Source organism: Strongylocentrotus purpuratus, unplaced genomic scaffold, assembly GCF_000002235.5.
Source record: "Strongylocentrotus purpuratus isolate Spur 01 unplaced genomic scaffold, Spur_5.0 spur5_contig_862, whole genome shotgun sequence".
NCBI lineage: Eukaryota > Metazoa > Echinodermata > Echinoidea > Camarodonta > Strongylocentrotidae > Strongylocentrotus > Strongylocentrotus purpuratus.
In genome coordinates, this window is record NW_022145571.1 from 321583 (window position 1) to 375797 (window position 54215).

The window sequence follows — 54215 nt, forward strand, 5'->3', positions numbered from 1 at the left end:
ATTTTCTTCCTCTTCAATCCCTGATTTTTTAGAAACTTTTAACATGCCCTTTTTTCTTCTATTTCTTCTTTTTTAAATAAAAGAGAAGATCTGATTCACATTCTTATTTTTAAGTAAGGTCTATTATCTAACTATTGCATTATAAAACTGAAATTCGAATAATCTCTCTTTTAATACTTTTGACCCCCTTTTATTAATTACATTTCCTTTGTTAGTTTAAATGAATGATGAACTTAGTATTTCAATCTCACTAGTTTAAGTGCGAATAATTGCAACTATGAACTCAGAGAACTCCGCCATAGAGAAGGCGTCGGAATCGGTGAGACGAGGAGGGGGGGGGGGGGGGGGGGGGGGTAGGTCGGTTTTACTTCTGGGTGAAGTATGAATTAACCAAGATCATTATTAGAAGGAGGCTGTTTGAGAGGGTCTCATCACTTTTCATGTTCATTTTCTCCCTCTTCCTCTTTTCGCATTTCCCCTTTTGGGCTTTTCATTGGAAGCACGTGCCCCCATACTCACAGTAGCCACGCCACTGACATGACTGTATGAACATATAGCACATGTATACACTTTTGTTCAGATTGCATCGAAAAGTGAAAATTAAAAAAAAAAATCATTCTATTACATAATAATATATTTGTACAATTTCCATACCCATTTCATACGTATTCCTCCCTCCTTTTTAAACATACATTTAAGGTTTACAGTTGGCACTTGACTGAAAACCAAAAAGATATCGACTTGAAAAGGAAAACAATACATATATGGCACTCACAAAGTATATTGACGTCAGCAGAGGAAAGATCTGTCCCTCACACTAATGCGTGAATCAAAATATAGTAGGCGTAGGCCTACGGCCGCAATCCCTTGAGAGGGGAGGGCAGGGGCGTACGCAGGATTTTTTCAAGGGGGGGGGGGGGGTTTTGCTCCCGAAAATTTGAAAATCGCGCCGGCCGAAAAGTCGCTCAGTGGGGGGGGGGGGGGGGTAAGCGGACACTTTTTTTTTTTTTTTTGGGAGTCCAAAAAAAATCGCAACGACTCAGCCAGGTCACAAAAAAAACCAAAGGGGGGGGGGGGGGTTTGAACCCCCAAACCCCCCCCCCCCTGCGTACGCCCCTGGGGGAGGGTGAGGGGTGAGGGGGTCACGCCCTTCCCCGGATATTACCTTTCTAGTCTTTAAAGGTACTATGTACCATTTGCAGGCCAACAAATGAAAAAGTTAAATTCCAACTGCATTTGAAAGATAATACTAATTTAGAACTTCCCTAAAAAAGGTGGGGCTTGAAAATGTCTTCAAGTGGGAAAATAACGACTATTAGTTGTCAAATCGACTTTAGGGCTATAGAGCCCAAAAGTAATAGTCTTGATTTTCAGACAATTGTACCGAATGGTCATACGTTTTATGCTGCGCAAAGATTCAATCAGTTTAATCTTGGCCATCACAAGAAGTGGGTTATTGATGTACTGTAGACAAAATGCTCATGTACCCTTTACAACTTTTTCCATGTATGTTATTACCAAAGAAGAAAAAGGCCAGTCAGTGACTCAATAGTGTCAGACAGTGAAGTCTAGCAAGTAAACGGGTTTCCTTGCATAATTTGAATATGAGGACACTGCTAATGTTTAAATTTCACAGATAGGACATACATGACATATTCATAATTCCTGCAAAGTTCTACAGCATTTGAGGTTGGCTGCAAAAGGGACATAGTACCTTTAAAGAGCGAGCGAATCAAAGTTACACAAAATGACAGTGCACCTTCTAAAAATGTAAATTTGATTCTGTTTCTAAGATTAAATAACAATTACAACAACAAAAAATACGAATCTTCCCCTCGCTGTATGTTAGGTACATGGCAGTTGACTGAATACGAGGTGAACATTTTGCCAGAATGAGTATTAGCAATGTGAACCTTCTCGGGCGGGGTGAACTATAAGGTGCCTTGGGAAACACATACTCCCCTAAAATCACAAAATGCCCAACTTTTTGTTGTAAATAGTGAACTTTAGCTGACCTTTAACGTTTCCATGCTGTCGTGCTATATAGCGCAGCGTGTTTCTTTTCTTTTTTGAGTCACGGTACCATTTTAGGAATTGAACAGTTTCGCGTCACCCCAATCTTTAAGTCATGAGAGAAGATTTGTATTGCCATTATACTGTTAGGTGTACGGGCATATTGTCGGGTCGAGGGCGTCGCCTCTTACCCAAAGATTTATTACGAATTAAGATGTATTACGAGTTTCTAAGCGAGCAAAAAAGGCTACTTTTATCAAAGGACAAAGCATCTTAATTAGAACAAAAAATAATATTTTGACACCAGTATGATAAGATATAAAGTTATATATATTCGGACTCTTCGATAACCGAACATGGGAATAGGCCTATTCAGTCATCCCGTTGGCAGCAATCATCCAGGTTTTTAACCGAACGCCTATAAAACATTGATTCATATCATGTTTAATGGTTAATATTAATATTTGATACAGACGAATCTTTCCTGACTTTCAAAGTCTTGTGATAGCCACGTGGGAGGTGTCTAATTCCTGAGTGAAAGTTACTTTGTATTGTATGAATCGATCAATATTCCTGCTCTCAAAGGTTACAGGACGCGGCCCATTTATTGATCTGGAAGCAGTGGAAAGCCACTTCAATAGTCCAAGTGAAGTGCCCGAAAATTCTACTTTGAGATAGGATAGTGTATATTGTAGTAATCAACATTTGGTATAATTTATCCTCCATCCCACCCCATCACATCCAACTTCTGTCGGCCGCCCCAAATCGGGAATGTCGTATTTTCTCGTGTAATATCATTTTAATTAAATTGGTTGCTAAGATTTCGCATGAACTCAAGTTTGATGTCTTTGTATTTTACAACTGGCAGAGCTCAAAGCCCCACTGCACTACTAGTAGCTACTTACCCCTCTATATAGCAAACAATGCCTAAGCGGTACCCGTTGGTCCCCCATGATCCATTTTTTATATATGTTAATTGAGAGGTTATTTGATGAGATAACCACATCTCAGTGACCAAGAAGGGAGGTCTAATCCATCCTGGCCAAATTAGTTCAGATAGGCTTTAAAGCCAATGTTGCCGAGCTTTGTGTATACTGTATATTCGTTGATCATTAGTTATCCGATTGTTACTTTGTATGGTGTAGCAACACACCGTGAATCTGAAATGGTACAGGAAATAATTGTCCTCCTGATAGTGCAGGGGGGGGGGGGGGTGAAGTAAAAAGGTGTCCTGTTATTCAGCTCAACTCCTGGAATTATGAATTATTTTTGTAGTCGTAACAAATATGTTTGCAAATGATTTCAAGTTAAAGTAATAGCTTCACGATTATCTAGGGTCCTGTATGTTTAATAATAGAGACATGAAACACAAACAATCTCTGTCTCCCTTCTCTTTCCATAATATATCCTCAAATCTACAAACCTCCAGAAAACACATAAATGGTCGTTGAAACTCAGCAGGTATGTTGGACAATCAATCTTTAATGGAAAAAAAAATACAAAATTGTAGCTAACTGGTAGAAAAGTTGACTTTCAAAAATCAGAAATAATACCTACATTTAAGTGACATTACACATTATGGTTGTTGGTTATCTCTGACAAATATCACACCATTGATAAGGAATGATTATGAAGCTAAACTGAACTACTTCACATGTGGTATTTAGATGTACATAATGTAAAACCAGTACAAAGGGTTATGAAAAGCAAACAAACATAGGAGTAGAAAAGGTGTGGAATCCCTCATTTGGATATGACATCTATAAATTTTGAGTTATTCATACCATACCCAAATAGGGTCCTTTTATTTATATTCAAAATCATCAAGACTTTTCCCCTTAGTAATCAACAATCCCCTACGATTGTTTATTGTTATATATCAAAACAAGTTAATTAATAATTCAACTACTTAAGCAAAGATATTAAGATGGTAAAAAGCATCTTGAAGATAACCTAGCAAGAAATCTTACGAGTGATACCAAAATCCATTTTGTATTTCACCCTGTAGCAGGTATAACACCCACACTAGTACATATCAGACTAGGTGATTTTATGTTTTCTTTAGGCTGCTTGTGAGATCTGTATATACATAGTCGGGTTAACTGGACAATGTCATGAACGTTAAGAAATTTACATTTCAGATAACTTTTATAATCTATAACAAATGTATTGTATATAACATAGCTGAAGTTTCTCTACACTTGATATGGCTTCTTTCATATATTTTATAACATCAAAATAGAATTCCTATATATTATTATTACATAAAAATATTGACCTACCTTTTGAATGTCCTTACATAAGTACTTACACACATAGTAATATGTGACGGACCGGTCATCTTTAAGATGACTAAAAATGGCATGAACATCTACTGGTACTTTGTAAAAATTGGGGGGGGGGGGGGGCATGGAGCGCAATGAAGTGAAAGTGTCATGAACAGCAAGAACCCAGAATGTTTTTACAGATTGTATTAACAAATTACCCCCTAAATGACTTTTGTGGACAATTATTCAATTTTGTCTTTCCATGTTGCAAAAGTTTCATAGAAAGACATTTTCTTTCTTTTAAAACACTAAATAGTTAGATTTTGGTTGAAACTTTGAACCTTAACATCTAAAACATTATCAAATACTATTAAATTGCCTTTTGTTTTCCACCAGTAAAGTTTGAATAGTAAATGATCATGTCAATTGGCCTAGTTTGCATAATATCTGGTCAGGGCTCAACATTACTAGGGGTTCTATACTCACACACACACAAACACACACACACCCTTCCTTGACCCCTAAACTCTTAACTTCTTACAGATAACAAGGAATTAATGCACCCCATTACTTTGTTCGACACCAAATGGTTAAAAGCCCGTAAGAAGTAAAGATTTAGGACGACTCAGAGAGACAGAAGTCAGATTACATGCTACTCATATTAAGTATTCATAATCAATAGAATTCATTGTCTCTATGATTAGTCATATTGACTGTCCCCCAAATGGCCCACTTCTACCCTTCTATATTCCAACATGATTACTGTTTACACAATTTAACATACATATTACAGATACACTCAAATACATGGAAAAAGAAAGCTATCTAGCTATCTGCAAGAAGATGTGTTGTACAATGTTTGAGATGAGAATAAACCAACAAAATACAATGGGTCTAATTCATCAAACTATCACTAATTTATTAACCATCATGACATATACCACCTTTGGAAATGTGCTAACATTACAATGACATATTACATGATCAGATCTAGATGTTTGTAATCGATACAATATGCTAGAAAACAATTTGTTGCAATTACTTGATAGGAATTGCTAGGCTGTTGCTACATGCAGTTTGTTAATACAGCCCAATAAAATAAAGTTTTAGTTATGAATGTGCATAGTGTGAGCTCACACACCTATCTCACTAAGAGTAAAATGCATAGTGATCTGAAATCATTTAAATGATCTTGTCTTGAATTTGTATAGGAATGATGTACATGCTGGTCATTATTCATGATTTCCAGACGAGAGAACACATTCAGCCATTCTTTATATTAAATTTTCATGATTTGAGATTTAATGGAAATAAGAGTTTCTTATTATTGCTATGTGTGCCTGATACAGGCTAACACATTTAATCATTCAAACTCTTAGCCCAACAGAACCATTTACATGTACTGTGATCAGTATGGTACCCTGTTTTCAACAAAAATTAACTCTTAACAATCAACCTTTTATCTCATCACCTAAAGCTTAACATACAAAGTTTTAAACTTCAGTTATAAAATATCTATTGCATCAACATAATCATTTAAAGTAAACTTTTAAACTGATTGAGAGTACACATGCTATCCTAACACAAGACAACTACACATGAAAGACTACACAGCACAGATAAATGTTTAGTCCTAGAAATATAACAACAAACAAGGCATACAAGTAAATGTATTTATAAGGCAGCTTTAAGCCCACCACACACTACACTATTGTGCTGCAATCTAATTTACAAAGAAATGGCAATTGCATCAGATAGGAAATCAGAAACAAGCATCATTTTCTGATTTAGCATCTAAACAATGATAAGAATACTAACACATTACTGTGCATTGAACTCTCCTAGTCAGAATAAAAGCTGCATCGGCTTCAAATCATAGACAATCACACTACTGGCCTGAACTAAGCACTGGGATTCTGAACCGATTAAGCCTTTCCTATTCAGATCCTTTGTCACGCAGATCCTTTATAATGCAGTTGACCTAAAAACTGATAAGATTATCATCTTTAAGCTTCCTGGTTTCTAGTGATAAATCATTTGGCAATGCTTATCATTTTTAATGAATGTCTACTTTACAAAATTCAGCTTGCATTCTATTAACATTCTGATAACTTTCAATATTTTTCTTTGGGCTAGCTTGGAGAGATTATTAAAAGTACGAAAAAGATCAAGGCATAGTTTGATTTGATACCACTATCATCTCAAAACAGTAAACACAAATTAGCCTCTTTTATATAGTTATAACTGAAAGGTGCAATCATACTGACACAAGTTTAAAGGATCCCATTTTACAACATTGTAATACTCTGCTATGGCACATGAATGACGGTCAGAAGTTACGCTATAATTTGCACTTGCTCATTTCATCATAATTATTTCTTCTGGTACATAGATTAAGGATGAAAGACTTGTTTTTGTTAATGATCCCTGAAAGTTCATTTATCAATTCTGTCCTGAGCACATAGAAACAAGAGCTTCATTTTTGTTACAGCTTCATGTATAACAGACGAATGGGAATCTTTTCCACCTAGCCTTAAAAAACAAAGAGGCATATATCACTACATCATATGTAGTAAACTGATACACCAAAACTACATGAACAATGAATGTGGTCTTTATATAGAAAAAGAAGCATAAAAATAGAATCATTTTTCAACGCAGGGTCCACATAAAAAGTGATTAGTACTACTACTTCCCAAACCAAAAAGGAGATTTTTAAATCATGTTAATCTGTTGAAAGATAACTTGAATGGTATTTTCACTGACATGCCAGTGTACCATTCTTCTATACCACACACACTGTCTTAGTACTATAATAAGCTCCAACAAAGTAAACTGAGATGAATGAAATACAACAAACATGGAAGTTTATCTTCAATGTAGTTGATATAATTTGAGAAACTGTGTAAGCAGATGGAGGTGTGGGAGGGGGTGGACCACCCTTCTTTCAATAAAAAACTATACATTTTTATACTAAATGCACTCACTTTAATTTACCCTGTACTAATAACTAAGAATCACAGTAAATATCCGTCCTCTTAACAGAGTTTATATCCTCTAGAGCTTTCCATACATCTATTTTCAAAACCCAGACAATGCCTTTCGATACTGCCTCAGACCAAATCCTTCTATGAAGGTCATTCTATGAAGGTCACAAATCAAACAAGAGACGTCCAGGTGAAAAAGCTAATAACATATAATAAGTTTTTGAAGATTAAATCAAGTGAAATAACCTCTATAATTTGAAAAAATTCTCATAATTGCAATCTAAAAAAAAAATATATAGTTTCTATAATCACACAATAGACACTACAGTACCAATCACTTTCTCAGGGTCTAATTATTCATGCAGTGATTTGAAGCAGTAGCTGTTCATATACATAAAACATGATCTTTTTTAACACTTGAATGTTTTCTTTTCTGTACACTCTACAGGATTCAAGAGGCTATTCTCACTAATTATTTATATTATCTTAACATGATTTTCTGATCGAGATACAAGATGAAACACTCCATAACTTGATACAAGTTAACATGTCTAATCAGAGGAGAAAATGAGCATGCCAGGGGCATTACCTAAAGAAAAACATACCATACCCTAAACATAGTTTTCAGAATACCATCCCAAATAATTTTCTTGTAACACAGTGATTATTCCAGAGCCTTTACAATGAAGATCATACAAACATAGTATGCATAGTATCTACACCCAATCAGATGGATTAATCAAAATGTATTCTTGCATTATACCATCAACAAAGTCATTTTTATCTACAGATTTATAAACATATACATGTACTTTCACATTTTAAGCAATACAATTGAATTCAGAGGTAATTACGTATCACTACTTCCTGAGAATCCTGACCTATCACCATGGAGATCTAACAACACTCTGGTGACATTGCTCCAGGCTTTAGTCCCTCTAATAGAGAAGGTTACATGTATAACATGGGTTGTGATTAGCTGTAAGGTAGAGTTTAGGGTTAGGGTTAGGGTTAGGTGCCTGCGTTGAAGTCATGAGAGGAGTTTGCAGCAATTATCATCAAAACATATGTCACCAAATTGTATTCACATCCGATTCAAGTGATATCACTATACAAACCCAATCAGTTCATCTACAGATATATATACATATACTCTCACAGCTCAGAATGATAACCTGATCATGAGAAAGTAATACACCACATTCCAGGTATCTAGGCAACATTACCAACGACCATGTCATAGGATGGAGGCTTGCTAGTCATCTCAAGGTCAAGGTCAAGGTCATGATCAAGGTCATAGTGTCCTTCACATTGCTTGATGTGAGTTTCATCATCAAACTGAGCCTTCAGACCATCCAACAGACGCTGGCAAAGAGAAAAGGAGAAAAAGAGTAAAGTGTGAAAATTGTATTTAAATTTCATTTTTGACCAATAAATCTACTGAAGAAACACGACAAGTATCAACATTTATTTGTTATTTTTGAAGGTACAGAGCAAAAGGACATGTCGAGATATTAGGAAAGACTAGATATATTGCCTTCTGCCAAGTCATTTATATGTGGAAAATCAGGGGGAAATGTGTTGAATAAAAGTGATATCACGTTCATTTGGCTAATCAAACTTTCTGGTGTGATTGATTGATTTCATATAAGGCTGTACCATCACATCTTTTCATTCATTTATGGTAGAAATGGAATTTCATTAAAATGGTAATGTTGTGAAAGAAATACAACAGTAGGTTTTTCTCTTTAATACTAGCCTCTTATATCAGATCTCTCACTACCCATTCAGGGTTAAGCCCTACAAAAATGATTTCAGACAAATGGGCCTGTACGTGAAATCATTTGCTCCAAAGCCATCATCTTCCTGATTAAAGATTACATGTACTTTTCTAACTTCTAGATAAGAACAAAGTGTTTACAAGACCATGAGCGTGTATGGTCATACCACAATGAAACTATCAAGGCACTCATTCTCATTCTCCTATTTGGATGCTAAGAACATTCAAGAAATGCTTTCTGCACAAGACTGGTGAACGTCAAATGGACATTTTAAGAAGGTGCCATTCAAATTCAAATTTGCAAAATCTCATTTACACAAGTACTACTTGAAGTTGATATTTTGAATCTAGAATGCCAGATCCCTTAATTTTGGTGATACATTCAGGTTAAATATATCAACAGACCTGCCAACCTCTGGAGTTCAAAAACTGTTTTCTTTAATCCCAAAAGTTGTATTCTTAAAAATAAACACAGACTGTTACGCGGATCAATATGCCTCTTACAGTTCCTACATACAGGAAGAATTTTTTTTATGGATCATTAGTTGAATATGCATGCATCAAGTCATTGATTTCTGAATCCTCTCAATCTGGAATGAACTGAATATCCGGGCTAGTACTACGTTGTCAAGGTTTAGAACGCTTTGTCGTAAATCTCTTGTTGACAAGATTTTAGTACATACTGGCTGAGTAACCTTTGTTTAGATTTGTTTACATGGCTGATAGATTCTTACTTTCAGCACTCCTTGGTCATGGTCATGTCTTGACAAAGGAGTGTTGAATCATATGGCGTCATCAGCATTGTCTTTCTTTGCTTCTTCTTCGTTTTCTACTAACTTCTTTTTTCTTCTTCTTCTTTCCTTCTAGCTGTGTTTGTGTGGATGTATATATGTGTATGTCATGTGTGTTGATGACTGAATATTTGTATTACATGACTTATTTTATGTATGTATAATTTGCTAAAGGGGCCCTGTTTACAAGCTTTTGCTTCTTTAAGGATCCTTAACCTATATTACCTTGTATATGATTACATTTTATGTACGATTTTTAAATGGATGAATAATAGAAATGAAATATAAATAATATAAATGAAATGAAGAATAAAAGGACCAAGTGAATGGCTTTGCTTACATCTTTCATGGAACCCTTAGACGTAGCCAATGTATGGATGGCACCGATAGGCATACACAGGATAGATAGAAGGGCCACACACCAACCAAGGCCTTGGCACCAAGCAGGGTACACGTAATCACCATACGTCACTGGTTTATAGTCCACAATCGTGAAGATTAGGATGGCCTGACAACAAAATATATAAAGAAGACAATTAAACCTTATGGTGCAATTGAACCGACTACCGGTACATGGTTCTCTTCACCATCTTCCATCACCAGTACCAAGAACATAGAACACCATCATCATTATGATCGCAACCACCACCACCACCATTATTTTTTATCATCATCCTCACCACCATCATCATTATCGTCACCATCAGCATCATCATCTAGAACTATGACCTACCAGAATGAGGAGGGGTGAGATGATCAACCAGCAGGCTCTGAAGTAGATGTTAGGATAAGATCCTGTCATAGCCTGCCAGTATCATCATCATCTAGAACTATGACTTACCAGAATGAGGAGGGGTGAGATGATCAACCAGCAGGCTCTGAAGTAGATATTAGGATAAGATCCTGTCATAGCCTGCCAGTATCATCATCATCATCTAGAACTATGACTTACCAGAATGAGGAGGGGTGAGATGATCAACCAGCAGGCTCTGAAGTAGACGTTAGGATAAGATCCTGTCATAGCCTCGATGTTCTTAGCAAGACGATTACCACCTACAAAGGAGATATAATCAAGAACTCATTTTGAGACTCTCCAATCTGTGCTTGAATGAAACAATGATTTACTCTGAATATTTCATTCCTTTTAATTGTTTTTATTTCAAAGTACTAGGATTCTTACAAACATTTCACTCTATATCTGAAATGACTTTACTTATTTTCCTTCTAATCGTCCTCTTTGTGTGTAAACATATCTAACTGAGCTGATGAACATTGCCAAGTATTTCATGACATCTTGATTTTGTAGAATTTTTGTAGAATTTTATTGACTCTTTGACCCCCTCTCGGGGTATGAGAGTACAAACAAACATAAAAGTATAAATAACAATGCATGACTTATCAATACAATTCACATACATTATACATAGATAATGACACAAAGATAAAAACGATATTGATACACTACATAATATCAAAACATGATTTAAACAATTGAGTGACAAAAATGTTATTTACATTTACAAAGATGCACAAATAATATCACCTTGGTGATGTAATCCTCTTACATTCACCATCATTTTTATGAGCTTAAACTGGAATAGTCATTTCAGATTGAATTTTGATAGTGCCCATATTGTCTAAATCATTTAGGTTCTGTTTCATACATGCAGTCATGTATTATTCCCTACACAAACTTACAGTGGTTCTAGTTCCAATCGGATTGTTTCTTAATTCCTTATCAATTACTTTTGAGTATTCAATACTGCAGTTAAATTCTATAAACGAAAATTCAAACTGAAAAATGGAAACTATTCCAACTTCATGCTTGTATTCTAGGAATCTCAAAAAAAATGTATATTATGGAATCAAATTATACGTAAATTGATCAGGCATCCATTGAGCATAATTCTGTAAGTTTTATTTCCATAGCTATTTATCAAAACACATGTAGGGCAGCTTCAAGACCGAAGAAGTCTGACTGTGTCACTTTTTGAGGATAGTGATAAACTTACCATACACCCAGCATACAGCTACAGCCTCGCCCATAGCTACAAAGAAAAGAGAGATGACTGCTGTATACCAATCCATGATCTGGAAGAAGTACATCCCTCCCTGCAAAAATAAACATGACAGAACAAATGAGATTAAGACCATGTCATGATGATAATTATGATGACAACGATAATGATGAAAATGGCGAAGATGATGATGATGATGATGATGATGATGATGATGAGATGATGATGATGATGATGATGATGATGGTGGTGGTGGTGATGATGATAATGATGATGATGATGATAATGATGATGATGATGATAATGATTGTGACGTTGATGATGATGATGATGATGATGATGATGGTGGTGGTGATGATGATAATGATGATGATGATTATGATGATGATGATGATGATGATAATGATTGTGACGTTGATGATGATGATGATGATGATGATGGTGATGGTGATGATGATAATGATAATGATGATGAAAATGGTGCTGCTGATTGTGATGATACTATGACTTTCTGATTTATAACATTCATAATAATTACTAAAACTATTTTTCAAAACAATGAGCATGTCTGTAAGAGGTTCCCTTCATTCAGTGTAGAGAAATACATGATGAAAAATCAGTCCAAAATCTAATGGGAAGCAAAATCAGAAAGATGGTGACAATTTAAAGTGATCTGTTACAAATATCTTTCTTGTTGTGGAGATACATTTACAATGTATCTACAAAATGAAAGCTTAACCCTATTTAGCCCGGGGGGGGGGGGGGGGGGGGGGGGATTTAGAAGCCCCCCCCCCTCGACATTTTTCGCGTTAATTTTTTAACGCGAGAAAATCTTGGACTGAAATATTGTGACTTTTTTCTTTCAAGTCTTGCGCATCTTTTGAAAGAAATTTTTCGAAAATCAGACCTACCATTACAAAGCCACGTGTCCTTTTGTCTTTGCATGTCAGCCCGAAAATCGCTCATTTTTGTGATTTGTGTACAAAACATATGGAAATCACATTTTTTTTTAATAAAGAGATAAAACATTGGTTATTTGGTCTTGTTTATAGTTTAGGTGTTTATTTTGGGGTCAAAATAGTTGAATTATAGTTGGAAATGAAATAAAACAACAAAAACAATAAAATACATAAGTTAAAAAAACAAAGAAATACATAATAAATTATCAAAACAATAGATAACATAAGGAATAACCCTGGTTGTTCAATTTTTTATGTTGTATTATTATTTCAAATGGTCTAATAAATATATGTAGTGAAAAAGAATGCTTAAATATGAATAATGTCTGATTTATGGGCAAAAATGTGAATTGTATGACCTTATTTGCATAAATTACCATAAATATGCAAATGAGTGAATTTTTCAAAAAATTGAAATTACCATAGTATTCTATACACTTCACTTGACATGTATGCAAATTTTCGCGGGGGCTTTAGAAGCCCCCCCCCCCCCCCCCCCCCCCGGGCTATGCAGTTTCAAAATAGCCCGGGCTAAATAGGGTTGCATACAAAGACTTATCTTGTTTATGTTTGGTAGACCAAGGATTAGACAGGTATGAAACTTAGAGCTACCAAGATTGATCAAACCTACACTTATCTTGGTGCTATCAGGTTTCAAGTAGACTGAGAAACTTGAATTTCCTAGAAAGACCACAACAGCACTTATCTTGAAGATGTTGGGTAGCCCAAAGTTTAGACTGTAACAAAGAGCTTCCTAGATGGACCAAACCTAGACTTTGTTCTGTAATGTTGGGCAGCCTTTAGGACTAAGATTAGTAACCTAGAACTGTGTAAGGACCAAACCTAGACTTTGTTCGGCAATGTTGGGTAGCCTTTAGGACTAAGACTGGTAACCTAGACTTACCCTAGTGATGTTAGGTAGACCAAGGAGAAAGGAGATGATGCATATATAGAGGACCAGGATCTCTTTCCGGTTGAAATAGAATTGACGAAGCTTGGGAAAACCTTCATTGAAGGTCGCTACCACCACCTCAACCATAGCAAACTGAGTATAATAACAGAGAACATGTGACATATTATAACAAAGTTGTCAATTTGTTACAGGGTTCCAATCACCATCAATATTTTTCCCTGGATGTGCATGGATCCATGTTTGTTAATTGTCACTATGAAAATACACACAAGTATTTATTTCATTTTGTGTATGTCTTTTGTATCTCAATTGAGATTGAGTTATGTTTATGTTTGAACACAGAATGTTTGTTTGTAATAATAATAATAATAACAATAATATGTCTTGTTATCCCATGGTAGCCTCATCAGTATTCATACTGTTCTCCCTGAAGGCCCTGCAATCATATTATTATGTTTGCAAACAGATACCTAAATGCATATATCATACTGTACTATCTGAACATGTAGGTGCAGCTTATAGACATCCCATTGTGTCATTCTAATTAAAGCTTCACTGCAAAGCAATATTCTATTTTGGTTCACTTTTAGGGCTATATTAAACATGGTCTCAAATGTGGTGCCATTCATGCGGTAATTGAAGAACTTTCTCAAGATCTATTTCATTGATGAATTTACACAATGCTTCTTCAGTCTCTTTAGCGGAAATGGATTGTAATCATCATTACTTTATCTATCACATCATTATATCTCAATGACTCGAAGCACTTCAAATCTTATGGCTGAATAAATGTAATTGTGTCATCTTTCAGTGTCTGTTACATGAAATATATAAGCAACTGATAGCATACAATTTTTAAATCCCCCAATACTCTTGACATTAACACCAACAAAAGATGATGGTGATGCAAACAATAATACCACAGAGGATAATGATTATAGGATATCAGGGAAGGGGGTGTGGGGCATGACCCTGATCCCCCTCCCTGGATCCGCCACTGACAACAATGTAATTCTGTTCTTTCCCTTGAAACTCCACTAACCTGACTATCTATTCCCAGACAGACCAGCATGAGGAAGAAGAGTACAGACCATAACTGAGGAACAGGCATGGTGTTAAATACAACCGGGTACACCACAAACACCAGACCAGGACCTGCACAGTGAAAGAAAAACAATCAGTGATTAGCTTAGTTTTTGTTGTTGTGTAGACCAGATAGGGCACTGTTTTATAAAGCTTGATATCACAAGCAGTAACAATAACAGTTACTAGCTCCTGAAAATAACGCATTTGAAATGGCTTTGTGAGCACATTCGTTACAGAAATGTGACACTTGTAACTGATAGAGAGTTTTGATAAAACAGCTAGGGACTGGACCTGTGCATTGATGATTAGCTTCAAATGAAACCAGATAATGTTAAGAGAGATCAAAATCTTAGATACCCTCACAGAGTCAAACTTAAAGTTGAACTTGCATGTAGTTTGCTGATTATGGAGCACCAAGTGTCAACTCTTTTTAATACTCTGTACACCTTATTGTCATATAGATGATAATAATGAGTTCAGTCATGAAGGATTTATGTCATAGGGACACAGTTTTAGTTTGGTCACTTATAGAATTATGGTCATATTGTTACCAGATGAAGAGGTCTCTGTACATGAGTAAACTAACTCTACCCACTTTAGCCAGAGTTCACAAAGTTAATTTATGAATACTCGTCAATATCTTGCCTAGAATGTATCTCACCTTGTACAACTACATCCTCAATGTCAGCTCCTTGGACCTTAGCTATGTAACCCAGTGCAGAGAAGATCACACACGAAGCAAAGATACTCGTAAAACAATTGATCCCACAGATGGTCAGAGTATCTCTGCAAAAAAAAGGAGCAACAAAGAAAACACACTGAAAACATGACAAATCTCCACAATATTAATTCTAGGGAATAATTTTGGTGTGCAATATACTTTTTGGGAAGGTACATGTTTTATTCACAAGTTTTCTCATCATATTGTTTGCATCTATTCCATTCAATGGCTAATTTCTCAAATCCGAATAATAAATAACGAGATTACATGTTTGTACACGTTACAACAATAATAACAATATACAAATAAGAAACTACACATTATAGATACACACACACAAACACGTATTCTCACATCAGGGCCTTTGTGGGGCACCTGATTGTGGGGTATTTCTGTGCGTTCCAGATATACATGTACCTTGTGGTCCCCTACTAGTGGGGTATGTACAACCTGGCGATAACAACCCGGCGGTGTGCTTACGATGTTACCATAAAAAAGTGTGCAAGTTTTAGCACACGCTCACAAAAAGTCATTTATGGGGTACCACTTCTAATGCCCCGCAGGGCATAGGACACCGAATATACAGTCATTTGAAAGACTTTACTCTGTGGGGTCCTGAAAAAATACCCCACAAAGTAAAAATGCCTCACAAGGGGTATGTGAAGCGCACATAAAACCCCACAAAAATGCTGAGGTGAGAGCACTATTCACACATACACACACACACACACACACACACGCATTCTCACATCAGGGCCTTTGTGGGGCACCTGATTGTGGGGTATTTCTGTGCGTTCCAGATATACCTTGTGGTCCCCTACTAGTGGGGTATGTACAACCTGGCGATAACAACCCGGCGGTGTGCTTACGATGTTACCATAAAAAAGTGTGCAAGTTTTAGCACACGCTCACAAAATGTCATTTATGGGGTACCACTTCTAATGCCCCGCAGGGCATAGGACACCGAATATACAGTCATTTGAAAGACTTTACTCTGTGGGGTCCTGAAAAAATACCCCACAAAGTAAAAATGCCTCACAAGGGGTATGTGAAGCGCACATAAAACCCCACAAGAATGCTGAGGTGAGAGCACGCACACACACACACACGCACACACTTGCATGGAACATTGCAAGTTAGAACAACTAAAAAGAAAGAGTTAAGGGAAATAAGAAGAGACCAACCGTCTTTTCAATAGAACTTTAAAGGATGATATAGTTGTGCATAATGTTAGCTTATCAGTTAAATCATTCCAAATACGGGGACCATTATGTCTAAAAGAGTAAAGCATTAACTGGGTAGAGACCTTTCGATAATGATATTTGATACAGGAACGAGTATTATATGAATGAACAGATTTATTAAGGATAAACATTTGACAAACTCTTTTGGGTACATAATTATTATAAACATTATACATCATAATAGCACTTTGAATTTTATGTATATCATAAATATTGAGTGTTCTTAGGCGAAAAAACAGGGGGCGTGAATGAGCTTGATAATGGGAGTTTGTACATATTCTTAAAGCTTTCTTTTGAAGTTTAAGGAGAGGTTCTAGTTTAGTTGTTCCCACACCGGCCCAGGTGATATTACAGTAATGTAAGTAAGGCAAAATTAAACAATTATACAACATAAACAATACTTTTTCAGGCAGAAATACACGTAATTTACAAAGAACACCAATGTTTTTAGATATTTTGTTAGTTATATACAATCGACGATCCTGAAAAGATAAAGTATCATCCAAAAGGATACCAAGAAATTTAACAGAAGAGCACACATTCAAATTTATATTGTTTATAAATATTTGTACATCATTAATATTGCAAGGATTAGTTTTATTATGAAAATAAAGTACACTTGGTTTGTCATAATTTATAATCAATTCATTAGCATTAAACCATTCAACAACCTTTTCTTATTCTTTATATACTTCCGACATTAATTTACCAAAATTTTTATGAGACGCAATCAGGTTTGTGTCGTCAACAAATAAGACAAAATGAAAAAAAGATGAAGCAGAACTAAGGTCATTTATGTAAATTAAAAATAGGAGAGGACCCAGCATGGAGCCCTGTGGGACTCCATACTGGATCCTCTCTCTGTCAGAAATAAAGCTGTTGTATGATGTGAATTGAATACGATCACTTAAATAGTCCCTGAACCATTCCCAAGCAATACCGCGTATACCAAAATGTTTTAATTTAGTGAGGAGAATATCGTGGTTAATGACATCGAAAGCTTTCGACAAATCAAGAAACAAGCCTAATGTATGCAATTTATTATCTAATTTATTGAGTATGTAATCATGAAGGTCCATTAGAGCATGTCCATATGATGAGTTTTTTCTAAAACCATATTGAGAAACAGTCAGAAGATTATTCTTATTAATATGATTAAAGAGCCTATTATAAATTCATTTCTCCAGTTTGTTAGAAAAACAAGGGAGTAATATTATTGGTCGATAATTAGAGAATATGTGGGGATCACCTTTTTTAAATATGGGTATGATTTTTCCTACTATAAAATTCTTGGAGACTCTTCCTGACAAGAAGAAAGGATTACATATAAAAAAATTGGTATGACAATGAAATGTATAACATGTTTCATAATGAACTGACTTATTCCTTCAAAATCTGTGCTCTTGGTTGAATTGAGCAATTTGACAATATTCAAAACTTCTGTTACATTGGTAGGATGAAAAAATATTGATTTGCTACAAGGATCTCGTAAAAATGAACTAAAATTGCATTTCGGTTTCTGAATATGTTCAGATTTTAGTTTTGTAGGAATACTAGAAAAATAAGAATTAAATTCATTTACAATCAATTGACGATCAGTTAACTTGTCCTTATCTTTAAGAAAATAATTAGGATATTGGCATTTTCTTCGCTTTCCTAATAAATCATTAATAACTTCCCAAGTTTTATACATATTATTCCTATTCTTCTGTAATAAATCACAAAAATATTTTTTCTTACAGACTGTAGGATTGACTTTAATTTATTTCTAAATTTTTTATATTTACATTCATTGCTGTCGTTTCTTTTCTTACAAAATGTTTTATATAATCTATACTTTTTATTAATCTTTTTTAACAGTGAAGGGATTATCCAAGGTTTTCGTGGCAGTTTTCTTTTCTTCACTTTACGAACAACAAAGTTATGATCATATACAGTTTTAAATATGTTTAAAAATGAATTATAGGCCTCATCTACATCACATTTAATCTACATTAAATGCAATTCCTGTTTAAAAAAACCCATTTCTATGCATTTCTAAAAGACTTTATTACCCCAGTTTTAGGCCTGGCAAACCAGACAAGTGCTCAGAGCAGGAGCATATTCAAGAAACAAATCTTACCCATTTACTTCAGCAAGGTAGTAAGTGGCATATGTATATATATATATATATATATTCAGGCGTGAAGAAAATGGTCTAGGAACGTGAGACGTAGCTGTACTTTTATATATATATATATATATAACCCTACATGGTACATTAAGCGGACATAATAAACATCCTAACCCTAACCCTAACCCTAACTCTAAACCTAACCCTAACCCTAATCCTTACACTAACCCTAACCCTAATGTCTACTTAATGACTCATTTTTCACTCAAAATGTCACTCCAATGACACCTTTAGTGGAATTACATATTTATAGAGAGATATATAAACAAATTGGGCCTTCCACAACAAATAAAACGTAAAAAACGTTAAGAGGACACCAAATTGTCCTCCTAATCACAATGTCTACTTAATGACTCATTTTTTCACTCCAAATGTCCCTCTAATGACGCCTTTAGTAATATATATATATATATATATAAAACCACTAAAATAGAACAGCTTTATATTGTAATTCTCAGGAGAGTTGTACTAGAAGATGACTTACCTAACTATAGACCTATTCTTGAACTCATTGTAGCTAGAAAGTGCTATCATAGATCCAAAGGCGATCCCAATCGAGTTGAAATTCTGAGCGGCTGCAGCTTCCCAAACCTACAGTTCATACAAAAAGTTATTAAAAACTATCAGTTATATATATTCCTTGTCCTTTGTTAGGGAAGGCAACTTTATTATCACTCGCGTTCGTCCGGGTTCGGGACGCCTACTTATCTCTTAATCCCCCGTTCCCGGACGCGTATTGTACGCTGGCGGTCCCTTGGCGTCCCTTGCTCGCGTCTATTGTTGTCTGTTGGACAATAGAGCAGGCAGCCAGAAAAGAAGCCATCCCGTCCGCTAGGACCGCTGTCAATCAACCTCACCGCTATCCAGCCCCTCTCTAATCCTTTCTAATCTGGCGTCCCCTGACAATAGCTGACCCGTCTAGAACGCGTTAATCTGGCGTTCCCTGACAATAGTAGCACCCGTCTAGCTCGCGTTTAGAATACGATAGTAGATTTTCATAGATGAATTTTCAGTCTTGAAAGCAGACCTAGAGCTGCAATCCCCCGGGTTGATTGATAATAATTTGTCCCAAAAATGTGTCGCGCGCTGAAATAATAAACCTAACCAGCAACGCCTCAAGTCTTTCTACATACAGCTGCATATGAGTAAAAGCTTCTGCGACACTGCAAATATATAAATCATATTTAGTAGTGTCTGTATTCCCCAACCTATTAATCAGTACTGCATTGCGTGGATTAGCAATTCGCGCAAATCACAACATGTGGATAGCCCCCTAAAATGCGGTCACGTGATCTGAGCCCGACAGCGCTGGTAAAGACGCAGCACACTCGAAGGCCCTCGAAGGGCGCTTGCGATAAGCCAAAAAAATCGTTACAAAATCTCTGATTTCTTGATTTTAAGCGCTTTTTTTGGCGAAGCCGTTTTTAAAATTTGGCTAAGCCACCGCATGCTTTGGAAATATGGCTCCGATTCCGCACTTTTGACAGCAAAATTTGGCTTTTGGGGTGGATTTTTGGAAGTGACATCGGGATTTCCTTGTACTAGTGAGTGACGCTGTGTGTAGTGCAGTGCACTGATATGTAATTTGCGTGTGTTGTGGATGCTGGTTTGATATCACGATCGGATGCATGTATGTGTGTATGCATAGCCTGGGGTAATGCGCACGTCTTTGAGTGGTGTACATCCCCTGTGTTGTGTGTAATGTGCATGCGTGCGCGCCACAGGAATTGCCAACACGAAACATTGGCACAACTATGCATACGCTCGTTCTCACAGCCAACCTGTAGCCACGTTCGCACAGCCAAACTTAAAAAACCCGTATAAATACGTTAAAAACGTTCTGCTTGGCAGCTCTGTGAAGTCTGAGTTTTATGTAAAATCACAGCAGAAAATTCAGTGTTTTTACAAAATAAATATAGAAATCAAAATTAGGATTTACATTGCATGTACTACCTACAAGTGAAGATGTAGATGTAACTTTGCCTCCCTGTTGTTTTACTTTTCCCTTTTGTTGATTTTTTTTATTCTATGCATAATCAGGCCTCTCGCCAAGAAATTAAAAAGGCGTGGCGCGACACTAGGGAAAATTTGACCCCGCCCCCCTAAAAAAAAAAAAAAAAAAAAAACGTTTACAAGTATTAAGAGTAATTTGATTAATTGTTATCCCTTTATTATGTTCCGGGTCATTGTCATATTTACCCTTGCACTAAATAATCTCAATTATCAATATTTATAGTATGTTGGAATTTGTGAACTTTGTTATCCAATGTTACGAAGAAAAAAAAATGAATATGATCATAGTTGTTTGATTTTTATCGAGCTAGACCAAGTCATGTATTTAAAGCTGTAATTATTTTCCTTATATTAAAAACAATATTGCATTTTCTTATTTTCACAAAATTGCGGTACTCAAATTCTCTGCCTCAAAATGACATATACACCCGTCGACTCCGAGACACCAAAAATAAGAAGAGCTGTCGACGTGTTTGTACGCCCGCGTCATTAACATGGCCAGTTCATATTTTTAATTTGCTGGAAATTGTTCTTTAAAAATGAGAAATTCACGAGTTTGAGTAGGATCTCACTATATGATTGTTAAATATCAAAATTTTGAGCTTTTTTTTATTGCCCGATATAAAAACATGCAGCCACAAATGAATTTGAACATTTTGATTGACTGCATAGTTGCTTAGTAACCAGACATAGTCAGTTCATTCATGACTTATGAAGCCGCCTCTGAGCTAATGTAAACAAAAACAAAGCCATTTATGGGCCGAGTGAATGAACTCAAGTGAATGTGACAGAGAAGAGAGCGTGAGAGAGGTTTTCCCATGCTCATCTTTTCAGGGGAAAGGGGGGGGGGGGGGGGGGGAGGAGGAGATAACTTCACGAAAGAGACAGCGCAAGAGAGAGATAGAGAAAGAGAGGGAAATGTACGATGGAGAGCGCGCAAACATGAAAGGGCTAGGCCGCATGCGTTATTTTTTTATGCGGCACAGATTGGGGCTTTTTTTAAAAAGGGGTCTTGATTTACAGACTAATACTGGTCTTGTGCGTACTTAGTAGAGGTCTGTTTTTAATAGTGTTACATGTAACTACCGCATGGAAAATCATTACATCAACAATTGAAATCGAATTGGAAATCTGAAGAGGAGGCAGCACGTCAATAAGGAGAACATCACAATAATTAGTCAATAAAACTTAACTAATTACTTAAACGAAGAGGAATGTTATCTAAACACATAGTTCGCGATGGATATACAAACTTCTTCGCAGCGCTAATGCGCTAGCGAACATGACTAGTCTCACGTTCGTGCAGACACTATTCAGAAGGGAAAGAACGTACTTCCCATAGGTTTAACACGCGCCATGCCCCAATCTGTGCCGCATAAAAAAATAACGCAGGCCGCGTGGCATTGCTCTTTATCGTAGTCTAGTCACAACGGGAAACAAAGAATGACAGATTTATTATGACATTCCCGCTCTCAGAACAAAGGCGCGTAACGATGTTAAATATACGCGATGTTTTGGAACTTTGGTGTTGATTGACATGACGCCTCATTTCAGATAAGCAATCGACAATAGTTATAATGAATAAATGACACATATTTGTAAAGCTTAGATCCTCTTCTTTCATTTGATGCAACTCATATGATGCATATTTCACGAATGAGCGATTAAAAAACAATTTGAAGACATGATCCTTTGGTAAGTTCACTTTCTGCCCTTTCATAAATTAAACCTCGGCTCAATCAGGAAAAATGAGCCAGGAATAACAAATTTCTGTTTGTTTAAAGTAATGCTTGCACTTTCATAATTTGATTAAACGAATTCGTTTTCACTGGCTGCCTGCCGTAGCAACAGAGTTATGGAAATTATGGAAATGCAAGCATTATTTTAAACAAACGGAACTTTGTTATTCCTGTACAAATATGTGTCTTATATTTATTATAATTTTTTATCATAAAACATCGATAATTCTCCGTTTCGTTTTCTCATGGGACGCACTAGCTAAAGAAAGTGTTGATTAAAGAAAGAGAGATAGTGGTAAGAGGTAGAGAGATAGTGGTAGAGAGAGATTAGAAAGGTGACTGGATGAGAGAGAGGGAGAGAGGGCTAACAAAAAAAGGGTCGTAGAGAGGGCCTGGAGAGAAAGATAACAGATAAGAAAGGAAATAGTAGGCCCGTCTTCACTATCTCGAGATTGCCAAATATCCAGCTATTTGAACTATCCCGATCGCAAACTATCCAGCTATTTGCGTCTTCATTAGAACGAAGTAGCAAATTAGCTGGATAGTTGGTCGGGATAATATCCCAAGATATCTCGGTCTAGTTTGCAAAATATCCCACTATTTCCGAACTAGCGGGATAGTTTGCGACCGTCTTCATTAGACCGAAGTCCGGAGTCAAATATCCCGATCCCATCATGCACAACGATTTCCGGTTCGCACATGCGATCTATACCGCTCAGCGCGCTAGTACAACCACTGACCACGAGTAAACACGGAAAACCGCAAACTAAACTGAGATATCTTGGGATATTATCCCGACCAACTATCCAGCTAATTTGCTACTTCGTTCTAATGAAGACGCAAATTAGCTGGATAGTTTGCGATCGGGATAGTTCAAATAGATATTTGGCAATCTCGAGATAGTGCAGACACGCCTAGTGTTGATTTGAGATACAGATGGATTTACTACTATCGAGAGAGAGAGAGTTTCAAGGTGTATTCCCGAATTAAAAAGGGGAATTGTTGGATCTGTTTTTGTTATCGGAACAAAAATTCTCCTCACCATTGTCCAGTAGCAACAACGACATACAAATAATGACAGATTTATTATGACATTCCCGCCACAAGTCGGCGCTCTCAGAACAAAGGCGTAGGCTGACAATCTTAAATATCGCGGTCTGTCTGAACTTGGGTGTTGATTACAACATTTCCAAGATACGGTTATCAATCCAACTTTCTACTTCATTTGTGCCTTTTCATTGCACCTTTTCATTGCACCCACGAAAAGATCGATAGAAATGTCAGAATGTCTATTACCCTTCCCAGCTCAATGGGCGGCACAGGGTATGCAAATTAGAAATTGTTCTAGCGCTGCTGGTCGCTACAAGGCGGCCGCGGCGTAGTATCATTCATTCAAAATCAGTTTTCATAAGACCAAACGTCCAAAATGATGACAAAAGATGACATATAAAAATACATAACAGTCTCGTAGAGTAAATATTTCAAAGAACAAAACATGCATGTCTACGTCCCGGCCTCTACCTCTCTCTCCCTCTCTCTCTCAACCTCAAACAACGGACCTCTGCATCGATTGCGATTCACACAATTTTCATTTCATTTACATTTCATTTAAAATGGGGAAAGCCTTCCGATCGCTAGAAGGAAGGAATTTTACTGGCAAGGTGATTAAACGAGTTCTTGCCCCTCTTAGCGCGACAAATAGAAACCCTATTCCTCTCAAGAATTATGTAATATTATGTAAGATAATCCCCCCATTCTTGCCCCTTTCATTGGGTACGCGTTTGGGACGCTCGCGTTCTCTAAACAAAGGAGGGTACGCGATGAATGGAGAAGGTTTTAATCCACCATACCTTACGCGTTAAGGACAGTCGCGTTCTGCTAACAAAGGAGGGGACGCGATCGTCCTGAACCCGGACGAACGCGAGTGATAATAAAGTTGCCTTCCCTTAATTGACTTCCATTTAAACAAGAACTTCTTGTCAGACTCTGATGCAACACAGTATTGCCTATTGTTACAAAGCAGTACGTATACAATAACAAAAACAAGTCTAACAAACATGTCAGCATACATGTAAGTTACATATCAGGTTGAAATGAAGTACTTGCTATGACAAATTATACTATCTCCCAATTGTCTACTTTGATACTAATGTATATCGATTACATGCATTCTAAAAGTTACATAATAGTGATTCTCATGGGCTATTTGACACTAGTCAGCAATTTATCAAATAACAGGTGTTATCAATTCCCAAATGTGGACTTTACTTTTATGACCAATGTATGCACCTTCCACCCACTTGAAAAGAACCGGCCATAAAAAAAAAGTCTATTATAAATTCAAAATTCAAAAATGATATTAATTAAGCTATCCAGGTTCTCACAGCAAGTTGTCAGTTGGACACCGAGCTAACTGCTGCTGTGTGCGAGATTTGTAAACACAACAAAAAAATAGTCATTCCGTCGTAAAATCATAAATGCAATGTACTGTATGTCAGCTATAAGGTAATGCACATGGAAACAGATAAGAGTATACAGTAGGTTTGCGGGTGCACCATGTGAGTGAGAGAGAGAGAGAGAGGGTTGAGGAGTCCTGAAAAAGGACTCTGACTCAGTTATCTTTCTTGGGGGAGTGTAGTCCTGAAAAGGACCGTTTGTTATCTTTCTTAGCATATAGTTCTAAGGAGAACTATAGCGCTTGGAGAGGATGAGTTAAGAAAGATAACAAACAGTCCTTTTCAGGACTACACTCCCCCAAGAAAGATTACTGAGTCAGAGTCCTTTTTCAGGACCCCTCAACCCTCTCTCTCTCTCTCTTTCTCTCACATGGTGCACCCGCAAACCTACTGTATATCTACATCACCATGCAAGCCGACACTTACAAGCAGCATCTAGATAAGAGTATGTCTGTAATGTGGTTTGCATGAGGGTTCAGGGGCATGTTTCATAAAGCTGTTCGTAAAGTTATGCATGAATTTTACGAATGACTTGAATATGAAGAGCTAAATGGGATTCTCAAATCCTTTTAATTGCATATAAGCTAAAGTTGAAATATGCAGATGTAGTTAACCTTATCTTTATTAACAAAACATTTTAATGCTGAGTGTATTTTTGGCTACAATTCGATTGAGATTATGGGAAATACAGTCACACTTTGTTAAAATGTCATGAAAAACTTTGATCATCCCATTTAGCTTTTCATATTCAAATCATTTGTAAAGTCATTTGTAACTTTACGCACAAGTTTTAGGAAACACCCCCTGGTTATCTAAATATATCTACATTAAAATAATGACAAAGGAGGTGAAATTTGATGAAACACTTTTTCCAATGGGATAGATAAGTATGCACATGTTTGTAAATTTTGGAAGACTTACAGATGCTTTCTTGAGGAGCTCCCAGCGTGGTTTGAAGAGGAAGCTGATACCATCGCCAGCTCCATCCAAGAGGGCACCATTTATCAAGAGTACAATCAGAACCAGGTAAGGGAAGGTGGCTGTGAAATACACAACCTAGTCATGGGCGGGTAAGAACAAATCAATACCAAAATAACTTATAAGGCTAATACATGAGAGAAAATAATCATTATATACAATATGCACAGGAAGCAAATTAAAAAAGGAACAAATATGTGAAATGAAACATGGTTGGATGTATGATTTCAAGATAAACGTATATATTATGAAATTGAACATAGTGATACATACAGAGTAAGTTTGAAGGAAGGAGAAGCAGAGGCAATCCTAGCATGTTATTCTTTCACTAAACCCCTGGGACCAGTTTTAGGCAGTTAAAACCAGATTACTTGTACAGGAGTTAATTTTTTTGTTAAAGCTCTTGTTCAAACAAACCATAATTCAGTCATGAACAGGTGTCAATAACCTTTCATTTCATTTCATTTCAACCATACACAAGAAGAAAAAAAAGTCGAATGAATATTAATGAATTATTAATAAACCTGATATTGACTGTGTTCAAATGAACGCTTTACAGATCTGTCAATTAGAAAAATGCATCGATATTACTTGTTCCATTTGAGAAAAAAGAAAATTGACAAGAATGTGTCTGATATTATAAACAGTATCGGTACATAAATCAAACAGCATCGAAACTGTTACTGACTTTACGTTAGGTCTTCAAGCATTTTAAAGCGCCAGGGTACTGACACTAGGACACCATTGAAACTGTTACTGACACTTGTTCAGTAACCAAATTTAGGTCTTCAAGCATTTTAAAGCATTAGGGTACCGAGACTAGGACAGCATTGAAACTATTACTGACACTTGTTTTGGAACTGAATTAAGGTCTTCAAGCATTTAAATGCGCCAGGTACGTACAAGGTAAACCATCTACACAAACATGCTGCAGCCAAATAAAGTGATGTCACAATATTGTATTGTCTTCAAGTTTGTGTATCTTAATTATCTTTGAACATTCCAGGCAGCTAATTGTATGGGGGGGGGGGGGGGGGAGGTTCTTCCCCAGATCCCAACTGACAAATCATTAAACAAAAATGATATTCAATTTGCTGTAGCATATTTCAAGACAGTTCCAATGTACCTGCTTCATGTGTCTACAAGGTTTAAAAGACACAAAGGATATGTGAATATAAAACAAATAAATCCCTAATAAACTCTAGCATTGGTTTCATTTAATGCTATTTCTCTGTATCTGTGTTTTGTGGCCCAGTGTACCTAAGTAACTGCTTGAATCCATAGATTGATTTGTTAAAAGATTGTTTTCAATCAAAGAGAAAAAGGGTCAAACACATAAAAACATATAAAGTATGGTATTCAGCAAAAGTAAAAAGCAATAGAGAGAACAAAGAAGAGATGGCTGAAACTGAAAGATGAAATACAGAGACCTTATATATGCCACACAGAGAGAGAGAGAGAGAGAGAGAGAGAGAGAGAGAGAGAGAGAGAGAGAGAATGGGCAGATAAATGAGGAGAAACAGACTGAGTAACAAGATTATACAAGAGGCAAAACTCTCAGAGACTTCAAGAAACTAAGTGAGAGATAGAAGGATGAGAATAATAGAGGGATTTTGAAGAAGAAAAAAAGCAAAATCACAAAAAGTGAGAAAAAGAGAAAAGCAGAAAACTAAAATCCAACCCTGTCCAATAAAGAGAAATGTAAAACAAAGTAAAAGAAGAGGAAATAAAAAGAAAGTTTGGAGCAATGCATGTACACCAAGGTGAAATAATATCAACGAATTAGAAGTTGTTAATTTTTTTTTAAACATTGAATAATTTGGTATTGCACAAAAAAGCACAAAAAAAGAAAAGAAAGGAAATTATTTCCTGGTGCCATATAAATATTTATAGACACAAGAGAAGAGTGGGAGGGGGTGGCTAGAGGTAAAACAAATATGACTATACTTCATATGTTTGTTTTAGGGATATCTAAAAGAAGTACCGGTATGGTATTAACCTTAACCATGACAATGTTTTTACATCACTGAACAGTATTTGTGTTCTTATCTATTTTTCTTCCTAGCAAACTATTAAACTTCATAAAACACATTTATATTCTACTTCAGGGGGAGGGGGGAGGGGGGAGGGGGAGGGGGGGTAGCAGACAAGCAAATTTAGATATAACCTCTCCATCACTAGTTGCTTATGGCAGGTGTTTTTTTAAAGTCCCCACTCCCTTCTCAAAATATATGTAATTCAAAATACATACAATTGAAAATTTTAAATCATTCAAGTGAGAACAAAGTAATATATTTTCAAGTAATTGTAAAACATTTGGTTGGGTATCCCCCCCCCCCCTAAAATAAATTCACTTGCAAGTATGCATGCATCATTCCTCAGCAAAACCAAGCTAATGAGAGGAGTTAGGGTATGAGATCTACATGTAGGTAGGGAGCCAGCATGTCTTCACCTTGTCAAGAATAAAAGATAGACGCACACATTGGTCATCAAGGGTTACTCTTAGAGCCAAGCAATGACTCAGAGAATAACAAGTTTGATCAAGTTGATTCTTGGTAGGTCATAGGTCATCAGACTTGCTCGGGCTGAATATCAAATATACAATCAGAGACTTGATCGGGATGATTTTCGCTACTTGATCAGAAACTTGCTCGGGTTGTTTATCTTTTTAAAGGTAGTGTATCCCATTTGCAGCCAACATCAAATTCTCTAGAACTTTAAAGTCTTATCTGTGAAATTTAATCGTTAAAAGTGTCCTAGTATTCAAATCCTGCAAGGAAACCTGTTTTTACTTCTCTGTCAGACACTATTGAGTGACTGACTGACTTTTTTTTCTTCTTTGGTAATAACATACATAAAATGAGCTGTAATGGGTAGATTCTGTCGATCTACATCAATAACCCACTTGTTGTAATGGCCAAAATTAAACTCTTTGAATATTTGTGCAGCACTCGCTAATTCGATTCGACAACTAATAGTCTTTATTTTCGCACAAAAAGACACTTTCAAGCCCTTTGGTTTTGAGGGAAGTTCTAAATTAGTATCTTTCAAATCCTGTTGGAATTTAACCTTTTCACTTGTTTGGTCTGCAAATGGGACATAGTACCTTTAAAGTATAATAGTTGAGAGATAGAAAATGTCGTTCCAGCAACCTGAGAAAGATAAATCAGGAAAAAAATGATTAGTTGGTAGCGGACAATGTGATCACTGGTGTGATGAGGCATGGTGGTGAAGTGTGTAGCCTTCCAACTTCAAGGTATAGAATAGTTTCCTGTGATAAAACAAAATGAATGTATAGAAAAGGATTATAAAGATGGAATGTACAACAAGGGTTACTTCAATTCATGTACTATACCGGTATCTACAGACACTACTACTACTTGTACACACATTAACCCCTCTGATAGGGGCTTTAAAATCAACTTGAGGTATATCAAGTTACACATCCTTAACAATGAAAAGTGGAATATCTCCCATTATATACAGACAGAACATTTAATGTTACATGAAAGTATATGAAGAATCTTTCCAAAAAAAGTGCACAAATGATTAGAATTGGGTAAAACTTATTGATGATTTTGAGCCTGATATCAGCACACATATAAACCAAGCATATGATGTGTAGTATGTGAATGGATCAACACTTTTCATGAGTATCTTGTTACCTTTTGCCCCGTTTCATTCTTAATTGAAAGTTTTTTTTCTGTTCTTGCACAAACCTAGCATGCAGCATCAAAGTATCTCAATAGCTGTCTCTCATAAAATCTCAAGACAAAATAGAAACTCAAAGTACATTCATTGGGTCTAGTACTCCCTAGTTCTCAGCCCTTGATAAAGTATAAAGATTTGAAGAAAAAACTATCTGAAAAATTGTGCATTTAATTTGATCTGGCAGTATTACAAAGTAGATGTTTTAAGAATTGTTGCAAATAATTATACCCATGAAAGTTGCTCATCCATCCACACAACTGTATAAATCATTGCTCTACCAACAGATACCAGACCTGATCAGGACCTGATAAATATGAGCCAAGTCCTCACCTTGCCTGACGTAGCAACACCTTTGAAGAGACAGAAGTAGACCAGGACCCAGGCTAACAATAATAGACCAAACAGCTCCCAGCGCATACCATTTGGTTCATCAATTCCACCACTGATCTGCAGTACTCGGTGGCTGTAGAATCAATCAAGGAAATCATTCAATATGACAAATAATAATAATAATAAAAACGTTACTTATAAAGCGCTTACCACCGAAGTCTCTAAGTGCTACACACATACATGAGAGTGTGATATAAATGACAGTGGTGCTTTTGTTCCCAACTGGTCATCCATGAGTGCCAAGTTCTAAAGAATCTGAACTTGAAGTTCATGCACTAGTATGGTGATATGTCAGGCAAGATTTGCTACTATTTGGTCATCAACTGTCTGAAGCTTAAGGCCAGGGCAATAGAGCAATTTGAATGCACAGCCGAACAACAGCGGTGCATTTTGTAACTTTTTCGATTTTGATCTTGCCCCTTATTTTGATCTACATGTACCTGTACTGCACATTCCATGACTGAAAAATCATAACAAATGGGATATCATTCTAAAAAGTGATAAACTCACTTTCTAATGATACGAAACATAGCGATGGTCATGCCATGGTAAAACAGCTATAATCCATTATACTTGAGTTTCAAAACTTTTTTTTAAGGGTTTAGGTAGTTCCATTGAGAAAGAATGTTGCAAGGACATGTCTATCTTTCTCAATTTACTCTTAAGTAATTCAATGAAACAGTTCTGTTTGTTTCGTGCTCATTAAGATCTAGTAGTATAATTACTGTTTAAAAAATTAAAAATAAAAAACTTACTCAAAGTACTCTTGGGTAGATGAAATGGATCCATTAGGTTGAGTCTCATTAGGACCCAGATTAAGGTAGTCATCTTGAGACCAGCAATCCTCTGAGTTCCAGGTCATATTACATTGAGACCATGGTAACACACTCTGGAATGAGGCAAAGAGGTAGAACAGGGCCCATGTCATGATCACATTGTAGTAGGTTGTGAGGAGGAATGTGATCATCACAGTTGCTACACCAGTACCTGCAGGTGAGAAAAGAGAAAACAATGGTGCAACTTAAGTTTTAAAAACCTTTATGACAAGAAACATTTTATGTGAGAAGTAATCACAGTGCCTTCTTTCCATTGCCCAATGATACATGGATCTACTTCATAATTATGCATTCATTAAAAAAAAATTAAGACATACTATTATCTGTCCAAATCATAAGATGCCATCTTGAAATGTGAGTCCGTAAAACTGCTTACGTGATGTGAGTGAAAGGTTTATACACTTTCTTAGAATCTATACAAGAAAAGGATAAGGTATGAATTCCTTATAGATTTGTTTGTGAATTCGGTATATATAAAAGACATATGGACTGCTATAATATTCCAAGCATAGCTGTTTCTATACTGGCTCTCAGGGACGTTACATCCTGCTATGATCCTGAGGCGAGCCGAGGGCCTATAGAAACAGCAATGCCTCTCATAGCAGTCAATGTATCTATAGAATAACTTTGTTATTCAGAAAGCTTGGTCTATACTGTATGCTATTTTAAGTTTAATGTCATATCCGTGCTCAAAGCAAGTAGGCCTACATGTATGTGTATGTTCTCATACAGTGTGCCAAAAACTAAGACACAGTCACTTCTATTGTCTTTTTTTTTAGAAATACAGTCACAAAGAAGCAAACAGTTTGTGCCCTACATCTCTTACTGTAGATCTAGACACGTTTTCATAAATTATTGTTTACTCTGTAAATCCCACACAAACACAAAGATATCAATCGTATTTGTACTGGACTGTAACTGGTCAATAGATTTGACCTTATACTCAGGGATGTTATTAACCAAAGCAATGAACACCTTCTGTAGCATTGTTCACCCATGCATCCGCCATGGTGGCCGGTTCACCCTAACCTACATGTAAATCATAATGAATATGACCTTTATAAATTGTCACCCTTTCAGGACTGTAGGCTGTATAATGCCCATATTTGGCCTAATACTTGTGGGTAAAACTTTGGTTGGTTGAAGTCTGCTGATGTGTAACACTGTCTATATATCACACACATTAAAAAAAGAACCCTTTTTTATAACTTGTCTCATAGCAAAATAAAATCATAAATCTCTCTCTCCCCTCCCCCTCTCTCCCCATCCCCTCTCTCTCCCTCCCCCCCCCCCTCTCTCTCATACCCTCCCCCTCTCTCTCCCACCCTCCCCCTCTCTCTCCCACCCAGCCTCCCCCTCTCTCTCCCACCCTCCCCCTCTCTCTCCCACCCTCCCCCTCTCTCTCCCACCCTCCCCCTCTCTCTCCCACCCTCCCCCTCTCTCTCCCACCCTCCCCTCTCTCTCCCACCCTCCCCCTCTCTCTCCCACCCTCCCCTCTCTCTCCCACGCCCCCTCTCTCTCCCACCCTCCCCCTCTCTCTCCCACCCTCCCCTCTCTCTCCCACCCTCCCCCTCTCTCTCCCACCTTCCCCCTCTCTCTCCCACCCTCCCCCTCTCTCTCCCACCCTCCCCTCTCTCTCCCACCCTCCCCCTCTCTCTCCCACCCTCCCCCTCTCTCTCCCACCCTCCCCCTCTCTCTCCCACCCTCCCCCTCTCTCCCACCCTCCCCCTCTCTCTCCTACCCTCCCCCTCTCTCTCCCACCCTCCCCCTCTCTCTCCCACCCGCCCCCTCTCTCTCCCACCCTCCCCCTCTCTCTCCCACCCTCCCCTCTCTCTCCCACCCTCCCCCTCTCTCTCCCACCCTCCCCCTCTCTCTCCCACCCTCCTCCTCTCTCTCCCTCTCTCTATATACATGTAGTAAATTCCTACTGTCTTACAAATGTGAAATATCATTCAATAACATTTACAACAATCAGTTTGTTTGTAGGAAGATTTATCTGTGGGCATGTGTAAAGCTAAAGGTCATTTTCCAGCTCAAAGAATGTTTTTTTTATGCACACCTTTAGCCAAAATAGTGACAAAGACACCAGATTCTTGCAATATTCATTTTGTTTGATTTATATGTAGTAATAAAGAAGCATACAGTATCAGCCCCAAGTTTATTTCTGTAATGTACAAGTACATGTACATGTAGATCTAGATGCATTTTTATTAATTATTGTATACGGTACTCAGTAGATCACACAAAAACACAAATATGAAAAGATATACATGTGTATTTGCATTTGATTTCTGAAGATATGAGTGATAAGATGTGTACTGGACTGTAACTGACCAATATGATTTGACCTCACACACAGACTTGTTATCATTCATCACACCAATATACACTTTCTGTAGCAGTGTTAACCCTATCCCAATATCATGTTCAGACTATTTATATAATATTGGATGGCTTTGGGTGTGATACAAGAATAAGTTGTCATGGTGAGAGTGGACAGAGTGGTTTTCCCCTTGGACCACTGTACTAAATCAGAGAGCAACATTCTGCCATATTCCATCAGTGTGCTTACGCAGTAGGATTCAATTTTGATCGCTAATTTCAATTCACCCGGTCAGCTGAGAGCTGCCGTGGGAGAATGTAAAAACCCATACAGATACTGAATCACAGACGATCGCGAACGTAAACAAAGATGGCCGCCTCCAGTAGTAAGCGGGAGGTTTAAAGATAAAGACCAGTTCTGGTCAATGCGATTGTATTGTGAAAGAAACGTTTGGAATCGATCAGAAAAGGTTGATCATCTGGCATACAAGTATTGGTGTGTACTGCAAGGTTCTGGAATCATCAAAATGATAAGAAATTTGCCCCAGTCTTGGTAGGGTTACAAGCACTGTACACAGAAAGATGTATATGGGACCATGCGACACATGCGAGATATCTATCCGGTCCAAACAGATATAATAATTTACCAAATATATCAATTAGTAGGAGGTTTAATAAAATTTGGAGTGGACTATTAGGCTATTATTATTATTATTATTATTATTATTATTAGTCAAAACATGTTCTTTCACATGATTGGTATAAATAAGAGCTTCAATTTCATTTTTTGAGAGGGGGCATTTCCAAAACTGGTCTTTACCTTTAAAGACTCAGAGAACACCAAAAAAAGCCATGAAAGGAGCAGTTGGATTATTCTGTGTATATTTAGCAAAAAAAGGGCACCCCACTGATTCTGAGGCACTGGACAAAAATGAACTACCGGCTATTTTGTCCAATATTTATCTCGAAGTAAGGAAAGCTGACAGAGAATTCTACAAAACCACCTCACTCAATGGCATCTGCGCTGGCCTTAATTGGTACCAAAGTTGTATATCATTTGTAAAAAGAGCCTAGTATAGGTAATAATAGTTGCATGTATATTGACAGGGCTTCTTTCGGGGTGCAAGCCCAGTCAATACAATATCATAATTGACATAAAAATCATCTGAGACCGATGCTTCATTGAAAGATTTTTATCTTGGCTTTTTGGTAATAAAAGATCTAGATTAAATTATCTTATTTCTCCCATCTCTGATTTCTAATTAATCAAATATTGACAGAATTTTTTCATTTTTTTCCATTTAGGATCTCCATGCTCACAGGCTAATGCATTCCCAAAGTATGTAGAATCTATACTCTAGCATACATGCAGCTGTCTAATGATTGATACTAATAGGTGCTGGAAAACAGAGCTTTTCAACACATGAGGCCTGTCTTCACTATCTCAAGATCGCCAAATATCCAGCTATTTGAACTATCCCGATCGCAAACTATCCAGCAAAGAGGCACTGCGGACCCCTTCAAAAACATAAGTATGGAGCCCTGCATACATTACAATCCTCTGATTGATACATAGGAGATTGACTCAGTCGGTTGGTCCGTCGGTCTAGGAGGTATGCAAGTCTGCTTGCTAAGGCTGTGCACAACAGTGTAATGAGGTACCCAAGTACACTCCCAGGCTTACAAGCAAATACTCGAATATTCGGACGCCATGTTTTTTTGAATTTTTTTGAATTTTTTTTTTGTTGATTTTTTTTGCCACCACCATACCACTGGGGCAGTATCCCAGGTCCATCACTGAAAACGCATGCAATTTTACTTCGAGTTGCAGTTGAAGGCGCCGATCTAATAAAAATAATAACAGTAAACAATGCTGTTTTAAAAACCAAAATAATCCATTTTTCTCCGATTCCAAACAGAAATCCAGACAGATATTTTGAAAACTTTAGTCATTTTATATGTTGGAACAGATGGGGAAGTAGTCCGCCACTACATCACATTGACATTACCTCTTCAACTAATTTGAAGTGCCCATACGTATAGCGATTATATCTTTCAAGAATTCATAACTTTCTTATATTCAAGCAGATTTAATTGAAACTTTCATCAGTTTCCTTCTCTGATTCGTCTGCTTTCTTCTAGAGTGATTCTTTATTTGGGTAGGATTTCCCTTTAACTGACAGCTCGTCTGCAGGCGAACAAACTAACCATGAGAAGAAGGCTTTTCTTGTAAGGCAACAATTCACAATGGATATAGGCATTCAGTTTAGAAAGAAAGAACAGAATTCAATACCAACGCCCCCTACAAAGGAATTTAACTAAAATATTCCAGTGGGGCTATTGTCATTCACTGACACTGTGAAAGAGCTCTTCTCTTGGGAATTCTATTGATTACCAACAAAGTAAGCTGCAAGTATAAGATACGGCTACCACACTGGGATGGTCTATCAGCTACAAAGATAGGAGTGATGATAGTCACTGGTCAATGTGGATACGGCTCAAGATGGCTTCACGGGGGCAGGAGGGACAACCCCTGATGATTTTTAAAACATGCCCTAGCTCCCCTCTCCACTAATGAGTGTTCTAGTAATGGTGTGAACGTGCTTTAATGGAGGAACCAGCATATCAACCATGACAGGTGCGTTTCCACCTGGCAGTAACGATGACCTACAAAGAGTGACCCTTTCTACACAGAATGCATGTGAAGAAAAGATCAACTGGCTACTCAATAGGCCTGTCTTCATCAGCTCGAGATTGCCAAATAACCCGCTAAATCTGATTTGGGAAATGATCCAGAAGTTACAAATCGCATCTTCATCAGCTCGAGACTTGACCTCGAAAATTGAAACTCAAGCTCAAGAAAATAGCTCAAGATATTTTGCTCAGTGTTCGCGCATAGTGCGAGTCTTCGGGCTGGTGAAGAGGCACCGGACAAAAAGCAGGATATTTTGCAAACTAGTCCAAGATATCTTACAATGATTATCTCGTCCAACTATCCCGCTAATTGCAACTGCAGGCTGATGAAGGGTAAAGACGCAAATTAACTGGATAATTTTCTATCGGGATTGTTCAAATAGCAGGATATTTGGCAATCTTGAGCTGATGAAAACAGGCCTAATGAACATCAATGTACTGAAATAGATAAGAGCTGCTTCCATCTTAACCCATTGCTAACAGGATATATTAAAACGTAAAGGAAGTGAGCAGTCAGTGGGTTAATAGCTCTGAGGTGTGGCAGAGGTTAAAGGTTAAGACCAGTTATGGTCATGCGATTGCATTGTGAAAGAAACATTGTGAAATCGTTCAGAAAAGGTTGATCATCTAGCATACATGTACAGTACTGCAATGATAAGAAATTTGGCCAAGTCTTCATAAAGTTAGAAGCACTGTACACAGAAAGATGTATATGGGACTACACACACGTGCGCAACACATGCATTTGTATATCTCAACAGGCAAGAGATACACTAATTTACCAAATATATCAATTAGTAGGCGGTTTCCCGTCAAAATTGTTATCATCATGTAATATTCAAAACATATTCTTTCACATGATTGGTAATAAGAACTTCCATTAGAATTTTTTGAAATTGGGGCGTTTCCAATACTGGTCTTTACCTTTAAAAGAAATTTGTATCATCTCAGTCACTATCTCAGAAGCAGAAATGCATGTGATGGGGGAAGCAGGCATAAACCAATTAACTATCTTTATGCTCAATATGCCCCCCCCCCCCCCAAAAAAAAAAAAAAAAAAAAAAAAATACAACAACAAACAAACAAGACTTGTAGGTAAATAAATGAGAGAGACAGAGAATCAAAAAGCAAATTATATGTAGTGACATCCAACAATAGATGCAGAAACCAATAAATCAAATCAAATTTTTAAAAAAAGCACCTGTGCAATACTCATCCATTCATCCATTCATCCAATCATGCATGAAACCATTTAATACCAAATTCTGTTCATACTCTGGTAAGCATGTTAAATAAGATACTGTAGAAATTCTCAGGGAAAAAATTAATGTTTATTTTTTGGGGGGGGCTACTCTTCAAGCTTGCCTGCCTGAAAATGATATTCTTAAAATTATTTTGCATTGAACTCTATGCAAATTTATGGGGGCTCCTTTCTGATTTTCGGGGGCTCTTTTGGGCATTTCGGGGGCTATTTCACCCTGAGCCTCGTGTATTTTTTTCACATCACATTAAGTTTTGAAAAGAATGTGTTCAATGAATGTTTCTCTCCCACTTTAAATCAGAATGTTTATAACTTTGCTACCAACTGTAAAGTGGAGCTAACATCATGTACAGAATATGAAGTTAAAAGTAAAACTGCTTGTCGCTCAATCGTCTTCATGGTATTAACCTGGCACTATGCCAAGGAATGCACAAAGTTCAAAGGATTGTGGAGTATAAAAAAAAAAGAGATTGTGGAAATAATCATTGAAGCGATCAACTATTCAACTGTATCATTCAAATTTTTGAATTACTTGGGGAACTACTGTGTGATTATAACAAAAGAATCTCTCTTCTTTTGGTTCTTTTCTACTCATTTTCCTTAAGATAGAGTAGCTTAGACTTTAATGGAGAATTCATATCTGCAAGGGTATCAAAATAAAATCCTGTGTTTTTGCAGATCCAACTGAGTGTGACAATAACACTTTTTTTAAAGTCAATTCAAATATCAATATTGAATTTGATGTGTATGGCTGTATGCATGGCCTGCCTCAAAGAAAAGTTACAATGATTTGTCAGCCTAACAGTCTAGTCTTGCTGGAAGGCTCTGAAGGCCAGGTACAATAATGGAGAAAGGATTAAGAACAGTGTGAATACAGTGTGATGATGGTCCTCTTTAGAATAATAATCTTTAACATTTGTCTGCTTGTCAGCCACTTTGAAAGATAAGAGGAAATGAATGATCATGAAATCAAAGAACAAGTAACAAAGATATTGGCCAGGTATAAAATGTATGTATCACATGGCATCTGTTTACATACCAGGTACCCCAATCTCAGAAAGATCGACAAACTTTACAGCAAATCAAGGTATCATGACTGATGAAAAATATTCCTATTCATGGTTTGATAACCCATAATGAAGATAATACTGATGCACTCGACAGGGTAATACAGTCAAACCTGCTTTAGTGACCACCTGTCTACAAATACCACATTTGTTGCTTCCCTTGAAAATAGTTTCTCATTGAAACATGTACTACAGGAACCTGTATATAAAGACCACCTGCTTATAAAGACAACTTTTCTTGTCTCCCTTGGGTGGTCTTTATAGACAGGTTTCACTGTATCAGACTCAATTCTCTTCGGCAGTGAGTATAAAAAGGGTATGATTCTCACCTTTGAAGAGAGGGGTGATCTTCTTGAAGGCTTCTACCGGTCCATATCGGATGTATTGACCAAGACCGAACTCAAGAAGGAGAAGAGGTAGACCGGTCAGGAACAAGGTGAGGAAGTAGGGGATCAGGAACGCACCTATATTCAGAGACAGATGGGGAAAATAATAATGGATATTTTTTTTGTTATGAGAGAAAGGGGAAGAGAGAGGTGAGAGAGGTGAGAGAGAGGGAGAGAGAGGGAGAGGGAGAGAGAGGGAGAGGGAGGGAGGGAGGGAGGGAGGGAGGGAGAGGGAGGGAGGGAGGGAGAGAGAGAGAGAGAGGATAGAGGAGAGGGGAGAGGGGAGAAAGGGGGGAGAGGAAAGAGAGATAGGGAGGGGAGGGAGGGTGGAGAGGGAGGGGTGAAAATGCGGGGTTGTAATATACATTTGTACATGTAGAAGAACAAGGAAAGATAGAGCCAAAAACTTGTGTGTATGATGTACATGATGACCTTGTGGCGTGTTCAAAAATTGAGGCGCAAAAAGCTTTTATTTGACCATCTTCAAAAGCATAAAAACTAGAATCTCATCTAAGGAACCGTTTGATAATGCCATGTGTGAACCAATATGTACATTTACATGCACACGTAATAAAAGTTCAAAGTGCCTTGAAGAATATTTAGATTGCGATCAGGAGGCCAACACATGATATTTACATGATACCAACAGGTAAGACTTAGCACATCTTGGAATGACTTAACAAAATTAGAAGATGACAAAGCATTTTTGTCTTCCATTATCAGTTTCTAAAATAAAGTAGATATTACCAAAGAGTACAAACTGTGATTTATCATCTAGGACACTGTACTACTAGATGATGTTAAACATTTGACATCATCTCTGCTTCATCAATGATACTTCTTAACATCAAACATTTAAAATGATGAAGATTATGTGTACTCACCACCACCACTCTTATAACAGAGGTAAGGAAATCTCCAGACATTCCCTAGACCGACAGCATATCCTACACAGGCTAGGATAAACTGAGCCTTGTTACTCCACTTCTCCCTGGTTGCCCCAGGATAACCTGCCGTAGCAGGCGGCGCTTTGAGGGGTGAGAAACTTGCCTTGGATGGCATTGTGCTTTCAATCTCCTTGGGACTGCATGATAACGAAAAAGAAAAAGAAATAAATGTACCTCGTCAAAAGTAATCTTGATTTCTTGTTCAATGTAGGTTGCCTCATAATCATGGGAAAAAAATTACTGATTCAAACCTAAATTTTCTTCTATTTTGTTATATTTTGTTTAAATGTACTTCTCAATTTCTCATTGCCTAAGCCACTCAGCAACAGGATCAATGAGTACTTAGTACTCAGTGAGTGTCAGATCATTGTGAATAATACTAAAACCTACAAAACAAAACAAAGCTACACTTACCAAACCTAACTGACATCTTCACATCAAGTGTAACCTCTTATAATGGGTATTAATTACTTTCAGATCATTGTGAATATACTCAAGCCTAAAAATAAACGTGAAACCAAACTGAAATCTTCACATAACATGAACCTCTTATACTCACTCCACATTCACACTACCAGAATTCACTGTATACATGTAGCTATACAAACCATTTATACCAGAATTGAATAGCACTATACGATAGGTCATTACCATTTTTAAAGTCTGAACATCAGATAAAGCAACATTGTATAATGAAAACTTGTGTTTGCGCATTGAATGAAAACTCAATGAACAATCGGTGTCCCCGTCTAGTCTGAATGTAGTATCATATGAAAACCGCGTAATTGGGAGGGGCTTAATCGCGAAAGAACAATGAATGGCCTGCTGTCGGGTCTACTGATCTCTTCAAAAGTAGTTTCTCTATGCTTCCTTCATTTTACAAAAGAGTCCTACTTTACAATTTTAGTTGATAGTTTTGTATAAATGTCTTCAAGTCTGAATAGGCCATAAGACTCACTCGCTTTGCTTCATTTCCTGTGGTTGAAACTTTACTTTCAATTTCTAAAAGATTCACTCCCTTCTCTCTCTGGGAATCTCTCTCTACACCTCTCTCTCTCTCTCTCTGGGAAATTATTCCACATTTACGATTAGATATGAATATCATGTATACCTTTTCCTTGTAAAAAAGCAATGTTATCAAGCTTGGCTACACTACATGTAGCTTTGGCTACACTTTGAAGACTTAACTATTTTTTAATGGGTACATCCCTACAGACCCGCATTCCACAAGATTGACAAAATTGGTTTCGTGAAAACCCTAGGAAATTTGTGAAGAGGCTGCTGAGACCAATATATATCGGTCTTGGGGGCTTTATCTATCTTCATAGACCATCAGTATCATGCATGTACTGTTGATCGCTAGAATCCTCAGATAACCTTCCAGAAGACCCAAGAGGAGAGAGACATGGTGGAGATATATTTCACGAGACTGGCCTTTATTTAAATAAGCAACAGTGGATTCATATACACTGTACATGCCAAAATAAATACAAAACCAAGCAATTTTAGCAGCAAGAAAATGATTACCAACTGAAAGCAAATGCATATGAAATTGATATATCACACATGTCTATTGAGGCATTTTAAATCATTTTTTTTTAAATTCTTAAATGGGCAATTTAAAACGCAGTTTTAAAAGTGTTGCGAGCTAACCCTGACTGGGATGCTGGTGTGTTTGAACCAATTGTCTACCGGTATACTCTTATACATGTACATAGGTCACAAGGCAATTAAGAAGTAAAACTGATTACTACGACCAGTTATCTTAATAATCTGAGACAAACAGCATTTATTCATTTCTAACTAGCAACTGGTCTACTCTACCACTGTAATGGTTACAATTTAGAAGTCCCAACAGTTCCAATCAGCATACACGTAAGTCAAAGACATATTGCAAATCCATTCATATATTCGCCACACTTGATAGCCACTTGGCCATGCACTTCTGAATGTCAATCAAATAACTCACTGCAAACTCCCCAGAATCGATGTCTACAATTATTTGCTGGAATTCAGGAATACTGTCATAAATTGGATGAGCATGGTGATCTCAATGCAATCTATTAGGAAGGTGCGACTGGTGTGAAGGATTGATCAGATAAAAACACACAGCATATAGGCAGCATTAGACAACCTGATTAATTTATTTCTTAAATCTTCAAGGAGGAACTATAAGTGCGATGTAAAACTGCCTTGTCATAGTGAGTCAGCAATTTGCACTACCTGTATCTACATTTACATCTGTAAATACAAATCTATTTGTACATGTACAGTAGTTAGCAAACATATACATGTATATATGCAAACTTTGGGGTCCGCTCACTATTCATAAGGACCACTGTTCATACAGTAAGGAACAGTATTCATAAGGACCGCTATTGAGAAGGACTGCTTTTCAAAATTTGAATAACAGTCCATATGCCTTAATGCATAGTGACCACCTTGGCGTTTTAAGAATAGCGGTCCTTATGAAAAGCGAGGGTACCCCCAAAACTTTTATACTGTAAGTTGGGCACCCTTTGTTAGAGACTACAAATTTTAATGACTGAATTGATCTAGCAAATAACTGTTCTGCCTACGTCTACGTCTATGGTACTCGTCAAAAGCCTTTTCAGCAACTGCCTAGAACTGGGTTGATTAATTTACCTGAACTGTACATGAACAATATGAGACCTTGAATTCATTCAGCCATATCCTTGTTCTTGTTCTTACTTTTAAATAACTTCAACATTTAAATTTGAATAAAGTTTTATCAAGTACTACATGTACTTGCTCTTTCTGTAACTATAGTGTATTAAGCTACATAATTAATTTGAGCTTCAAAATCATCAAGTTTCAGCCAGTTTCAGCCAGTTTCAGCCAGTTTAATTCCAGTGGCTAGCTGTCTTATGAGTGGTTGTGATTCATTTGAATCGTTCAAAAGTGTTCTAATCATTTTCAAATATTAAATCTCATAAAATGTACATGTATTATCAATAGTTGTGATTGTTATTATCATATGTATACAATTGCAATTAATTAATTCAGATCAATTTTCAACTCTTCATCAGAATGGCACTGAATATATGCAACGCACATAATTCTTTTCATCCAGACGTATGGGTACCGTATGCAATACCCATAAAGACGGAAACATGAATATAGGGTTGGAACAACTTAACAGATTGGAAATATTGTGCGCTTATTGTTCAATGAAATAGCAGAACTATCGCATTAAACAAAAACCAGAGAAAATGACACATCAACTCCTAGAATTTTATCGGAAATGAACTAAGAAGATTTAAACTTAACCCCCTCCCCCCCCCCCCACCACCACCACCACCAAGAAAAGGTGAATTGTTATTGATTATACAGTTTATAAAGAACTTTACCTGATGTCTTTTTGATCTTCAGTAAGAGCTGGATTGTCTATACCCAAACCATTTTCTTCAGTCTTCTCAACCATTTTGGATGAAAATGAGCTCGAATCTCCTCAGTATCCCTCAAATAACAATGGTTTCCTGAATTCTAATGCGACCGGTAAGCTTCCAATGTCACACTGAAATTAAAGGTGCACGACTGAGCTACTGTAGGTTGGACGGACCTTGTAGAGCGCTGGCTGGATGTTCCTGTAAGCTTTGAGCTTTATGTGAAACTGATTACCGCTGAACATAGAAGCCAGACAGGGCAAGAGATTTTGTAATGCTATCAATCTTCAGGATTTAAGAACCGTTGATCTCCCCGACTAAGTAAATAAAGACTGATTGTATAAAACAATGAATGACAGCAGTAAAGATAGGAAGTAAATTATCTCTATGTTATCGGACTTTGGTCTGCCACTCAAAGGGGCGGGAGCAAACCCAATCTCTAACCTCAATATTAACTTTCAAATGCAAACACACGGAGACACCCTCCAAAACAAATCGTAGAAGACCTTCCAAATGAATAAATCTTATTAAATTGAAATAAATAAACATGTAGTCTTGGCAAATATCCAGGAACAAAGGTGTTGATCTGGCAAACATTTACCGGTACATGTATACATGTACATTTACTTGACAAGTATATTTGCAGTTTTTGCATTGTGCAAGGTGTTTGCCTACATGTATGAGGATAATATGAGACAGTATTATTATTATTATTATTATTATTTATTTGACCAATCGGAAAACATACAGTGAGTATAACAATCAGATAATGATGGTTCTTTGGTACAAAAGACAGAAATAACAATATAAACATTGCTTTTTGCATCCCCCCTCCTATGTGTTCACAAAGAAAACACAATAGATGAAGGAACAAATATCCTTGCAATATATTGACATACCGGTAATAAATAGACCTGTTGCACATGCAAGGTAACACTTTCTATAATTAAAAACTAGCTCTGATGTCACTACCTGAGTGATTTACTGGTAGCCAATCATATTGCACCATGGGTTCAAGAAGCAAGCTGATGTGGCCGCATGCATGTAGCAAAACCATGATATGAGCCAATCACATCATCGTCATTGACAGTGTCATTGTCATCTCACAAAGCTAGAGAAAGAGGCGTAAGATCTTATTTTTATTTACAGTACATGTACATGTCTAGAGGCTGTAAAAGGAATCTTCGTGCATTTACAACCTTTACACAAAGTTTGTTAACCCTTGGTCCAAAATCTAAAGCCTTGCAGAATGAAAGGGGTGTGTCTTGGGAGAGCCTAAGCAGTATGCAGATTGAAAGTATGTTTTACTAGCAGATATGTAGGGGTACAAGCCCTTGATGTGCCCCAAGTATGTACTGTAGTGTAGGCTACTAGGGGCGATCACACCTACAGAAAAAAGTGAGATTTAAAAATCAATTTTTGCATCGCGATCCAAAAATCTTTTTGTTTGCCTGTGTGGACAGATTAATTGCACTATTCTCTGCCTTTTTGCAGTAAGTCTTGCAATTTTTCAGAATAATCATGATAGTTTGCCGGCGCTGTGTGTGTGAAATGTGAATGGTATTGAGAATCAAAAATTGATTTATTCAATTCCAGGATTTCAAGCGCACGTACATCTTCAAGATTCACACTTGCACAGTTCAGACGTTCTTGCCATCGAGTGAGAATTCTCCGCGTGTGAGTGGTTACCAAAAACAGTCAAATTTTAGCATCGCAATCCAATTCACACTAAATTGACATGTGTGAATGGTCCCCCCCCCCAAAAAAAAAAAAAATCTTTGCATCGCGATCCAAATCGCACTAATTGTATGTGTGAACCGGCCTATTGTCGGAAAGAGTTGGCTTTCATTTTTTTTAAAGTCTGCATGTCCCCATCCTTAGTCATATTGTACACTAGTGGCATCTGTGGCATCAAGTGGCTTAAAGTTAGACAAAAATGAGAGAAGCAAATCTGTGAAAGTTTGAGGAAAAGCCAATTAGTTCTTATGTAATACTAGTATTTTCTAGCAACAAGGCACTGTAAAACAAAAAAAATGACACAGATAAATGATACATTGTACATTGTGCATTGTGCATTGTACATTGTACCTAAACAATAAATATAGGCCCCTGTGCAAACATGTATACAGGTAAAACACTCTGGAAACAAGTGCTTGTTGCGCATCCACAACTATGAAAATATTTCTTGAGTACTGTAAAAGTTACAAAGGAAATGGGTAACTTATTTTGTTGCTCCTATCAAAGCCAGGCACAAATGACTCTCTAGAATTCAAAATGACCCCAAAATATGATAGTACATGTAACTCCATTATTTTTGTATTTCTTTTTTTTTTTGGAGGGGGGGGGGGGGGGACAAGACATAAAGATATTTCAGTCAAAATTCTTTGCCGAAAGACATGAAGATCTCAATTCACAATTCTCAGTTTTTTCTGTTGTACAGTACAGTCATTTCAGCATATGAGATGTTAAACATAAAACATTTACAATTTCATGTCATGATTAATTCCTTTGCTCTGTGAACAAAATGGAACCAATACAAAAAATTAGTCTTCATGACTATACCGAGTCATAAGTTCTACAGAGTCGGACTTAATTCCTGTTTTATACAATTCTTGAGGCTCATTCACATTCACTTAAGTAAATCGCCATGGTTTTTGTGTGCCAGTACTAAAATGAGGGAAAAAATGTTCCTGCACAGAAAAATGGTCCCACACGTGTACGTATACTACTCATCTTTGTGTTACAAAATATGAAGTAGGCCTACAGTACTATTTTATTTAAATACCTTACGGTTTATTGCAACATACGTGAAAAAGTTTTAAAAGGGAAGTCCACCCTGATATTAAGTTGGTAATAATGCAAGCAGAAAATATCTAGTGAAAGTTTGAGCATAATATACAAATAAAAATAGGACAGTTATGAATTGTTTAAGTCGACATAAGTGGAACACAAATTGGCAACACTGTGACGTATGTTGGGAGCTCCTTTCCATTATGCTATATACTGAAAATTTCATAAACTTTCATATATTCTAAATTAATAATGAAATACATATTGGAAATAATTATATTCAGGGTGAGTGTATGATTATTATTTTTTTTTCTTAAAGGGCAATTATGGCCCGTTTCTTCATTTTACTGTTTCTATTGCAACCCAACTTCATATGAGGTTAGACCTCCCCTTTAATGTGTAGATCCTCCTGCCCCTGAGGAACGTGAGACTCTGACTAATATGGTTGATTGTCAGGACTGCAGGCATTCTGACCTCGGTGAGAGGAAACTATTTGGTTTGCTTAAGAGTAACAGACCTGGAGCAGTCATTATAGGAAGATGTCCAGGATCAGTTAAAGGTAAAGACCAGTATTGGAAACGCCACCATTTCAAAAAATGAAATGGAAGCTCTTTATTACCAATCATGTGTAAGAATATGTTTTGACTAATACATGATGATACAAATTTTGCCGGGAAACCGCCTACTAATTGATATATTTGGTAAATTAGTTTATCTCTTGGACTGTGAAAGATAAATGCACGTTCAAGCACGTGTGCGTATAGTCCCATATCCATCTTTCTGTGTACAGTGCTTGTAACTTTACGAAGACTGGGCCAAATTTCTTCCAGAACCTTGCAGTACACATCAATACATACATGTACATGTATATGCTAGATGATCAACCTTTTCTGATCGATTCCACGTTTCTTTCACAATGCAATCGCATGACCAGAACTCAACTTTATTTTTAATCCATTCAAAGCATGCAACTGTTTCTTGATAATCAAATTGTAATTATGGAGGTTTTGAAAACATTGAAGGGAAATTTTCATTCATAAAGTTCATTTGCAATTTTGCATGAAATCAGAAAAATTGAGGGAAAAAAAACAGATTGGCAAGTTTGAAATGGACCAATAATAAGGAAGATACATGTACATGTACATTTGTTAAGCCTACTGTATGAATGTTTGAAATTTTATGAGTATAATGAGATCACTATTAAATTTGTCTGCTTTGTTTTACTACACTAGCTAGGGGTACTAATGAGCCATATTATTTTCAGATTTAGATTCAGAAGGGTTGAGGAAAATCTGAAAGCCAGGCCAGGTGAAGAAAATATTGTCTAAACCAGAAGATATCAGGTTAAACAATCATCATTAAAATATCAATTATCTATTTATAAGCACAATTATTCATTTAGAATTACAGCACATGTACATATGATTTACACTACTGTACAATACATGTAGGAATAGGATGCTAGCTGATACATATTGATGTAGATTTCTAAAGATTCATAATTCATTTCTTTCCATCATGTTTCAAGCAAACGCCTGCAATGGATTCGACTAAGCTATTAAAGCTTATCTGCCGTAGTTTACAGGAGGGATTAGACTGCCCTGCAAGGTCACAGGACAGGTGGTTATCTCATCAACTCAGCTCTCAGTAAACATAAGAAAAAGAGGATCATGGGGGACCAATGGTCACCGATTAGGCATTGTTTGTTATAGAGAGGGCGCAAGTAGCTACAAGTCGTGCAGTGGGCCAGATATGACCCAGTAATACTTTCATCGAAAAACATTTCAACAAATAAATATAAAACAGGATTGATGAAAGTGGGTCTGTTGTCAGATTGTACGCCTGACTCTGCATCTGGGATCAATTATGTTTCATATCATTTGTTTATTGTGATTGTTAATATTTTAGTAAGCCAGTTAAAATTTAAAAGAGAGAGAGAGAGAGAGAGAGAGAGATACTGAGTGTTTACTTTGACTGCATGAGCTTTGCCTTATTTGAACTGAAGAGGCTGGCTGAGCTAATTATCACTATCAGTAGTTACACTAGATTCTAGACCGAATTTTTCGGTCTCTTTCGTTCGTTAGCCTCTGATTTGGGTAAGGTCGGCTCTCTCTACTAAAGAGAGAGCCGATGATTTGGGTAAGGTCGGCTCTCTCTACTAAAGAGAGAGCCGACCTTACCCAAATCAGAGGCTAACAAACGAAAGAAACAGACAAATTAGGTCTAGAGTCTAGATCTAGAGTCTATAGTTACACAAACTGATGATGACAAGCGCTGAATCCGGGCTAACTCGGACCAAAGACAACTCGGCCCAGCTGCAAAAACGGTCAGTTTCTGTCATTCTACCCTAACCCTTGCTAGCCCTAATTCTAACCCTAACCCTTAACTTAAAAAGCGCTACGCTATATACAACAACAACAACTATCCAACCTGGGTTTTTAAATGGGTCCCATGGGACCCCCTAGGCTTAACCCTGCCACACCACACTATCTACGGGATCTTTATCACCACGATGGCGAGGTGTGGACTTCAAGGTATATCAAGGTATATAGGCTACTAGCTATATCCGATACTAGCCGAACACAGCCAAGGCTTGCCGCATATCGAGGGCGCGGCAAGGCGAGGCACGGCATATACACCGCCCAAACAGGTGCACTGGTGCCAAGCAGTATGCATCCATGCAGATGCTATAGTTACGCTCTGCGATAAAAAGATACTGATATTAATTTACCACAACCAGAAGCCACAGAGCAAATGAATTTAAAAAATTGAAATATTACCTGCACTGAAGTGTTTGAAATATTATTAGCTCCAGTCACTTGCGCAAAGCTTGCCGGGCCTGTGAGCTGAGTACATACACTGTACTTGAAATAAATCCAACTTTCAGTTCATATAACATGCGGTCGAAGAGGAAGTGATATGATGCACGATGCATATAATCCATATCGCATACGGTATCGGTAGTAGCAGGGAGGTTTATTACAAGCCCTGGTAGTAGTATGCGGCGGCGGGCTTTTGGTCTAGATTTCTAGATCTAGTCTAGATTTAGGAAATATAGTACATAGATTTCAACTGTTTCCAGTTTTTTATATCCAAAATGAATTACTCAAGTAGGATCTTAGAACTTGTATCTACTCTAACATTATGCGTGTATTCATATTCCACATTAATACATTTTTAAAATACGATTTTGTGTTTATGCTTTATTTTCTACGCATTTTTACCTTGAGAGTCTGAATATGCAGACTAATTACGGAATTCCCTTTTTATGAATGAAACGGGAATACTGACGGAAAAGAACACAACAAAGGATTAATTTTCACGAGCACAACTAGCCATCATAATAATAATAAACCTATTCTTATATAGCGCATATCACAAAATTAAAACTTGGGGGCGCCAGCCCCCCAAATAAAATTCAACCATGACTTATTTTCAATTCCATACAAGTAATTTATAAAATGTTCGTGATATCACATGATTTTCAACAAAATGCGTGTTTCTCCATTTCTGTTGCAAAGTGACACATTCCCAAATAGCCAGGAAGAGCATAGACAAATCTATGTTTTTTTTATAGTCACTGATGGGCCTTAGTGGCCACTAACAGTAACACCTATAGTAGAAAATTCCTCTCCAAAAGCTAATGCGAAAAGCACTGCCGGGAGAAAACAGTATCCACCAATTGGGCTGTGCATGCACAGATTTGCGAACGAACGTTCCATACGTACATTTATTTATTCATTTATTTATTTATTTCACATATTTATTCAGGGTATCAGTCATTCAGATTAAAAACTGGTCTTCCATAAGGCCCTGTCTCAATAACAATACACACATATACAAATCATGTAACACTGCACGTGTAACGTTAAGGGGCCCAGTGAGGAAACTAAATGCAGACAAGGATCAAGAGTAGAGAACGGTACAACGAATCGTCTTCTTTCTCTAATATATACGGCAAAGCTTTCGCGCTTCGCACGGAAGGGGGGAGGGGCAAATTAATTCAGACTAGGATTAAAGTCAAGAGCGGTACAACGAATCGTCTTCTTTCTCTTATAAGTTAATGAAACGTGAAGGCTTCTGCGCTACGCGCGGGATGGGCGAAAATGATTTCAAACAAGGATTAAAAGAAACAATTAAATGAAACGTCAAAGCTTCCGCGCTTTGCGCGGGAGGGGAACTGAATTCAGACAAGGACACGATACAACGGATCGTCTTCTTTCTCTAATAATTTTATGAAACGGCAAAACTTCCGCGCTTTGCGGGGGAGGGGGGGGGGGAGGGCAACTGAATTTAGACTAGGATTAAGAGTCAAGAACGGTACAAAGACTCGTCTTTTTTATCTAATAATTTAATGAAACGGCAAAGCTTCCGCGCTTCGCGCACTGAATGGGTGAAAATGATTTCAGACAAGGATTATGAGTAATAATTAAATGAAACGTCAAAGCTTCCGCGCTTTGCACGGGAGGGGGAACTGAATTCAGAAAAGGACACGATACAACGAATCGTCTTCTTTTTTTAATAATTTTATGAAACGGCATAGCTTCCGCGCTTCGCGCGAGAGAGGGGGGGGGGCACCTGAATTTATAGTAGGATTAAGAGTCGAGAACGGTACAACGAATCGTCTTCTTTCTCGAATAAATTAATGAAACGACAAAGCTTCCGCGCTACGCGCGGAAGGGGGGGGGGGGACTGAGTTCAGACTAGGATTAAAGTCAAGAACGGTACAACGAATCGTCTTTTTTCTCTAATAATTAAAGGAAACGTGAAAGCTTCTGCGATACGCGCGGGATGGGCGAAAATGATTTCAGTCAAAGATTAAGAGTAATAATTAAATGAAACATCAAAGCTTCCGCGCTACGCGCGGGAGGGGGGAGACTAAATTCAGACTAGGATCAAAGTCAAGAATAGTACAACGAATCGTCTTCTTTCTCTAATAATTTAATGAGAGGTGAAAGCCTTTGCGCTACGCGCCGGATGGGCGAAAATTATTTCAGACAAGGACTATGAGTAATTATTAAAAGAAACGTCAGAGATTCCGCGCTTTGCGCGGAATGGGGGAATCTGAATTCAGACAGGGACACGATACAACGAATCGTCTTCTTTCTCTAATAATTTAATTAAAGGTGTAAGCTTCCGCGCTTCGCGCGGGATGGCGAAAATGAATTCAGACAAGGATTAAGAGTAATAATTTGATGAAACATAAAAGCTTCCGTGCTTCACGCAGGACATTAAAGCGTCAAAATTGTGGTTCTCAAATTGCAAAAGATCCCTACTCTTGGAGGGGGTAGCAGAAAGCAATTTTACGTCATATTACTCCAGGAAGTGCCTGAAAATGCGTCTAATGTGGTTATAAAATTGCACATTCTTCCATCCCCTCTTGGTCGCTCCGCTCCCTCGCAGCTAAAGCCTCGCTCTGTCACTTTATCGTTTTACATTATTTCACCCCATGCCATTTTGTGCCCCCCACCCCCGTAAGAAATTCCTGGATCCGCCACTGATTCCCATACCCCTTGAGCTTCGGGGGCTCCGCTCCTTGTACCCCCGCCAGGGCTTTGCCACTAGACCCCACTTTGAAAAACGTTCCGCGGGACCTGCATGTAAGAGTGGGGGTGATGCAGATTTGTTTTGTCAGCCCCCCCCCCCCCCCCAAACGTTTTTTCTCATTACGCCACTGACACCGGAGATAGAGGGGTGCTTCAAAGAGGGAGCATACGCGTACCCTAGTTAACACTGAGTGGGTGAGAGAAACGTCGGGTGAGAAAGGGGAAAAGACAAGGAAATGGCCTTAGTGACAGAAACGACGAATAAGGGAAAAACTGTAATCGGGAGATTTGGGGTCATTCCAGAAGGCTTGGGAAACAATAGAGGGGGCCGGCCGCATAAAATCTCGAGCCTCGGATTCAAAGTTGAACGTCAAAAACAGCCCCTGCGCTACAAAGGTCATCACTCTTTTGTGAAAATTTTGAAAAGGGCACAATATTTTGGATGTCTTTTAAATAGAAGCTATATACTCAACAGTCAAATTTTAAATTAACGGTAGAGGGGCCGCTTATTTTGCCCTTGATTTGGCTTCAGCTCATACCAACTCGCTTGTGCTTGTATTTGAACTCATGTCAGGGACGGATCCAGGGGGGCACAGGGGGCACGTGCCCCCCCCCCCCCGGCCAAAAAAAAAAATTGTTGCTCACTACCCCCAAAAAATCGACTTGCGCCAAAGTGGCTTATACTTGAATAAAACAATTGGGATTTGGGTATTAATTCGGTCTTTGCAGATCCAAATAACACATCCCTTACAAAATTAATTATGCCACACATATCAAATATCGAAAATCAAATATCAACGAACATTTGTGCGTGTGTGTGTGACTTTGCTTCTGCAAAAAGCATATGCAATGCATTTCATTTGATACATTCAATTCATTCTCTCACTCCGCCAATCCCAATATAATACATGCTGTAGGCATCACTTTGGCACAAGTCGATTTTTTGCACTCTCGCAAACAATGCCTCCTGTTTATCCAAGCGTGAACACATACTACACCAAAATGATACCAAATGATAAATGTGATAAATCGTTTTTCTTTATGCCTACAAACTGTGTTGAAATTTTGAATATTGTCAATTCATTGAAAATTAGTTATTCTTGTATAGTCATGATGAGATGAGTACGCACTTTTTAAAACAAATAGTATAGGAAGTATTGTAACGCCTCTAGTACACATTTGTAATTTATCACTTACAACGGGAGCATTTCCGGACTCTCTGAAAATAGCAAAAGTAATTCCAATATACAAAAAAGACGACTCTTCTCTAGTTTCAAGTTACCGACCTGTTTCTATCTTACCAAGTATTTCTAAAGTCTTAGAAAGACTGACTTATAATAGACTGTATGATTTTCTAACAAAAAATGAACTGTTGTATGAAAATCAATATGGTTTTAGAAAATTTCATTCAACGGAGTTAGCTTTGTTACAATTATTTGATAGAGTGTCAAATGCCTTAGCTGATCATAAGCATGTTATTGGAGTATTCATGGATCTGAGCAAGGCATTTGACACTCTTGACCATACAATAATTATACGTAAATTTGAATACTATGGATTGAGGGGTGTTGCTATACAATGGTTTAAAAATTATTTAACAAATAGAAAACAATATGTATGTTATGATTCAAATGAATCAGAATTAGTATCTATAACGTGTAAAGTGCCCGGGGGTCAATCCTCGGCCCTTTGTTATTTCTGATATATTTAAATGATATTTATAATTCATCAAATGCACTACAGTATATTTTATTCGCTGATGACACTAATGCATTTTGTTCCAATTCAGATTTTCAGATCCTTTTAAGAAATATTAACGCTGAATTACCAAAATTATCAAAATGGTTTAGAAGTAATAAACTGTCTCTTAATTTAAAGAAAACAAACTATATATACTTTCAGAACAGAAAAAATTACGATATTCCTGACATTGAAATTACTTTGGATGGTGAATTATTGGGAAAAAAAGGATAGCACGAAATTCCTTGGTGTTTTGATTAATGAAAATCTGAGATGGAATAATCATGTATGAAAAATTCCATTTAAGAAATCCAAAAACCGCGTTGGCTCTCAAATCCATTAGACACGCCGGCCCAGACATCTGGAACTCTCTGCCCATTGTAATAAGAAACCTTAGGACATTGTATTCTTTTAAGAAGGCAGTTAAAACTATGTTATTGTCTAAGTATTGATCATGTCGTGTGTAATTCTACTGTATTCATGTTCGTGTGTACATTGACTGTATATTCAACAATGATGTGTAATCGTCCATGACCTAGCATCGTTTTTTTTTCCATTCATGAATGAACCTGTATTCAATCAGCAGCTGTATGAGATTTATTGTATTATTACCAACGCTCCTCCTCCTCCTTCTTCTCTCATTCCTTTTCTTCTCTGCAAGTCCCTCTTTTTTATTTTTATTTGTATTGTTGTATCTTATGCTATGGTCACAAACCCCTAAAGTAGCCTGCTCGGCGGCCGAGCGGCGAGTTTTTAACCAATTCTGCCCGGCGGCTGCCCGGCCACCGAGCGGCGGCCGCCCAGGCACCGCTCGTTTTTAGGGCATCGCTCGGTCGCCGCTGAAGTTTTAGCGCAGAGTTAAAATTTGGGCGGCGCCTGCTCACTTTTCACTCACCGCCCAAAATACGCTCGGTGCCTGGGCGGTCGCCGCCCGGGCACCGACCTAATCGCTGGGCGATGCCTAAGTCCAGCAGCGACCG

General features: G+C 37.4%; 1 protein-coding gene across 3 annotated transcripts; it reads right to left on the reverse strand.

Moving 5' to 3' along the window:
- Positions 1–4394: 4394 nt before the first annotated feature.
- On the reverse strand, positions 4395–48892 carry LOC115919132 (sodium- and chloride-dependent GABA transporter ine-like). 3 transcript variants are annotated; one of them, XM_030971996.1, is made up of 15 exons: positions 43124–43312; positions 39690–39889; positions 38749–38883; positions 30995–31226; positions 30180–30312; positions 26082–26216; positions 19437–19543; positions 15476–15600; positions 14771–14883; positions 13720–13860; positions 11851–11950; positions 10863–10891; positions 10680–10751; positions 10179–10346; positions 4395–8632 (listed from the first exon to the last, which is right to left on the reverse strand). In XM_030971996.1, the coding sequence occupies exons 1-15, from the start codon at positions 43195–43197 to the stop codon at positions 8480–8482; spliced, it is 1917 nt and encodes a 638-aa protein (XP_030827856.1). In that variant the 5' UTR covers positions 43198–43312; the 3' UTR covers positions 4395–8479. The 3 variants fall into 3 exon arrangements, with proteins under 3 accessions (XP_030827856.1, XP_030827851.1, XP_030827865.1); XM_030971991.1 differs by lacking the exon at positions 10680–10751 and having other exon boundaries at positions 10791–10891; XM_030972005.1 differs by lacking the exons at positions 10680–10751; positions 43124–43312 and adding an exon at positions 48730–48892 and having other exon boundaries at positions 8480–8632; positions 10791–10891.
- Positions 48893–54215: the final 5323 nt, after the last annotated feature.

Coding starts and splice junctions, on each gene's coding strand:
- LOC115919132 (XM_030971996.1), bottom strand. CDS start 43,197: ATGGTTGAGAAGACTGAAGAAAATGGTTTGGGTATAGACAATCCAGCT. Junction 10,892..11,850: donor AGCTGTATGCTGGGTGTATG/GTAAGTTTATCA, acceptor TCTCCTTTGTAG/GTGGTAATCGTCTTGCTAAG. Junction 8,633..10,178: donor CTAAGGGTTCCATGAAAGAT/GTAAGCAAAGCC, acceptor TCTCTTTGCCAG/CGTCTGTTGGATGGTCTGAA.